The sequence below is a fragment of the Thalassophryne amazonica genome, chromosome 20 (genome assembly GCF_902500255.1).
Source record: "Thalassophryne amazonica chromosome 20, fThaAma1.1, whole genome shotgun sequence".
Taxonomy (NCBI): Eukaryota; Metazoa; Chordata; class Actinopteri; order Batrachoidiformes; family Batrachoididae; genus Thalassophryne; species Thalassophryne amazonica.
In genome coordinates, this window is record NC_047122.1 from 499,291 (window position 1) to 571,379 (window position 72,089).

General features: G+C 43.9%; 1 long non-coding RNA gene across 1 annotated transcript; it reads left to right on the plus strand.

The window, feature by feature from the left end:
* Window positions 1–28,702: 28,702 nt before the first annotated feature.
* On the plus strand, window positions 28,703–50,150 carry LOC117501985. The gene is made up of 3 exons (XR_004558151.1): window positions 28,703–28,795; window positions 37,519–37,528; window positions 50,140–50,150. It is a non-coding gene; the product is annotated as an uncharacterized LOC117501985 (long non-coding RNA).
* The last annotated feature ends 21,939 nt before the right edge of the window (window positions 50,151–72,089 follow it).

Genomic DNA, 72,089 nt, shown 5'->3' on the forward strand with positions numbered 1-72,089 from the left:
TAAGGAGTTGGATCAAGATGGAGATCCTTGCTTTCAGTAGCTACCTGGGCATAGCCATCAGAAGTACATCAGTGTACCTGCTTGAGGTGAATGTCAAACTTGCTGAGCTGCTCACTCATATTGGCTCTAACATTCATGTGTGTTGGCGTGCAGCCAGTAAATTCAGCATACATCTACGAAGACCTTATGATGTCACCAGATTACTGAATAGAGGTATGTACTGCCTCCAGTACCAATGCAGGAGAATAAAGATCCAAGTCTATATGTTCCTCAGAATTATATGGCCAAGTATGAATGCACATACAAGGAATTTGATTTTGGACTCTCACTGCTCACTTTACACAATAGACCTAGTCAGACACCAAAAAAAAACCAAAAAAAAACATAAATAGGCATAAATAAAACAAATATGGGAAAACATGGACCACAAGTAATCATAAACAATAAATTAGGAATAGTGAAAGTCTATATAGAGAGTTATACAGGTACCATTTACATGTTTATTTACATAGTGTGTATTTGTGCAAAAGTTTGTCCATTCTGAGTGTTGAACACGTTGGTTCAACATAGTGATGGCTTGGGGAAAGAAATGGTTTTTTTTTAGCCTACAGTGATCTGTAGCCTGGTCAGAGGGGAGAGAGGTGAGAAGAGGGTGAATCCTGTGTGAGAGGAGTCACTGCTGATGCCACCTGCCTGTTTCCACACGCTGAAGGAGTACAGGTCCTGGATGGAGTTCCAGTCTTAAATTTGTGACATTTATGGATATAGGTCACAAAGTCAACTCTGGCAGCATGCAGCTGGTGCTGCACTCTGTTGCATCCATAACACCAGGGAACCACCTTGAGTCCCAGATGGCAACTGCCCAGGCAGACAAGCAGTCCATTCAAATATCTCTAAAATAATAATTTCTGCTGCAGCCAGGTGAAATGTGAGCAACCTGATGGAATGTTCAATGGCGCACACCCAAATGAACTCAGACCAATTAATGTTACAAACTGGATTTGCCTTAGCTTTTTGCGTGCAGTCTAACTGATAAAAATAAGTGCTTCATATCTGTCTGGGATGAACCAAAGCGCCTGATGGAATGTTCAGTTACTGCTTATCACGATGACACAAACAAGTTCGTCACAAAGTTTTCATATGACACATGCTGTTTGGACAAACAACGTGATCACGTTACCCGCTTACCACGCAGATGCACCAGGAATGCAGCCAATCACGTATTTCCACTGATATACTCAGCAGGCCGCCCAACTGGAGGCAGGTCAATTGCAGGAATAAGAACAGCTCGGCCCTAATGTCTGGGCTTGTGGTTTGTAGCGGTGCATGTGACGTCTGCTTTCTGGAAGACTGCAGTGCTGTCTTAGTGACGCAGTTCTCAGTGTAGGCATCTCTTAATACAATATCTGTTTTTTGAAGTCCATCTCCTGTCAGTTATTGAGTTCGTTCACCACATAAAACTACCAGGTGGGGTTCACGCACACAGAAATACCCCAACAGTCCCCTTGGCCTTAAGGGGTCACAAAGTACTTGACAGAAAAACATAAACAAATAAATGGACTACATTTATATAGCGCTTTTCCATCTGCATCTAGGGTTGGGTATCGAGAACCGGTTCTTTTCGGGTATCATTAAGAAATGATTCGATCCACCGACATCAATAACCTTTTGCTTAACGATTCCCTTATCGGTCCTTCAGAGCAGCTGTTGTTTTTGAGGGTGTTTGTCAGGAAAATAATTTCTCTACGTTGATTACAGACACTGCAGTGGAACTGTAATCAATCTGCAACGTGGATCTACTTTGAATCTTGAACCAATTACTCAGTGCTCTGATCTGTTTCGCTGCTTTCGATGCTTCGTTGGTTCTTTGCTTCGGTCCTCTCCAGAAGCAGCAAGTTCGCTTCTTAACCCCTCTCAAAGCCATTAAAATATGTCAATCGTGAGTCACTTTTGTGTGGATTAAAGTTACTAACTGGGACTCTTGTGTTGTTGCTAGAAAGAAATGAGAATTGTCCTCCGTTCCGTTGCTCCAAGCGCTGTGCCATTCTCTACTGGGTCAACTTAGAAAAACAGTCAGCTCAGATTTAATAACTTCAAAGCAAATTGCTTTTTAAATAAAACGAAACTTCTTTCCAAACGTTGTAACACAAACAATAAACTGCAATCAATAAAAATGTTTTTTTTTTCCTCCCAAAATGAGACGTCCTGCGCTGACATGCAGCTGCCCACGACTGTATAGCTGCAGACTCCAACAGCCACCTGAGTTCAGCTCAAAGGTAAGGAGAGACATTCATGCCAAAATTGTTATGTGCTGGGGTGTTTGGCTGGCTTGGTTTTTGTTTTCTGTTTCTCCCACCAGGTGGTATGCATTCAGGACTGAGTGGCTGAGTATTAGGACCTCACCCTGAACACCTGAGGCTTGTTTTCACGTGCAGGTCATCAGGGCTCACAGCTGTGGTGTATTCTGTCTTAATTAGAGCATGCTGCACTTAAACCTTGAATGCACAGTGTGTGATTGCCAGAGAGTCGACCTTGTAAGTAGACGTGTGAGATCGAAGTCAGGAGAACAAACTCACCATTACGGACGCAGAGACCGCTCCAGGTTTGACGCCACAGTCTGTGAAGTTGGATTGGGTGAGGTCTCACACTCTTCAGCACACTTCCTGAGGTAATTTGGTTTTGGTGATTTTTATGAAGTAATGACAGTGGATTTGGTGTCCCTCACACCTTGTGTTATTGAGCTGTCACGTTATGCTAATTGTCTAATCAGCTTCTGCTGCAGTGGAGATTTGAACTGAGTTGTTCCGTGCCTGCTGGGTGAGAAGCTGATATATATTTAAGCCAGGAAGTGTTTGCTGATTGTGTGCACCTTTGAGCTGTGTCTCTCTAGGTGGAGAGTGTTGGACTCACCTCATGTTTTCTTTCTTCACAGACACAGTTTGTCGCGGCCACCTGGGGGGTGTGGGGGGTGTCGGCGGGGTCCCTGGGTCCGAACTGCTGTGGCTCCGGACCGTTTGCGCCGTACGTTGTCGACGTTGCTGGGGTGGTGCAGTTTGGTTATGCTAGGCGTTTCCCAGGTAACCTCTGCACCCGGGGGGGGGGGGGGGGTTTAGGGGTGTTTTTTTTTAAATTCCCTGTTCCACCTCCAGCTTCAGCGCGCCTTTGAGCCATACGCCATCGGCGTAGCTGAGGTTTGGGGCAGTGGAATATACCCGCAGCTGGTGGATGGTTTAAAAGTCGGAGGGGTGGCGCCATTTTGTGCCGTATGCCATTACCGCTGTTCCACTCCTCCCGGTTGACTTTTGGGGTATAGTCATGGTTGGTGACACTGGACGTACTTCCAGTTTCCCCTGCGCTGAGGGGGTGGGATTGGGGTTGTTGTTTTGTTTGTTTGTTTTTTTTTTCCCTCAGTTTCCGCCCTCAGGGTGTGACTGTGGGTCCATCTAGCCGTAGACGGCCGGGGCTGGGTCTGTTGTTAGTCATGGGGGGGGTGTCTCCTGGGGTTTGATGGAACGGTCCTCTGGGAGGCGCTGGGGGGGGGGGGGGGTTGTTTTTTTTTTTTTTTTTTTGCAAGCTTAAGTTTGGGTTGTGTATTGTTTTTTCTTTTCTCCTCTTCCTGGGGTTTGATGGGACGGTCCTCTGGGGAGGGGGGGGTTGGTATGGTTGTTTGTGTTTTTTTTCTTTCCTCCCAGTTTGCACCCCTGGGGTTTGGTTGTGGTGTTCCCTGGGGGGGTTATTGGGGTTTTTTCTTTTTGTTTTATGACTAAGCAGACTCTAAAACATAGTCGAAAGATGGTGGAATGCACAGGTTCAAGAACTCCTGGCCAAAATTGAGCAAAGTGAATGACAGAAGCAAGAGTTGACAGAAACGAATGCAAAGATGCAGTCAGAGGTGGAGACTCTAACAGATCTGCTAAATGAAGCAGAAGGCAAGATCATCAAATTCAACAAGAGACATCTCGGCACTGGAGTGTCAGCTGCAGGATACTCAGGAGCTGCTCCAAGAGGAAATCCATTAGACACATTCCTTCTCCATCCGCCTAGGGCAGATGGAGGATGAGGGGAATATGTTGCAGGAGATGCTGAAAGAAAAGGAAGAGAGCAAGAAGACTGTGGAGAAGCCAGTTTCTACTCTCTAGACTCAGCTGGCTGAAAGGAAGACAAAGGCAGGTTAGGACGCCTTGTCAGTAGAGGGGGCTGAAGAGGGCCTCAAGTGAGTCCAATGGGAGTTTGGACGGTGTTCAGCGGCAGCTGGAGTAGAAAAGTTCAGCCTATGGACAAACTGGATAAGATAGTAATCCGTTTGTAGCAAGAGTTGGATGACCTCATGGTGGACCAGGACCACCTTCGGCAGATTGTCTCCAATCTGAAGAGGAAGCAAAAGAAGTCTGATCAGATGCGGGCCAAAGAGAAATGCATTGCTACTCGATATGCAGAGGAGCATTATCGTGCCGAAGCGGAGGCCAGGGAGAAGGAGACAAAAGTCTTGACCCTGGCAGGAGAGTTGAAGTCTCTTACAGACCCGAAAGGTGAACTTGACCGGTTTAACAAAGTGCTCAAGACTGAGATGGATGACTTTGGAAAGAGTTCACAGTTTGGAGAGGTCCAAGCGTGCCATGGAGCAGCAACTGGAGGAGATGTATTATCCAGCTGGAGGAAGAACTAGAGAGGCTCAACACTGAGATGATCAATGACTGTATGAAGAGAATAACATTGTAGGTTGAGCAATTGATGACGGCGCTGTCTTCGGAGCGCAGAAATGCTCAGCTCCTGGAGACAGGCCTTTCCCAGCTGGATTGCCAGCATATAGAGCTGAAACTAAAGCTGCAGGAGGTGTTTTTTGCTCCCAGCCAACATTCCAGCCATGGTCCCTGGAGGGGGGTGTTTTTTTTCTGGCCCAGGTTTGTGTGGTCGCCAGGAGGCTTCCCGTGAGGGTGGGGTACTGTTATGTGCTGGGGTGTTTGGCTGGCTTGGTTTTTGTTTTCTGTTTCTCACACCAAGTGGTATGCATTCAGGACTGAGTGGCTGAGTATTAGGACCTCACCCTGAACACCTGAGGCTTGTTTTCACGTGCAGGTCATCAGGGCTCACAGCTGTGGTGTATTCTGTCTTGATCAGAGATTGCTGCACTTAAACCTTGAATGCACAGTGTGTGATTGCCAGAGACTCGACCTTGTGAGCAGACGTGTGAGATCGACGTCAGGAGAACAATCTCACCATTACGGACGCAGAGACCGCTCCAGGTTTGACGCCAGAGTCTGTGAAGGAGGATTGGGTGAGGTCTCACACTCTTCAGCACACTTCCTGAGGTAATTTGGTTTTGGTGACTTTTATGAAGTAATGACAGTGGATTTGGTGTCCCTCACACCTTGTGTTAGTGAGCTGTCACGTTATGCTAATTGTCTAATCAGCTTCTGCTGCAGTGGAGATTTGAACTGAGTTGTTCCGTGCCTGCAGGGTGAGAAGCTGATATATATTTAAGCCAGGAAGTGTTTGCTGATTGTGTGCACCTTTGAGCTGTGTCTCTCTGGGTGGAGAGTGTTGGATTCACCTCATGTTTTCTTTCTTCACAGACACGGTTTGTCGCGGCCACCTGGGGGGTGTCGGCGGGGTCCCTGGGTCCGAACTGCTGTGGCTCCGGACCGTTTGCACTGCTGATCATTTTTGATCAGGATATGTCATTCAAAGCGCATATTAAACAAATATGTAGGACTGCTTTTTTGCATTTACGCAATATCTCTAAAATCAGAAAGGTCTTGTCTCAGAGTGATGCTGAAAAACTAATTCATGCATTTATTTCCTCTAGGCTGGACTATTGTAATTCATTATTATCAGGTTGTCCTAAAAGTTCCCTAAAAAGCCTTCAGTTAATTCAAAATGCTGCAGCTAGAGTACTGACGGGGACTAGAAGGAGAGAGCATATCTCACCCATATTGGCCTCTCTTCATTGGCTTCCTGTTAATTCTAGAATAGAATTTAAAATTCTTCTTCTTACTTATAAGGTTTTGAATAATCAGGTCCCATCTTATCCTAGGGACCTCGTAGTACCATATCACCCCAATAGAGCACTTCGCTCTCAGACTGCAGGCTTACTTGTAGTTCCTAGGGTTTGTAAGAGTAGAATGGGAGGCAGAGCCTTCAGCTTTCAGGCTCCTCTCCTGTGGAACCAGCTCCCAATTCAGATCAGGGAGACAGACACCCTCTCTACTTTTAAGATTAGGCTTAAAACTTTCCTTTTTGCTAAAGCTTATAGTTAGGGCTGGATCAGGTGACCCTGAACCATCCCTTAGTTATGCTGCTATAGACGTAGACTGCTGGGGGGTTCCCATGATGCACTGTTTCTTTCTCTTTTTGCTCTGTATGCACCACTCTGCATTTAATCATTAGTGATCGATCTCTGCTCCCCTCCACAGCATGTCTTTTTCCTGGTTCTCTCCCTCAGCCCCAACCAGTCCCAGCAGAAGACTACCCCTCCCTGAGCCTGGTTCTGCTGGAGGTTTCTTCCTGTTAAAAGGGAGTTTTTCCTTCCCACTGTAGCCAAGTGCTTGCTCACAGGGGGTCGTTTTGACCGTTGGGGTTTTACATAATTATTGTATGGCCTTGCCTTACAATATAAAGCGCCTTGGGGCAACTGTTTGTTGTGATTTGGCGCTATATAAAAAAATTGATTGATTGATTGATTGATTGACATCAGATCTCACTTTGGCCCTGCTCGTGTCCATAGCTTTGTCAGCAGGGGGAGCTGTTGCCACACGGAGCCCTCTGGCAATGGAACGTGGGGACGACGTCACCCCTTCGGACCCGGAAGAGAGAGGGACGGCTTGTGTCCGGCCACGCCCCCCGGCCTGCTCCCGACGGTGTTCATTTAAGCGGTTGTCTAAGCGTATAACCAGATTGACAAGCCCGTCGAAATCCTGCGGTTCGTCCTTAGCCAGTAAATGCTCCTTCAGTACTGGAGACAGTCCGCTTATGAAGGCAGCGCGGAGCGCAACGTCATTCCAGCCAGACCTCGCAGCCGCGATGCGGAAGTCGACAGCGTAATCAGCTGCGCTCCGACGCCCCTGTCTCATTGACAGCAGCACGGTCGAGGCGGTCTCGTCTCTGCTGGGATGATCAAACACTTGTTTGAATTCCCGTATAAACCCAGCGTATGATGTCAGAAGCCATGAATCCTGTTCCCAGAGCGCTGTAGCCCAAGCGCGTGCCTCACCTCGAAGCAGATTAATTACATAAGCCACCCGGGTGGCGTCTGATGCGTACATCAATCAATACATAACTGGATGCTGTGCAAAAACGAGCGAACACTGCATTAGGAAGTCTGCGCACGTTTCGACACAGCCTCCGTATGGTTCGGGAGGGCTTATGTAAGCTTCAGGGGACGGTGGGGGGGGTTGTTGAACGGCCAGTGGAACGTCTGTATTAGGCCCCGGGCCAGCAGGAGGAGACACTGCAGCGACGCTGGACTCGCGTGCTTCCACTCTGGCGGTGAGAGCCTCCATCCTCCGATTGAGGATTGCATTTTGCTCGGTTACCAGATGTAACAGAGCAGTGAAAGCGGTAAGGATTTGCTGCAGATCACTTACCACGCCTCCTGCTGACGCCTGCGCTCCTTGTTCTCCCATTGGCTGTTCAAGCTGTGGTTGACGCCCCTCGGGATCCATGACGAATGGCCGAGAAATCCTGTTGTGAAGGTGTCGTAAGACGGACCCACAACAGGGGGCGCAAATGAACGGACAATGGATAAGAAAAGGAGTAACAATTTAATGTTGTGAAGGCACACAACGGAATACAGACAGAAAAATAATGGATGCCAATTGTACACAAGAGGACTGTGGGCAGGCTCGAAGATAGGAGACCTCTGGTGATCGAAGAGCCGGGGCCCACACCGCTTCCACCACCAACGGCCTGAAGAACACCGGAGCCGCCAAGTCCTGAGTCCCCAGGTGGTCTCTGTCCTCCGTTGTCGGCCCTGGTACTGCTGGCAGACAAGAAACAGATGACGGTGAGTGTGAGACCTCACACCCAGCAACCTTTACACACAATTCCTCCGGGAGGGAAAACCTCCACCTCCAGATACGTTATCACTCGTGCAGCTCCTGTTTGTCCCTCTTCTGGATGGAGTGAGAGACGAAGACCGTCGTCTTCTCACTATCCGCCAATCCAATCTCCAACAGACTTCACAGGTGTACGGTTGCACACAGATCACAATTTGAAAAAACACTCAGAAAATACAGCAGAGAAGATTACCTCTAGTGGTAGATGATTTCTCGGCGAGGAGGTGGAGTTGTAATCCGCTTCTTATGAGGTGGTTGATGAGAGACAGCTGGTGTGGTTGACAAGTGACAGCTGTCACTTCCAATGGCTCCGGCGCCCTCTCATGCTTGAAGCCCGCACTCCAAGCAGGGCGCTGACTGGTGGTGGTGGGCCAGCAGTACCTCCTCTTCAGCGGCCCACACAACAGCTGCCCATTCTTCTTTGCAAAAAGCCTCCAGTTCCTGTAAATTCCTGGGCTGTCTTACATGAACTGCACATTGAGATCTCCCCAGAGTGACTCAAAGATATTGAGGTCAGGAGACTGAGATGGCCACTCCAGAACCTTCACTTTATTCTGCTTTAGCCAATGACAGGCCGACTTGGCCTTGTGTTTTGGATTGTTGTCATGTTGGAACGTCCAAGTACGTCCCATGTGCAGCTTCCAGGCCACTGAGTATTTTCTGATAACATGCAGCATTAGGGTGGTCCCAAAAAACAAACTTCAGCTTTTTCAATGTGCTTATTCATTTTTTGGTTCCTTTAGGAGTAAAAATTAATTTGGGTGAAATTTTGTGACATTTGGAAAATATTCAACACTGCTGCTTGGCCCCTGTTTTTTTCTTTGTGACATGTGAGTGATATTTTGAGTTATGGACTTGATACATTAGTTCATTAGTGGCAGATTTTGTTACATCTGCCTCAGGTCACATTTTTGAGGCATTAAATGTCAACATGGACTTCCTCATCAAGGACCCTCAGAGTGGGACAATGACCCGTCATTCCAGTCATCACAGCAAGTCCTGGATAACATTGCTGCTGTCAGTGATTTTGCTGAGTGAGGAGTTGCACTTATCCAGGATTACAATCAGATCCAAATGAAGGATGAACAGCAGCGCCACCTGCTGCAAGTTGTTGAGTGGCATCAATGTCAGTTCCCAGAGTCAAAGAAAATAGTAACCAAACGCCACTCCCCATGACTGTTTGTTTTCACCAAATAGGTGGGCAGTGACATGTAATACTTTTGTTTTATCTCTCCTGTATGGTCAGTAACAGAAAAAAGGATTGCTGTTTCAATGTGTATTTCATTTGTGAACAGGTTCATTACTATTGCTGGTTTGCGCTAATAGGCTCATCCATTGCAATTTCCACCCTGCGTGTGGCAGTGGTTAGAATAGTCATATCAAAATAAAATTTTGTACAAAACATTTTCTCATCAAGATGAACAATTCTGTCAGGAAGCACCTTAAGAAAGTCACATTTTTATTTTTTCATACTGTAGAGGACCACCCTAATGCTGCATTCACCCTGCTATCAATTTTGAAGTTTCCTGTGCCTATGAAGCTCACACATCCCCAAAACATCAGCGAAGGAAGGGTGTGCCTTTCATCACAGGCCTGGCGTGTCCAACCAGTCGATCGCGATAAACTGGTCGATCGCGGGCTGAGTTCCAGTCGATCGCATGAAAACAAACAATCTGTCACTGGACTCGAGAGCATTTAGTGCTGCTATAACAGACTAGTGCAGCAGGTGGCAGCAATTCGCCAATAAGGATGCCGGCTGCCGTTAAATGCCAGAGAAGAAGAGCTCTTCTTCTAAGGTGGAGGATAAAAACGAAAAATTGCAATTTTCATCCTGGATTATTTTTTCATTTATTCGAATGGCAAATCGATCTGTCTTATCTGCAACATAAATGTGGCTTTACTGAAGAAAGGGAATTTGGAGTGGTATTTCAGACAATTCATAAGAAATACAATTCTAACTTCTAATGCTAACTGCTACCCCCGGTTAAATCTCCTCTGCTCTCCCGAAACGTCCAGGAATTGAAAGTCGGCGAGGAGCTCAATGGTCCATAAATATGGGAGAGTGATGAATGTGGCGAACAGGATTGCGTGTTTTGTTTGGGCCAGGGTTCTGAGGACGCATTTATTCTATGCGCAGCTGGAGGAGACAGATATCTGCTGCGCACAGATGTTAGGTGGCTCAGCAGAGGTAAATTTCTGGAACTGAAATTTCTGAATTGTTGCCTGAAATTAAAGAATGCTAAATATGCACAGCTTTTGGATTTGGGAGCAAGTTTAAAAGCAAGTTACATGTGCTATCAAGCAGGTTGAAACAGTGTGACCTGCAGAACTTTCTAGACATGGCCACAGAACTTAAGCACCAGGACAAAAACTGTGGAACCTGACAGTGCACATTATGATGATCATGTGCAGAGCATCTTGTCAGGTTTGGTCGTACAGTGTGTGGTGTTCAGCCACACGGTGAGGACAACATCACTACACACGAACAGATTTCACACACCAACATTCACAGCTCAGACAGGAAATCTCGCAAAATCTCTGAGATTAAATGTGACTTCAGAGTAAACAAACAGAGATACTTGTGGACTATTTAAAACCGCGGGGAAAAAAAACAACACAAAAAGAAAAAGAAAAGGTGTTCTTTAAAGGAGTGGAGACAGCACGACCACCGGACTTTCTGGTAAGTCAGAACAGCTGCTTTGATTTTATTTTCCGCTCCGTACGTCCGTCACCTCGCTTTCCGATTGGCTGCATGTCACATTCAGCAGGCTGCATGCTCGTTTGTGGTCAGAGGACACAACACATACTGCGTTATCGGGCCAAAAAAATCCAACATGTTGAATATCCCTGATTTGCGATCAGAGCGCTCCTGACGCCCTTCCGAGCAGATCAGAGCGCTATGAACCCATCACACACAGCAGGAATATCTGATAAGATTATCTTTAGCGTCATCACGATTGTCGGGGCGTCCTTAAGACGGTTGGAAGGGGAAGATTGGGTCCGATAACGGCCGAATTATCCTGCCGTGTGAACCCGGCCTTACAGCTGCATTCAGCTCCTACTGTCCGGACTATGAGAGACCAGCTTCCTCCTCTCGCTGTCAAAAGTCCCAGTAAGGTAGGGAACAACTTTTCCAACTTGAGGCGAGTCCGAGGCCTACTTTTGCTTATTCTTTTCCCCCATGCACAATTACTTCAATAATGCATTTTTATTGTTAAAACGTTATCTTTTTGTCAAAAAATTGTTAATATATTGTTGTGTGACAGGTCGCGTGATGATCACACTGACAGCCACAGTGCTTTAAAGAGTTACAGCGCATTAATCAGGTGTGATCATCCTGATCAATCGATTAGGTCGTCCTGATGATCACACCACAGCGACAGCGCTTTAAAAGTTTAAATCATCACAGCGCTTTTGTTTGATCAGAGGGCAACACCGGCATGAGAAACGCACCTGGGGCACAAAAGAGAGGGACTTCATTTAAAACGCTGCGTTTCCAGCCATGAATTAAAGTATTTCTAGATGTCATTTTCAAAAATTGGGAACTTTATGTGGATTCATGTCCGTCTGTGATGGTGAACTGGGCTGAAATGAACAGGTCAGATTTACTCTGTGTGAACGAAACAGTCGATTTGCATGAGGACCGCAGCTTTCAGCCAATCAGTGGCCAGCATTAATGGACGAATTAGACTCATGAGTAAATTACAAGAAACGTGTGCCAACAATCACATAACTTACCAACAACTTATGTCCCACAAGTGCGGGACATATGAGTCACACGCTGACATGCGTTGAAAATTTTCAGTGTGGCAAAATTTTTTGAGGAGCTCAGTGTATTAGGATGTACATCAGTGAGCTTCAGTGTGTTTCAACAAGCTTCAACGTGCTCTTATAGAAAACTTACCCTTATTAGACTTGTGTCAACGTTTTTCAATAAGCTTGCCATACGCTGGCTAAATCACCAAGGTGCAACAGGGCCTTTAAATAGAAGATGACTGAGTGCAGTTTTAAGCAGAAATGAGGTATTAATCAGGAAATTGCCGCTGACGTTCCAAAATGCCACATGCGGGGGAGACCGATTTTTAAGGGGAACCGTTACCTCGGTGACACGGCCTCTTCAAATACCCTGTCAGGGACCAAAGAGTGTAGAGATTGATGAGACATTATTAAGGACATTTCTGTCAGAGGGAGACCTGCAGGTCAGAACAGTGGTACAGAGCGTGCTGTACAAGGACTGTACTCCCTGTACAACAGCCAGACAATGATAACCATCGCGTGCACAACGGGAGGAGGTGCACCGACCAGCTCTGTCTGTCAGATGTCCTTTCTGCTTTTTATGAATTAAGGTTTTCATGTCTCCCTCTCTCTCTCTCTCTCTCATATACAGTTGTATGTGAAAGTTTGGGCATCCCTGATAATTTTCATGATTTTCTTTTATAAATCATTGGTTGTCTGGATCAGAAATTTCAGTTAAATATATCATATAGCAGACAAACACAGTGATATTTAACAAGTGAAATGAAGTTTCAAGTATTTACAGAAAGTGTGCAATAATTATTTAAACAAAATTAGACTAAATTTGGACACCCCAACAGAAAAAAATACATCAATATTTAGTAGATCCTCCTTTTGCAGAAATAACAGCCTCTAAACATTTCCCACAGTTTCCAATGAGAGTCTGGATTCTGGCTGAAGGTATTTTGGACCATTCTCCTTTACAAAACATCTCCAGTTCATCATTAAAACATCTTGTCATTTTATTGATTTGAATTACCACAAATTATTGGAGCACAAATTTGGTTTGAACTCATTGACCCTTGACCTACTTACACAGGTGAATCCAATCATGAGAAAGGGTATTTAAGGTGGCTATTTCCAAATATTTCCCCTCTTTGCATCTCTTCTAATGAGTGGCAACATGGAAGCCTCTAAACAACTCTCAAATGACACAAAAACAAAGATTGTTCAACATCATGTTTAGGGGAAGGATACAAAAAGCTATCTCAGAGATTTCAGCTGTCAGTTTCCACTGTGAGGAACATAGTGAGGAAATGGAAGACAACAGGCACAGTACTAGTTAATGCCTGAAGTGGCAGGCCAAGAAAAATCTCAGCTAAGCTGAAGCGAAGGATGGTGAGAACAGTCATAGTCAACCCACAGACCTGCTCCAAAGACCTACAACATGATTTTTCTGCAGATAGTGTCTCTGTGCATTGTTCAACTATACAGCGCACTTTGAACAAAGAGATGCTGTATGATGCTGTAATGCAGAGGAAGCCTTTTCTGTGTACAAGCCACAAACAGAGTCCTTGAGGTATGCTAAAGCACATTTGGACAAGCCAGCTTCATTTTGGAATAAAGTGCTGTGGACTGATGAAACTAAAATTGAGTTATTTGGACATTATTTCAGCTTGGGACTCTGACGAGGGCGGTCGCATCTCCTCCACTCTCCCTTATCTCTGTTTTCTGCTTTAACCTTCAAGTCCCTACTTCACCAGACTGTGAATTCCTCAAATTATACTGGATACTGGATCTATTGGACTACGATTGGATTAACCATGGAATTGATCAGCTGGTCTATGAATGCTATTGACATCATCTTTTATTTGAAAACGAACACAGCATTCCAAGAAAAACACTTGGTACCTACAGTAAAATTTGGAGGTGGTTCCATCATGCTGTGGAGCTGTGTGGCCAGTGCAGGTACTGGGAATCTTGTTAAAGTTGAGGGTCACATGGATTCCAATCAGGATTGAGGACAATGTTGATGAATCTGTTGTGAAAGTGTAGGAACACGGACCCACAACAGGGGGCGCTAAATGAACGGACAATGGATAAGCCAAACAGTAACAATTTAATGTTGTGAAGTGCACAACGGAATACAGACAAACACAGTTTTGGTACCACAGACAATTAAATGTTGAGTGACGTGTGGGCAGGCTTGAGGATAGGAGACGTCCGTCTAGAACCGAGCCGGATCCCACACAGCCCTCACCGCCAACGGATCTGAAGAACACCGGAGCCGCCAAGTCCTGGAGCCCCAGGTGGCCACCGTCTCCAGCTGTCAGACCGGGTGCTGCTGGCAGAGAACAGAAACAGTTTAGATGAGTGTGAGTTCGCACACTCAGTAATTCCACCGTCTGAGTTCTTTAGGGAGGGAGCACCTCCACCTCCAATCACACACTCGTGCAGCTCCTGTCTAACCACTTATCTGGTTGGAGTGTGAAGCGAAGCCGTCGCTGATCACACCAAACGCTAATTCCCAGATAAGGCAACACCACAGGAAAACGGCTGCAAAAAGAGCTCAGATTATTTGTCAGAGTTGACTACAGCTGAGAAGTTACCTCCAAGGTAGCTGATTTCTTGGCGGGGAGGTGGAGTTGCAGTCCGGCCTTTATGGTGGTGGTTGTATGATGTGAATGAGTGACAGCTGGTGCTGATGACGGGTGACAGCTGTCACTCCCGGTTGCTATGAAGCCCTCGTGCTTGAAGCCCGCACTTCAAGCAAGGCACCATCTGGTGGTGGTGGGCCAGCAGTACCTCCTCTTCAGCGGCCCACACAACAGGACCCCCCCCTCAACGGGCGCCTCCTGGCGCCCGACCAGGCTTCTCCGGGTGCCGCCGGTAGAAGTCGGCCAGGAGGGCCGGGTCCAGGATGAAGCTCTTCTTCACCCAGGAGCGTTCTTCGGGTCCATACCCCTCCCAGTCCACCAAATACTGGAACCCCCGGCCCTTCCGACGGACGTCCAGGAGCCGGCGCACAGTCCAAGCCGGCTCCCCGTCAATGATCTGGGCAGGCGGCGGCGCCGGTCCGGGGGCACAGAGGGGAGAGGAGTGGCAGGGTTTGATTCTTGACACATGAAAAACCGGATGTATCCGCAGTGAAGCTCGCAGCTTCAGCTTCACTGCGGCTGGGCTGAGGACTTTTAGGATGGTGAAGGGTCCGATATATCTGTCCTTTAGTTTTTGGGATTCCACTTGTAGAGGAATGTCTTTACTGGATAGCCAAACCGCCTGCCCGGGCTGATACGTAGGGGCCGGTGCACGCCGGCGGTCTGCAAGGACCTTGGCCCTCATCCGGGCTTTGAGCAGGGCAGAGCGGGCGGTACGCCACACGACGGCACCTTCTCAGATGGGCCTGGACCGAGGGCACCCCGACCTCTCCCTCCACCAACGGAAATAATGGGGGCTGGTACCCCAAACATATTCTCGAATGGGGAGAGGCTGGTGGCAGATGACACTTGGCTATTATGAGCGTACTCGATCCAGGCCAGATGGTCACTCCAGGCCGTCGGGTGCGCGGAGGTCACGCAGCGGAGGGCCTGCTCCAACTCCTGATTCATCCGCTCTGCCTGCCCGTTCGTCTGGGGGTGGTACTCGGACGAGAGGCTTACTGTGGCCCCCAGTTCCCTGCAGAAACTCCTCCAGACCTGGGAGGAGAGCTGGGGACCACAATCTGAGACAATATCCAATGGAATCCCATGCAGACGCACGACATGGTGGACCAGGAGGTCTGCAGTCTCCTGAGCCGTCGGGAGCTTCGGGAGGGCCACGAAGTGGGCCGCCTTGGAGAACCGATCCACTATCGTGAGGATGGCTGTCTTGCCCTGGGACGGCGGGAGGCCCGTGACGAAGTCCAGGCCGATGTGAGACCAGGGGCGATGAGGCACGGGCAAAGGCTGGAGGAGACCCTGGGTTCGTTGGTGGTCCGCTTTGCCCCTGGCGCAGGTGGTGCAGGCCTGGACGTACACCCGGACGTCGGCTTCCAGAGACTCCCACCAGAAGCGCTGCCGGACAACCGCCACGGTTCTTCGCACCCCTGGGTGGCAGGAGAGATTGGAACCGTGACAGAAGTCCAGGACTGCAGCTCTGGCCTCTGGTGGGAATTACAGTCTGTTTTTGGGGCCGGCCCCTAGGTCCGGGTTCCGTGTCAGGGCCTCCCGGATGGTCTTCTCCACATCCCAGGTGAAGGTGGCCACGACAGTGGACTCTGGGATGATGGTCTCGGTCGGGTCTGACAGCTCTGTCCTGACTTCCTTTTCATGCACCCGGGACAGGGCGTCAGACCGTTGGTTCTTCGTCCCGGGGCGGTATGTGATCCGAAAGTCAAAACGCCAGAAGAACAGTGACCAGCGGGCTTGCCTGGGGTTCAGACGCTTGGCGGTCCGGATGTACTCCAGGTTCCGATGGTCAGTGAAAACCGTGAATGGCTCCGAAGCTCCTTCCAACAGGTGTCTCCACTCCTCCAGAGCCTCCTTCACCGCAAGAAGCTCCCGATTGCCGACGTCATAGTTCCTTTCAGCCGGGGTCAACCTGCGGGAAAAATAGGAGAATAGGTGGAGAACCTTGTCGGACTCCCTGCTCTGGGACAGCACGGCTCCTATCCCTGAGTCAGAGGCGTCCACTTCCACTATAAACTGGCGACTTGGATCGGGCTGCACCAGAACTGGTGCAGTCGAGAACCGGTGTTTCAACTCCCTAAACGCGGCTTCGCACTGATCCGACCAGGTGAAGGGGACTTTTGTGGAGGTCAGGGCTGTCAGGGGACTAACCACCTGACTATAGCCCTTGATGAACCTCCGGTAAAAATTAGCAAAACCGAGGAACTGTTGCAGTTTCCTACGGTTTGTTGGTTGGGGCCAGTCTCTCACCGCCGCTACCTTGGCCGGATCTTGTGCGACGGAGTTTGAGGAGATGATGAACCCCAGGAAGGACAAAGAAGTACGGTGGAACTCGCACTTCTCGCCCTTCACAAACAGCCGGTTCTCCAACAACCGCTGCAGGACCTGACGTACATGCGTAACATGAGTCTCAGGATCCGGGGAAAAGATGAGTATATCGTCTAGATATACGAAGACAAACCGATGCAGGAAGTCCCGCAAGACATCGTTTACCAAGGCTTGGAACGTCGAGGGGGCGTTTGTGAGGCCGAACGGCATGACCAGGTACTCAAAGTGACACAACGGGGTGTTAAATCTATTTAAGCATAAAAATTCAAAAATAATATAGCACCTTCAACTGCACCACAGACTAAAACAGTTAAATGTGGTCTATTAAACATTAGGTCTCTCTCTTCTAAGTCCCTGTTGGTAAATGATATAATAATTGATCAGCATATTGATTTATTCTGCCTTACAGAAACCTGGTTACAGCAGGATGAATATGTTAGTTTAAATGAGTCAACACCCCCGAGTCACACTAACTGTCAGAATGCTCGTAGCACGGGCCGGGGAGGAGGATTAGCAGCAATCTTCCATCTTATTAATCAAAAACCCAGACAGAGCTTTAATTCATTTGAAAGCTTGACTCTTAGTCTTATCCATCCAAATTGGAAGTCCCAAAAACAAGTTTTATTTGTTATTATCTATCGTCCACCTGGTCGTTACTGTGAGTTTCTCTGTGAATTTTCAGACCTTTTGTCTGACTTAGTGCTTAGCTCAGATAAGATAATTATAGTGGGCGATTTTAACATCCACACAGATGCTGAGAATGACAGCCTCAACACTGCATTTAATCTATTATTAGACTCTATTGGCTTTGCTCAAAATGTAAATGAGTCCACCCACCACTTTAATCATATCTTAGATCTTGTTCTGACTTATGGTATGGAAATAGAAGACTTAACAGTATTCCCTGAAAACTCCCTTCTGTCTGATCATTTCTTAATAACATTTACATTTACTCTGATGGACTACCCAGCAGTGGGGAATAAGTTTCATTACACTAGAAGTCTTTCAGAAAGCGCTGTAACTAGGTTTAAGGATATGATTCCTTCTTTATGTTCTCTAATGCCATATACCAACACAGTGCAGAGTAGCTACCTAAACTCTAAGTGAGATAGAGTATCTCGTCAATAGTTTTACATCCTCATTGAAGACAACTTTGGATGCTGTAGCTCCTCTGAAAAAGAGAGCTTTAAATCAGAAGTGCCTGACTCCGTGGTATAACTCACAAACTCGTAGCTTAAAGCAGATAACCCGTAAGTTGGAGAGGAAATGGTGTCTCACTAATTTAGAAGATCTTCACTTAGCCTGGCAAAAGAGTCTGTTGCTCTATAAAAAAGCCCTCCGTAAAGCTAGGACATCTTTCTACTCATCACTAATTGAAGAAAATAAGAACAACCCCAGGTTTCTTTTCAGCACTGTAGCCAGGCTGACAAAGAGTCAGAGCTCTATTGAGCTGAGTATTCCATTAACTTTAACTAGTAATGACTTCATGACTTTCTTTGCTAACAAAATTTTAACTATTAGAGAAAAAATTACTCATAACCATCCCAAAGACGTATCGTTATCTTTGGCTGCTTTCAGTGATGCCGGTATTTGGTTAGACTCTTTCTCTCCGATTGTTCTGTCTGAGTTATTTTCATTAGTTACTTCATCCAAACCATCAACATGTTTATTAGACCCCATTCCTACCAGGCTGCTCAAGGAAGCCCTACCATTATTTAATGCTTCGATCTTAAATATGATCAATCTATCTTTGTTAGTTGGCTATGTACCACAGGCTTTTAAGGTGGCAGTAATTAAACCATTACTTAAAAAGCCATCACTTGACCCAGCTATCTTAGCTAATTATAGGCCAATCTCCAACCTTCCTTTTCTCTCAAAAATTCTTGAAAGGGTAGTTGTAAAACAGCTAACTGATCATCTGCAGAGGAATGGTCTATTTGAAGAGTTTCAGTCAGGTTTTAGAATTCATCATAGTACAGAAACAGCATTAGTGAAGGTTACAAATGATCTTCTTATGGCCTCAGACAGTGGACTCATCTCTGTGCTTGTTCTGTTAGACCTCAGTGCTGCTTTTGATACTGTTGACCATAAAATTTTATTACAGAGATTAGAGCATGCCATAGGTATTAAAGGCACTGCGCTGCGGTGGTTTGAATCATATTTGTCTAATAGATTACAATTTGTTCATGTAAATGGGGAATCTTCTTCACAGACTAAAGTTAATTATGGAGTTCCACAAGGTTCTGCTAGGACCAATTTTATTCACTTTATACATGCTTCCCTTAGGCAGTATTATTAGACGGTATTGCTTAAATTTTCATTGTTACGCAGATGATACCCAGCTTTATCTATCCATGAAGCCAGAGGACACACACCAATTAGCTAAACTGCAGGATTGTCTTACAGACATAAAGACATGGATGACCTCTAATTTCCTGCTTTTAAACTCAGATAAAACTGAAGTTATTGTACTTGGCCCCACAAATCTTAGAAACATGGTGTCTAACCAGATCCTTACTCTGGATGGCATTACCCTGACCTCTAGTAACACTGTGAGAAATCTTGGAGTCATTTTTGATCAGGATATGTCATTCAACGCGCATATTAAACAAATATGTAGGACTGCTTTTTTGCATTTACGCAATATCTCTAAAATTAGAAAGGTCTTGTCTCAGAGTGATGCTGAAAAACTAATTCATGCATTTATTTCCTCTAGGCTGGACTATTGTAATTCATTATTATCAGGTTGTCCTAAAAGTTCCCTAAAAAGCCTTCAGTTAATTCAAAATGCTGCAGCTAGAGTACTAACGGGGACTAGAAGGAGAGAGCATATCTCACTCATATTAGCCTCTCTTCATTGGCTTCCTGTTAATTCTAGAATAGAATTTAAAATTCTTCTTCTTACTTATAAGGTTTTGAATAATCAGGTCCCATCTTATCTTAGGGACCTCATAGTACCATATCACCCCAATAGAGCGCTTCGCTCTCAGACTGCAGGCTTACTTGTAGTTCCTAGGGTTTGTAAGAGTAGAATGGGAGGCAGAGCTTTCAGCTTTCAGGCTCCTCTCCTGTGGAACCAGCTCCCAATTCAGATCAGGGAGACAGACACCCTCTCTACTTTTAAGATTAGGCTTAAAACTTTCCTTTTTGCTAAAGCTTATAGTTAGGGCTGGATCGGGTGACCCTGAACCATCCCTTAGTTATGCTGCTATAGACTTAGACTGCTGGGGGGTTCCCATAATGCATTGAGTGTTTCTTTCTCTTTTTGCTCTGTATGCACCACTCTGCTTTTAATCATTAGTGATCGATCTCTGCTCCCCTCCACAGCATGTCTTTTTCCTGGTTCTCTCCCTCAGCCCCAACCAGTCCCAGCAGAAGACTGCCCCTCCCTGAGCCTGGTTCTGCTGGAGGTTTCTTCCTGTTAAAAGGGAGTTTTTCCTTCCCACTGTAGCCAAGTGCTTGCTCACAGGGGGTCGTTTTGACCGTTGGGGTTTTACATAACTATTGTATGGCCTTGCCTTACAATATAAAGCGCCTTGGGGCAACTGTTTGTTGTGATTTGGCGCTATATAAAAAAAAACAAATTGATTGATTGATTGATTAAATGCCGTCTTCCATTCGTCTCCCTTCCGGATCTGAACCAGGTGGTACGCATTCCTAAGATCCAGTTTTGTGAAAATTTGGGCTCCATGCAGGGGCGTGAATACTGAATCTAACAGGGGCAGAGGGTATCGGTTGCGAACCGTGATCTCGTTCAGCCCCCTGTAATCAATGCATGGACGTAGTCCACCGTCTTTCTTGCCCACAAAAAAGAAACCAGCACCCATCGGGGAGGTGGAGTTCCGGATCAGCCCGGCAGCTAATGAGTCCCGGATGTAGGTCTCCATTGATTCGCGTTCAGGACGTGAGAGGTTGTACAGCCTACTGGACGGGTACTTAACGCCCGGGATCAAATCAATGGCACAATCGTACGGACAGTGTGGGGGATGGGTGAGCGCCAGATCCTTGCTGAAAACGTCAGCAAGATCATGGTACTCACTTGGCACCGCCGTCAGATTGGGAGGGACTTTGACCTCCTCACTAGCTGTCACACCAGGCGGAACCGAGGATCCGAGACATTCCCGGTGGCAGGTTTCGCTGCACTGAGCCACAACCCCAGATGGCCAATCAATCCGGGGATTGTGATTTATCATCCAAGGATAGCCCAAAATCACACGGGAGGTAGAAGGTGTTACATAAAACACAATCTCCTCCCTGTGATTACCAGACACCACCAGTGTCACTGGCCGTGTCTGGTGTGTGATTAATGGGAGAAGGGTGCCATCTACTGCCCGTACCTTCAAAGGCGAAGGTAGAGCCACTAGAGGGAGCCCGACTTCCCTTGCCCATCTGCTGTCCAGCAGATTCCCACGGGGTGTGTCTACCAGTGCTGGGGCGTGAAGGGTCAGATCCCTACTCAGGATCGTAACTGGGATGCGTGCAGATTTACGGGGTCTCCCCGCGTGCGTATTATGGCCCACCCTTAACCCAGCTTCTAAGGGCGGGCGTTGTCGTTTAACCGTTTGGGGCAGTTCCTCTGTAGATGCTCACTCGAGCCACAGAAAAAACACTCCCCACGGACCAGCCTCCGTTATCTGAGTTTTGTATTGACTTTAGCCCTGCTTGTGTCCATAGCTTCGTCAGCAGGGGGAGCTGTTGCCACACGTGAGTCACGGGCTGTGGAGCGTGGGGAAGACGGCACCCTTTCGGACCCGGAAGGAAGAGGGACGGCTCGTGCCCGGCCACGCCCCCCGCCCTGCTCCCGACGGTGTTCCTCTAATCGGTTATCTAATCGTATAAGCAGATCAACAAGCCCATCGAAAACCATGCGGTTCATCCTTAGCCTGTAAATGCTCCTTCAGGACCGGAGACAGTCCGTTTATGAAGGCGGCACGGAGTGCAACGTTGTTCCAGCCGGACCTCGCAGCCGCGATGCGGAAGTCAACTGCATACTCCGCTGCACTCCGACGCCCCTGTCTTATTGACAGCAGCAAGTTTGATGCGGATTCGCCTCTATGGGGGTGATCAAAAACCTGCTTGAACTCCCTCACAAACCCAGTATACGTCGTTAGGAGCCGTGAATTGTGCTCCCAGAGCACCGTAGCCCAGGCGCGTGCCTCTCCTCGAAGCAAATTTATTACGTAAGCCACCCGGCTGGCGTCTGACTCGTACATGACGGGACGCTGTGAAAAGACGAGCGAGCAATGCATTAAGAAGTCCGCGCACGTCTCGACACAGCCTCCATACGGCTCCAGAGGGCTTATGTAAGCTTCAGGGGATGGTGGGGGGGTTCGTTGAACGACCAGCGGAATGTCTGTCTCAGGCCTCCGGTCAGTGGGAGGAGGTGCTGCAGCAGCGCCCTGAGCCTGTGCTTCCACCCGGGCGGTGAGAGCCTCCATCCTCCGATTGAGAATCACATTCTGCTCGGTGACTAAGTCCAGCCGAGCAGTAAAAGCGGTCAAGATTTGCTGCAGCTCACCTAACACGCCTCCTGCTCACCTCGCTCTTCCATTGGCTGTTCAAGCAATGGTTGACGCCCCTCGGGATCCATGACGCTGGCCGAGAAATCCTGTTGTGAAAGTGTAGGAACACGGACCCACAACAGGGGGCGCTAAATGAACGGACAATGGATAAGCCAAACAGTAACAATTTAATGTTGTGAAGTGCACAACGGAATACAGACAAACACAGTTTTGGTACCACAGACAATTAAATGTTGAGTGACATGTGGGCAGGCTTGAGGATAGGAGACGTCCGTCTAGAACCGAGCCGGATCCCACACAGCCCTCACCGCCAACGGATCTGAAGGACACCGGAGCCGCCAAGTCCTGGAGCCCCAGGTGGCCACCGTCTCCAGCTGTCAGACCGGGTACTGCTGGCAGAGAAGCTCCTGTCTAACCACTTATCTGGTTGGAGTGTGAAGCGAAGCCGTCGCTGATCACACCAAACGCCAATTCCCAGATAAGGCAACACCACAGGAAAACGGCTGCAAAAAGAGCTCAGATTATTTGTCAGAGTTGACTACAGCTGAGAAGTTACCTCCAAGGTAGCTGATTTTTTGGCGGGGAGGTGGAGTTGCAGTCCGGCCTTTATGGTGGTGGTGGTATGATGTGAATGAGTGACAGCTGGTGCTGATGACGGGTGACAGCTGTCACTCCCGGTTGCTATGACGCCCTCGTGCTTGAAGCCCGCACTTCAAGCAGGGCGCCATCTGGTGGTGGTGGGCCAGCAGTACCTCCTCTTCAGCGGCCCACACAACAGAATCATTGACAAAATTGAAGTTGCGCCGGGGCTGGAACTTTCAACAAGACAACGACCCTAAACACTGCTCAAAATCTATGAAGGCATTCATGCAGAGGAACAAGTACAATGTTCTGGAATGACCATCTCAGTCCTCAGACCTGAATATTATTGAAAATCTGTGGTGTGATTTTAAGCAGGCTGTCCATGCTCGGAAACCAACAAACCTGACTGAACTGGAGATGTTTTGTAAAGGAGAATGGTCCAAAATAACCTCAACCAGAATCCAGACTCTCATTGGAAGCTATAGGAAGCATTTAGAGGTTGTTATTTCTGCAAAAAGAGGATCTACTAAATATTGATGTATTTTTTCTGTTGGGGTGCCCAAATTTTTGCACCTGCCTAATTTTGTTTAAAGAATTATTGCACACTTTCTGTAAATCCTATAAACTTCATTTCACTTCTCAAATATCACTGTGTTTGACTGCTGTATGATATATTTAACTGAAATTGTTGACGCAAACAACCAATGATTTATAAAGGAAAATCATGGAAATCATCAGGGGTGCCCAAACTTTTACCTACAACTGTACATCATCTGCTCATGATTCTTTGTTTGCATAAGTGCGCAGAGAGGAGACTGACCAATCCAAAATGCTGGTATTGGCCATGTATCCCAATTTATAAGTGAATGAAAGGCATCATATACAAGGTCTGTTAGAAAAGTATCCGACCTTTTTATTTTTTCAAAAACCATATGGATTTGTATCACGTGTGATTGCATTGACAATTTTATGGGGATTACACAGATTAAGGAGTGCTCCAGCCGGTTTAAAGACCGCCCACAGCGTCTGAGAGCGCGGCGCACTCCGAGAGCCGATCAACAGGCTGAAACAACCAGAGCATTTCCAATGTGAAGGTTTTGTTGATCCGGGACGTCGTCTGACTTACACAACAATGGCAGAAGACGTGGACATCAGTACTTTTTCGGCACATTCCACTGTTACAGGAGTCTTTTTCTTGGAAAGAGGAGTGGAGGAATGCGCCACCGTGCCGCTCATGGCGCGGCACAAAACCAAGTTGGTCTCACAGGACGGCTTTCAGACGGCTTTTCAGTCGTGTGACTATCTGGGAAATTGTGCATGAGCTGGACATGCCCCAACATGTCCTGTGAGGCTTCATCACGGCATTGCTTTGCGCCATGCAGACCAACACGGAGGTGGTTTTGTGCCGCGCCATGAGCGGCACGGTGGCGCATTCCTCCGCTCCTCTTTTCATGACAAAAACTCCTGTAACAGTGGAATGTGCCGTTCATTTCCAAACTGGACGCTCTGTTGATCCGAGACGTCGTCTGACTAGCACAAGAACTGCGGAAGACGTGGACATCAGCACTTTTTCGGCACATTGAGACAGACGTGCTGAGGAATTCCGCGTGTCACGGTGGAGCCACATGGCGCAAAGCAACGCCATGATGAAGCCTCACAGGACATGTTGGGGCATGTCCAGCTCATGCACAATTTCTCGGATAGTCACACGACTGAAAAGCCATCCGAAAGCCATCCTGTGAGATCAACACGAGGTGGTTTTGTGCCGTGCCATGAGCGGCACGGTGGCGCATCCCGCTGCTCCTCTTTCCATGAAAAAAACTCCTGTAACAGTGGAATGTGCCAAAAAAGTACTGATGTCCATGTCTTCTGCCATTGTTGTGTAAGTCAGATGACATCCCGGATCAACAAAGCCTTCACGTTGGAAATGATCTGGCTGATTCAGCCTGTTGATCGCCGCTCGGAGTGCGCTGCGCTCTCAGACGCTGTGGGCTGTCTTTAAACCGGCTGGAGCACTCCTTAATCTGTGTAATCCCCATAAAATCGTCCCTGAAAGCCATCTGAATTTTCCAAATGGTTACCACCTGGAGGTCTCTCACAGTTTCTGGAAAAATTTGATGCAGCAAAGCTCCAAATCATTCAGACATTTTATTTGCAATAAAAATCCGACGAGAGGGGTGGACCACTGCTCACACAAAGCCTGCTCACAGGCGAATGACGCAACCGACAGGCATGAAAAAACTCACGTATGCGCATGAAGGTTCAAGCTTGGCTGATGCAATCACACGTGATTCAAATCCATATGGTTTTTGAAAAAAATAAAAAGGTCGGTTACTTTTCTAACAGACCTCGTACATATGTGGGGACTGGTGTTTTAGAAGATGTACGACATCAACAGTGACTTCTGTGTGACTTCATTATGAGGTCATTCACACCAATCAATCTCAAATATTTTGCTGGTCAATATATGCTTTCGATCATCCATCTGGGATTCCTTACTGTTGAGATGTACAAGAAAAGGTGTTTTTCAAACTGCATTTTCCTTGACCTTTGCACATACTACTCTAAAATCAAATCATCTATCCAAGTAATATTCCCACCATGTTTGAAAGAAATCTGTCCAGCCTTTTTTGAGTTGAGTTATCTTGTCCACAGACACACCAGTGAAAAGAATACCTTCTTCTTTCAGCTGCTCCCATTAGGGGGCACCACAGCAGATCAACTGTTTCCATCTCACACTGTCCTCTGGATCTTCCTCTGTCACATCAACCACCTGCATGTCCTCCCTCACCACATCCATAAACCTCCTCTTTGGCCTCACTCTTCCATCTTCAGCATCCTTCTCCCTATATAGCCTGGGTCCCTCCTCTGCACATGTCCAAACCATCTCAGTCTAACCTCTCTGACTTTGTCATCAAATTGTCCCACCTGTGGTGTACCTCTGATATGTTCATTCCTAATCCTGTCCATCCTCATCACTCCCAAAGAGAATCTCAACATCTTCAGCTCTGCCACCTCCAGCTCTGTCTTCTGTCTTTTAGTGATACCGTCTCTAAGCCGTCCAACATAGCTGGTCTCACTACTGTCTTGTAAACTTTTTCCTTCACTCTTGCTGATATTCTTCAGTCACAAATCACTCCTGCCACCTTTCTCCACCCACTCCACCCTGCCTACTCTCTCTTCTTCACCTCTCTACCACACTCTCCATTACTTTGGAGAGTTGACCCCAAATATTTAAACTCATCTACTTTCACAACTTCTACTCTTTCTAAGTGTTATGGTTGGGACTGGGTTTGGAAGACAGACCCAAATGCTGGGAGCAGAAAGGTAGACAGAGTGAAATAAACAAAGGTTTAAAGAACAAAAAGGGCACTGCGCAGTGTGAAGACTATAACAAGGATGGACCACGGGGACCTGACTGACGGGACTGACAGGACAACAGGACAGGGACTGGAAATAGGTGACATGGGCCTGTGGAGCTGCTTCGGACAGAATGAACTGCTGGGGAGAATGAGTGGGCAGGTGAGAATGTGCAGGTGCACTTGGACACTCACCCAGATATGAAAAGACAAAACTAAACTCAAATAAGTTCATTCAGGGTTTCACTTCAGATAAAAGTTCAGGATCAAAGTCTCAGTTCAACAAGACCCCAAAGACATACATATGTGGCAGACAGACAAAGTCCAATGACAGCTCCAAGTGCCAAGGCTCAGGAGTGCGCAGAGCGCACTGCGAACTGCAATACAGCAGAGTCAGAATTCTCTGGGTGGCTGCATCCAAGAAAAACCACAGCTACATTCACAGAGGCCCTCAGCAGCTGCGTGCGGACCCACTCCAGACTGTGAGTAGATCTGATCACTGAAGATACAAAATAACTTAACCGTTCAGCCAGCAGAGAAAATAGATTACTGTGCACATTGTTCCTGAACAGCGCGGACGTGCACGAACTCTGATAATTGAATAACAGCTGATATTCCTGAACTGCGTGGAGGAGAATGGACTCTGATGATTAACAGCTGATAATGCGAAACGCCGTGTGTGATGACACACCAGACAGACGGCAGAAAATGTCAGGGCAGAAGCAAAAGGCGTGACAGCGCAATCTTCGTCTGCGCCAGAAAACTCGCAGATGAAGTAAAATATGGCCAATTAAGCCTGGAAGCTTGTAACAGGAAAACACAGCTGATTAGACAGACACAGACACCCTCTCTACTTTTAAGATTAGGCTTAAAACTTTCCTTTTTGCTAAAGCTTATAGTTAGGGCTGGATCAGGTGACCCTGAACCATCCCTTAGTTATGCTGCTATAGACGTAGACTGCTGGGGGGTTCCCATGATGCACTGTTTCTTTCTCTTTTTGCTCTGTATGCACCACTCTGCATTTAATCATTAGTGATTGATCTCTGCTCCCCTCCACAGCATGTCTTTTTCCTGGTTCTCTCCCTCAGCCCCAACCAGTCCCAGCAGAAGACTGCCCCTCCCTGAGCCTGGTTCTGCTGGAGGTTTCTTCCTGTTAAAAGGGAGTTTTTCCTTCCCACTGTAGCCAAGTGCTTGGTCACAGAGGGTCGTTTTGACTGTTGGGGTTTTACATAATTATTGTATGGCCTTGCCTTACAATATAAAGCGCCTTGGGGCAACTGTTTGTTGTGAGTTGGCGCTATATAAAAAAATTGATTGAATTGATTGATTACCTTCTGAGCTTGGCAGCTCAACTCAACAGGTTATTTCCTGAATGGCAGGAAAAACACGACCACTTACACTCTGAGCCTGGAAGCTACAGTGGGAATAACATGATAAATTACATTGTTTAGCATGGAAACTCACAGCGGGAAAATCACGGCAAGCATGTACTGAGCAAGGAGGCTCACTGCGGGAACTCGGTGGAAACCCGACCACCTGTTATCAACCTGGAAAAAGCTCGGAGATTATGCAAACATTATAGTCCATGGAGACTCCTGTCTGATCTCACCTGTCAATCTGTCCATCGTCACTGCAAACAAGAAAGGACTCAGAGCTGATCCTTGGTGTAATCCCACCTCCACCTTGAACCAGTTTGTCATTCCTACTGCACATCTCACCGCTGTCACACGATCCTTTGCACATGTTCTGCACTACCCTCACATACTTCTCTGACACTCCAGACTTCCTCATACAATGCCACATTCTTCTCTTGGCACCCTGTCATAAACTTTCTCCAAATCCACAAACACACAATGTAACTGTCAGGATTTGAAATTTTGCTTTATGTTCTGCCTGTCTTACATTGTTTAGTTATTTGGTTTTGTTGTATATTAGTTTTCTTGGTGGTCTTTTTCCTGCTTGACTTTTCTCTGTCCCTGTTTCTCTTGTCTTTCTCTTGGTGCTTGGTGGTGTGCGTTTCCCTCTGTCTGGCCACACCCTTGTTGTGGTGTTTTCCACACACACCTGTTTCTAATCTGCAGCTCATCACCTGGGTGCATTTAAGGTTCACTGTTTGCTCTGGTCCCTTGCCAGATTGATGTGCCTTGTGCCTTCTCTCCAGCTCTGTTCTTTGTGTTTCCTTGTCTTGCTAGCCTCCTGTGGATGACCTCCTGCCTGTTAACTCAACCACTCCAAAGCCTGATGTTAGTTGTACTTTTGCTCTTGTTGGACTGCCTTTTTGTGTACCGGACCCAGCTTACTGTTTCAGTAAACCACTTTTACATACAGAGCTACAACCACAAATCCAATGAAGTTGGGACGTTGTGTGAAATGTAAATAAAAATAGAATACAATGTAGGGCTGCAGCTATCGATTATTTTAGTAATCGAGTATTCTATGGATTATTCTGGCAATTAATTGAGTAATCAGATAAAAAGTACTTTTGCGTTTTTAAACAACATCAATAGTCCAGGGATCTCCCTAAGCAATGGTACAATGTCGCTGCGCCAGTGTTGACATTTGCTGAAATGGCGATAGGAAGTGGTTTCTGTTTTGTTTTGTTTTTCCCCACTTGTAAAATTTAAGCATTTTTGAGTTTGTTTTGTTTAAGGTTCGTGGACTGGGCCCCTGCTTTAATTCTTTTTAATCCCTCTTCCTCTGCATTTCAGCTGGAGGTTGAACATGCAGCCTTGCAAACAGTTTTTATTATTATTTTATTTAAGTTACAGTGTTTGTGAAGCATTGTGTGTTGCTCAAAAAAAGCGAAAATTAAAAAGTGAAACACTCAGTGCGGGTCTGAGCAAATGTGTGTTTTTTAAAAAAAGACAAGCACACTGCTTCTCTTTAAATATGTAGTACTACTTTTTTGCATTTGCGCAATATCTCTAAAATTAGAAAGGTCTTGTCTCAGAGTGATGCTGAAAAGCTAATTCATGCATTTATTTCCTCTAGGTTGGACTATTGTAATTCATTATTATCAGGTTGTCCTAAAAGTTCCCTGAAAAGCCTTCAGTTAATTCAAAATGCTGCAGCTAGAGTACTGACGGGAACTAGAAGGAGAGAGCATATTTCACCCATATTGGCTTCTCTTCATTGGCTCCCTGTTAAGTCCAGAATAGAATTTAAAACTCTTCTTCTTACTTATAAGGTTTTGAATAATCAGGTCCCATCTTATCTTAGGGACCTCATAGTACCATATCACCAAGAGCGCTTCGCTCTCAGACTGCAGGCTTACTTGTAGTTCCTTGGGTTTGTAAGAGTAGAATGGGAGGCAGAGCCTTCAGCTTTCAGGCTCCTCTCCTGTGGAACCAGCTCCCAATTCAGATCAGGGAGACAGACACCCTCTCTACTTTTAAGATTAAGCTTAAAACTTTCCTTTTTGAAAAATCTTATAGTTAGGGCTGGATCAGGTGACCCTGAACCATCCCTTAGTTATGCTGCTATAGACTTAGACTGCTGGGGGGTTCCCATGATGTACCCAGTGTTTCTTTTTATTCACCTCTTTTTGCTCTGTATGCACCACTCTGCATTTAATCATTAGTGACTGATCTCTGCTCTCTTCCACAGCATGTCTTTTTCCTGATTCTCTCCCCTCAGCCCCAACCAGTCCCAGCAGAAGACTGCCCCTCCCTGAGCCTGGTTCTCTGGAGGTTTCTTCCTGTTAAAAGGGAGTTTTTCCTTCCCACTGTCGCCAAGTGCTTGCTCATAGGGGGTCGTTTTGACCGTTGGGGTTTTTCTGTAATTATTGTATGGCTTTTGCCTTACAATATAAAGCGCCTTGGGACAACTGTTTGTTGTGATTTGGCGCTATATAAATAAAATTGATTTGATTTGATATGATTTAAATGTGCAGATAAGCAGCGTGGACCCTCTTTCTCTTAAAAGCTTTATTTTAGTCTGTGTGTCACATTGGACAGCAGCAGCTTTTGGATTAGCATTTACACAGTTTTTGGGCATGCTCTGGTCTTCTGTTTTTTTTTGGGGGGGGGGACATTGCAGCGCCACACACAGGCCTGGCATATGTACTTCAATGTTAAATGATTCTTTGAGGCACAGAATTTGCCTCAAACATTTTTTGTAATTGAATTATTCAAGTTACTCGACTATTCGTTTCAGCCCTAGTACAATGATTTCGAAAATCGTCTTCAACCTATATTCAGTTGATTACACCACAAAGACAAGATATTTAATGTTCAAACTGATAGACTTTTTTGTTTTTGTGCAAATATTTGCTCATTTTGAAATGGATGCCTGCAACACATTTCAAAAAAGCTGGGACAGGGGCAACAAAAGACTGGGAAAGTTGATGAATGCTCAAAGAACACCTGTTTGGAACATTTCACAGGTGAACAACTTAATTGGAAACTGGTGAGTGTCATGAATGGGTATAAAAGGAGCATCCCCAAAAGGCTCAGTCGTTCACAAGCAAAGATGGGACGAGGATCACCACTTTGCGAACAACTGCATGAAAAAAATAGTGCAACAGTTTAAGAACTATGTTTCTTAACGTTCAATTTAGGCAAGGAATTTAGGGATTCCATCATCTACAGTCCATAATATATTCAGAAGATTCAGAGAAGCTGGAGAACTTTCTACATGTAAGTGGCAATGCCGAAAACCAACATTGAATGCCCGTGACCTTCGATCCCTCAGGCGGCACTGCATTAAAAATCGACATCATTGTGTAAAGGATCTTACCGCATGGGCTCAGGAACACTTCAGAAAACCATTGTCAGTTAGCACAGTTCGTCACTACATCTACAAGTGCAAGTTAAAACTCTACCATGCAAAGTGAAAGCCATACATCAACAATTTCTCTAGGCCCGAGCTCATTTGAAATGGACAGACGCAAACTGGAAAAGTGTGCTGTGGTCTGATGAGTCCACATTTCAAATTGTTTTTGGAAATCATGGACGTTGTGTCCTCCAGACAAAAGAGGAAAAAGACCATCCAGACTGTTACCAGCGCAAAGTTCAAAAGCCAGTATCTGTGATGCTATGGCGTGTGTTAGTGCCCATGGCATGGGCAACTTACACATCTGTGATGGCACCATCAATGCTGAAAGGTACATCCAGGTTTTGGAGCAACACATGCTGCCATTCAAGCAACGTCTTTTTCAGGGACGTCCCTGCTTATTTCAGCAAGACAATGCCAAGCCACATTCTGCACGTTTTACAACAGCGTGGCTTCGTAGTAAAAGAGTGCGGGTACTAGACTGGCCTGCCTGCAGTCCAGACCTGTCGCCCATCGAAAATGTGTGGCGCATTATGCACAGCAAAATACAACACCGGAGACACCGGAGACACCGGACTGTTGAACAACTGAAGTCGTACATCAATTTCAATTTCAATTTATTAATTTATATAGCGCCACCTCACGACAAAGTCGCCCCAAGGTGCTTCACACAATTCACAACAACACAAATTAATCAAAAATCAAAATTAAAAGTAAGAAAAGCACAATAAAAAGATAAAACACAGAAGAATAAAAGGAAATTACAAAGCAAACACAAACAAATTAAACTAATGATAAGACAGTCTAAAAAAGTGGGTCTTCAGTCTTGATTTAAAAGTCTCCACCGTGTCAGACTGCCGAATAACAGCAGGTAGATCGTTCCAAAGAGTCGGACCACGGTAGGAGAAGGATCTATACCCCACAGACTTCTTGTTCATCCTCGGAACACACAGAAGCCCTGCACCCTCAGAACGCAAGGGCCTCACAGGTACGTAGGGCTTAACCAAGTCCGCCAGGTAAGAAGGTGCCAGTCCATGAACAATTTTATAAACCAACAATAAAACTTTAAAATCCGATCTGGCAGATCGGATTTTAATCCGATCAAGCAAGAATGGGAAAGAATTCCATCTACAAAGCTTCAACAATTAGTGTCCTCAGTTCCCAAACACTTATTGAGTGTTGTTAGAAGGAAAGGTGATGTAACACAGTGATAAACATACCACTGTCCCAGCTTTTTTGAAACGTGTTGCAGCATCCATTTCAAAATGAGCAAATATTTGCACAAAAACAATCAAGTTTATCAGTTTGAACATTAAATATCTTGAACATTAAATATCTTGTCTTTGTGGTGGATTCAATTGAATATAGGTTGAAGAGGATTTGCAAATCATTGTATTCTGTTTTTATTTACATTTTACACAACGTCCAAACTTCACTGGAATTGGGGTTGTACTTGTCTGAGTCCTGCATTTGTGTCCAGCCATTCCTGACCACTAAGCCTGATTGAAACTCCTTGTGGCCTTCTCTACACTTCTCCACCAGTACTACTGTCCTGTCTGTAGTGCTTTCTCCTCATGAAACCTTATTGCTGCTCACAGACTTTCACCTGTTTTCTAAGCAGAGGTTCTACGACTCTTTCACATAACCTCATGCTGTGGTTGGTCAAATTTATGCCTCTGTAGTTACTGCACATCACCCTTGTTTTTAAAAATAGAAAACAGCACACTTCATCTCCACTCCTCAGGCATCTCCTCACTTTACACGATTTTATTAAACAATCTGGTTAGAAACTCCACTGCCATCTCTCATCTGTCATCTGGACATCTGAACTACCTTTCCTTTTCATAGCTGCCCTCACTTATCCCTAGTACTTACTGCTTTACTTTCTCCATATCATCTAGCCTTCTCTCTCTCTCTCTCATTTTCTTCATTCATCAGCTCCTCAAAATATTCCCTCCACCTTCTCAACACAGTCTCCTCACTTGTCACCACATTACCATCTGCATCTTTTACCCTTCTAACTTGCTGCATATCCTTTCCAGCTCTGTCCTTTTGTCTGGCCAATCGTACAAGTCCTATTCTCCATCCTTGCTGTTCAACTTCTTGTACTACTCGCTAAATGCCTTTTCCGTGGCTGTTGCCACTTCTCTTTTCACCTTACATTGCATCTCCTTGTATTCATGTCTACTTTCATCATCTCTAAGACTATCCCAATTGTTTTTTGCCAACCTCTTTGTTCTTAGGCTTTCCTGGACATCTTCATGCCACCACCAAGTCTCCTTGGTGTCTTCCTTCTGCTGTCCAGATGTCACACCCATTACCTTCCTAGCTGTCTCCCTCAGCACATCTGCAGTACTTTTCCAGATGTCCAAACTGCTTCCCCTCCATCCAGTGCCTCTCACACCTGCTCACTGAATTTCAAACAACAGTCTTCCTCCTTCAGCTTCCACCATCTGATCCTTTGTTGAACTCTCACGCTCTTCTTTATCCCCAAAAGTCATCCTACAAAACACCATCCTATGCTCTCTGGCTACACTCTTAGTCCAGTAAAGTTATTCAATTTAAGGCTCCAACCCACCACTAAATGCAAAAAAAAAAAAAAAAAAAAAAAAAAAGTGGGATTCTCCTCTGATATACCCCAGGAATAACATTCAATTCCAAATTCACTTGCTGTAGTGCTGTTAGAAATACTAGAAACTGAATTTGGGTGCCCTTTTAAATAATTAGCTAATTGTGCTGCTCGATGATTCTAAATCAGGAAACATGCAGAAATCTTTCTGACTGGCCCAGATACTGAACATGATGATACTGAACATATTGAAGTTGGGGGGAAGGCAACTGTGTTGCTGTACAATGGAGGAAAAAATGACAGCCTCAACAATATAGATGCCAGCGATTTAAAGAAAAGACTGTCAGAGATTCAGGCACAGGTTTTGCCACCGAGTTCAGGTGCCGCAAAGTATCACTCACTACATGTCTTTTATCAAATATGTGAATGGAAGGAGAAAGCCTAAATGCCACTGAATATGGGTGGAAGGAAAAGAATGGGAAGTTCATTCCAGTACGAACAGACCTGCCTCCAGCTCCTGGCCGCCTCCTGGAAATTATTCACTCTAACAGTAAAACCGGATGCAGGACTTTGAAATGCACTTGTTGCAGGCACGGCCTTGAGTGTACATTTGCTTGTGGAGACTGCAAAGGTTCTAGCTGCTTTAATGCAATGGATCCAGATGTTGTGACTTAAGTTGATAAATGAATAATCAGAGCTTCAAAAAAATAATGTAATTGTAATTAATGGTGGGGAAAATCTCAATATGACTGGACTATCTCTCCTGTCACCACCTAAGAGTCTCTAATTTCATTCAGCTTGCATCTCCTACACAGAATGTAGTCCACCTGGGTGCACCTTCCTCCACTCTTATATGTCACCCTGTGCTCCTACAAAAAGCCAGCAGCATAGGGGCTAACATGTCGGCCTGTTTACATGAGCTGCAGATGATGGAGTTTTGCGGACAGTCAACCTTTAGCAGCAGGAACCTTCACTCAGCTTCACTTGACAGCTGAGAGGTGGGTGAACAATGTGCAGGAAATAATGCAATCCAGAAAATAACACCAATCTTCAACCATGCTATCACATTATTAGCTAACAAATGTAAGCACTCCCTTCCTCTCAAAGTCTGGCCATGACTGACAGAGCCATCAACTGTGAACTCTGACTGGTGCAATAAGAAACGTTTAGTGCCAGTGAGCGGTGGAGATAAACAGACCCTTATTCTCACTGCAGGTTATATAAACAAAACTTTGAGCAATCCAGTCTAAAGCATGAAAAACAAGATATCCCCCTCGCTGGCAAATGCTGCTTTGGGACATTCTAATAACATTTCAAGGACTAGTACCAAGTTTTACAAAATTCCTCCTGAAAAAGTGAGAGGAGTTGATTTCAGAATATAGGCACCCTTTTTGGGATGGACGGACAGACAGACAGACATCACCACAACATAAACCCCCTTTGGGCCTTCAGCCAGTGGGGGATGAAAACTGAAATCAATTAATTAAATAAACGTAAAATATGCAACCCACACAGCCCAAGCTCATCCATACCCATGACGTTCACACCCATATGGCTGTAAAATATATAAAAGCCACAATGAAGACATAACAGTTGTTGCACACAGTCTGTGATTTCTGCAGCCTGCCCACAGCGCTGGGGAAAAGCTGTTCTGCAGACTATTTGTTTCCTGAGGGGAGGGTGTTGAAGACAGGGTTTCCAGGGTGTGAGGGATCCTGCAGGATGTCTGCAGTCTGTCAGAAGAGATGGCTGAAGTGGATATAAACAGTCATTCACACTGCCCCCTACAGGCAGAGCTCTCTGTGTACACTCAGCACTCGCACAGTGATGTAGGAACAGTGACATAGTCAGAGGACCTGGAATCAAACGGAACAGGGAGCATGAACCACAACCCACAGGTGCCCGTGGTTTACGGGTTACAGCTTCTCCTGCAGTCACACTGGTGGGAGAAAAACATGAAGCCGGTGGTCCGAGCAGAATTCCTGTGGCCTACAACAGCAGACTGTAGATGATGACGTGAGGCCATTTGTCAAAACATAGAGTAATTTACTTCACTGAAAGATACATTAAAATAGAGGGTGCGCTTTGCACTGCTTGATATTGTTTGCATTAAGCTGTGTAACCTATATCACACAAATCAAATCTCTACACATAATCATTAATGAGCAATATAAATTATTATGTATTTACAGTCTGGCAGTAATCAGTTTTGAGTAATAAAACAACTGTAGCCTTGAGGGGCCAGACGTCATGAGTCTCTGCACGTGTGTGTGTGTGTGTGTGTGTGTGTGTGTGTGTGTGTGTGTGTGTGTGTGTGTGTGTGTGTGTGTGTGTGTGTGTGTGTGTGAGTGACTGAGCGTTATTTAGTTCAGACCCACTGTCTCCCCCCCCCGCCCCCGTGGGTCAGGTTGGGTTTGGGACACATATTGTTGTGGGTCAGGTGGGGTGGGTGAGTGTGGATGTTAAAAAAACCCTCACCTTACATCACGACAGCAAGTGTTTTCCGCCTCACGGCAATTAGCATAGACACAGACCCATAATACTGCATAAGGCTACATGCGCCATCTAAAGTGTGTCTAAAGTGTCCATAAATGGACTAAGATAAAGAAAAGAAACTTTATTCTTTTGGAGACTGGAATCCTGCTCTGAGAGAGCCACAGAAATTCTGTTCTCTTTACCAGAGAGAAATGTGAAATTAAGGGACCTGCTCAAGTCAAAGAACAGGCTAAATTAAAGAGCTCTGTTAATGGTGTGTCGCACGAAGGTCATCAGTGGAATCAAAACAAAATGAAAAAAAATTCTCGTGACAGCAAAGTGACCAGTGACCAACAGGCCGTGGTCACGGGTTAGTCTACATTACAAAGACAGAGGAAAGAATACAGTGTCGTGAGTCAAGTCAGGGTCACACATCAACACCACAGAAACTGCGGTGGACCTGGATGGCAACCACTCAGGCAGACACCTGGTCCATCTCCACCTCTCAAAAGTACTTATCCATCTGCCACAGCCAGGTGAAGTGGGTGTGGCAGATGGCTAAGTCTCCTTGGTGATATGAATTAAATTAGCATTGTATCATGATTTTAATTGTAGAGTTAAACAGGACAACATTTATGTAAGTATGATGTGTAACTTTTTTAAGCTTCAGAATAATGAAATATCAGTTTGGATGACAGCTGACTAACTGTAACAGATCTGAACCATGAGATATTGTCGAGTGACCTTTGACTTGAACCTGTGGGTGTGTGATATGACAATATTAGACTGTTAATGATTAAAATGTTTGAACAATCTGCATTCACAGACAGACAGTTGCATTGCCCTCCTCTGTGTTGCAGCAGCGCTGTGATGTAACTCACATTCCTTATACGGTCAGCAGCATGTTCACAACATGCAGACACACGGTGCAAACAACTACTGCAAAGATAAAATGCTCACATCAGTTGGCAAGAAACACAGGAAACCTTTTTTAACCACCTCAAAAGAAAAGAACTCAGAAGAGTCAGCGAGCAACAACCACGGACTAAAACACATGACAAAAAACACAACACACTGTATGACGGAACAAGTACATGGTAATGGAGTAAAGTATTACCTCAAAAATTACGTGATTCCCATAACAAACGTGGAAACATCCTGAATTAGACTCTCAAATATAAATTTGTGTTCATCATCAACAGTGGTGGGGACAGCAAAGCAAGACGTTAGCTTTGATAACCACTAATCCACTAACTGACAAGTTAACTTTTAGAACGCTAAACCAATAAACCGCAAAAATTTTTACTGGAAGTTACAGCTAACTGCTAACTTTTAGTACTGTCGGCTACTGATAAGCCAGTTTTAAGTTTAAGCACCACTGAGGCTTCCGAATAAAATCAAAAGTGATCACACACCCAAAAACAAACAATGATCCAGAGCTTCTGTCTTACGTAGTCAAACAGCTGTGAGCTCAGTCCTCCATCAGCAGAAGCGAGAGAAGCAGTCTGGCTGGTGTTTCCCAAAACGGAAAAAAAGTCATTTACTTTCAACATGCATAAAGACAGACAGTGTGGAGGAGACAATAAGTGCAACAGACTTTTCACTTATGGTTTTACTCATAAACAACTTATTCCAGACAGTTTGTCGATATTAACGGTAACTGTGTCATTCTTACAGAGAGAAAATATCGTACATATGACATATCATTTAAAGGAATGCACTAAATTCTGAAGGTTTGTGGTTTAACAGACACACTTGGTGAAAGGCATTATGGGAAAAATGAGTCTCCTTCACTGGTTGGTTTATTTATTTGTAAAAAAAACAACACACAAGTTACTGTAACGTGTGTGTTGCTTTTTACAAATAAATGTGTATTTGAAATATGTTTTTTTTTTAATTTGTAAAAAAAAAAGTATTTACAAAAATGATAATTCTGTTTGTGACATGCACACTTCCATCCGGTAGATGGCAGTGTTTGATACACTTTGACAGGGAGCGGGGAAGTGATTGAAAGAGACATTAGAATTTCCCATAATGCCTTTCAGCACCTGTGTCTGTTTAAATCTAAAAACTTCAGAATTTAGTGGATTCTTTGATATGTGCGGTATTTTCTCTCTGTAAAAATCACAAAGGTACCATTAATATCTATAAACTGTCTGGAATTAGTTGTTTATGAGAAAAACCATGAGTGAAAAGTGTGTTGCACTTAATGTCTCCTCCACAATGTCTATCTTTGTACATGTTGAAAGTAAATGACTCCCCACGTCTCAGTAAGATAAACTTTATTGATCTCACAGAGGAGAAATTCACATGTTACGTCAGCTCTTAAAAAACACACACAAGATGGGTGCAAGTAGAGGAAAATGTTCACCAGACAGCGTGTGCAAGGATAAGCAATATTAATAATACTTGTAACAGTACAAGACATAAGAAATGAGGTAGAAATAGAATATGTATGTGTATATATACATATGTGTATATACACTCAACAAAAATATAAACGGAACACTTTTGGTTTTGCTCCCATTTTGTATGAGATGAACTCAAAGATCTAAAACTTTTTCCACATACACAATATCACCATTTCCCTCAAATATTGTTCACAAACCAGTCAAAATCTGTGATAGTGAGCACTTCTCCTTTGCTGAGATAATCCATCCCACCTCACAGGTGTGCCATATCAAGATGCTGATTAGACACCATGATTAGTGCACAGGTGTGCCTTAGACTGCCCACAATAAAAGGCCACTCTGAAAGGTGCAGTTTTGTTTTATTGGGGGGGGGATACCAGTCAGTATCTGGTGTGACCACCATTTGCCTCATGCAGTGCAACACATCTCCTTCACATCATCCGTGAAGAGAACACCTCTCCAACGTGCCAAACGCCAGCGAATGTGAGCATTTGCCCACTCAAGTCAGTTACGATGACAAACTGGAGTCAGGTCGAGACCCCGATGAGGACGACAAGCATGCAGATGAGCTTCCCTGAGACGGTTTCTGACAGTTTGTGCAGAAATTCTTTGGTTATGCAAACCGATTGTTTCAGCAGCTGTCCGAGTGGCTGGTCTCAGACGATCTTGGAGGTGAACATGCTGGATCTGGAGGTCCTGGGCTGGTGTGGTTACACGTGGTCTGTGGTTGTGAGGCTGGTTGGATGTACTGCCAAATTCTCTGAAACGACTTTGGAGACGGCTTATGGTAGAGACATGAACATTCAATACACGAGCAACAGCTCTGGTTGACATTCCTGCTGTCAGCATGCCAATTGCACGCTCCCTCAAATCTTGCGACATCTGTGGCATTGTGCTGTGTGATAAAACTGCACCTTTCAGAGTGGCCTTTTATTGTGGGCAGTCTAAGGCACACCTGTGCACTAATCATGGTGTCTAATCAGCATCTTGGTATGGCACACCTGTGAGGTGGGATGGATTATCTCAGCAAAGGAGAAGTGCTCACTATCACAGATTTAGACTGGTTTGTGAACAATATTTGAGAGAAATGGTGATATTGTGTATGTGGAAAAAGTTTTAGATCTTTGAGTTCATCTCATACAAAATGGGAGCAAAACCAAAAGTGTTGCGTTTATATTTTTGTTGAGTATATACACTGGACTTTGTTGGTGTTGAACCTCTACTGGTAGTTGGCTCTCACTGCGGTATTGTATCACTTCCTGTTCCGGAGTTCAGCGGTGTTTTGCTGTATCTGTTAGCTGTTTAATCTGCGCAGTTAGATTGACCTAGTTATCTAGATTACGATTTGTTTCACAGTGTAATCTTAACGTGCCTTAACTAAAGCACTCCCTCTGCTGAATCACCTCTAAATTATTTACACATTATTCACTTTGTTTGTTTTAGGAATCCGCTAGCTTAGCGCAGCTACTAGCTCTTAGCCAGTTTAGCATGGCGGCTTCTCCTGTCTCTCCCGCACGTTTCTGCTCTGGGTGTGAAATGTTTAGTTATTCCTCGGCCTCCTTTAGCAGTAATGGTACTTGTAATAAGTGTAGCTTATTCGTAGCTTTGGAGGCCAGGCTGGGCGAATTGGAGACTCGGCTCCGCACCTTGGAAAATCCTACAGCTAGCCAGGCCCCTGTAGTCGGTGCGGACCAAGGTAGCTTAGCCGCCGTTAGTTCCCCTCCGGCAGATCCCGAGCAGCTGGGAAAGCAGGCTGACTGGGTGACTGTGAGGAGGAAGCGTAGTTCTAAACAGAAGCCCCGTATACACCGCCAACCCGTTCACATTTCTAACCGTTTTTCCCCACTCAGCGACACACCCGCCGAAGAACAAACTCTGGTTATTGCCGACTCTGTTTTGAGAAATGTGAAGTTAGCGACACCAGCAACCATAGTCAATTGTCTTCCGGGGGCCAGAGCAGGCGATATTGAAGGAAATTTGAAACTGCTGGCTAAGGCTAAGCGTAAATTTGGTAAGATTGTAATTCACGTCGGCAGTAATGACACCCGGTTACGCCAATCGGAGGTCACTAAAATTAACATTGAATCGGTGTGTAACTTTGCAAAAACAATGTCGGACTCTGTAGTTTTCTCTGGGCCCCTCCGCAATCGGACCGGGAGTGACATGTTTAGCCACATGTTCTCCCTGAATTGCTGGCTGTCTGAGTGGTGTCCAAAAAATGAGGTGGGCTTCATAGATAATTGGCAAAGCTTCTGGGGAAAACCTGGTCTTGTTAGAAGAGATGACATCCATCCCACTTTGGATGGAGCAGCTCTCATTTCTAGAAATTTGGCCAATTTTCTTAAATTCTCCAAACCGTGACTATCCAGGGTTGGGACCAGGAAGCAGAGTTGTAGTCTTACACACCTCTCTGCAGCTTCTCTCCCCCTGCCATCCCCTCATTACCCCATCCCCGTAGAGACGGTGCCTGCTCCCAGACCACCAATAACCAGCAAAAATCTATTTAAGCATAAAAATTCAAAAAGAAAAAATAATATAGCACCTTCAACTGCACCACAGACTAAAACAGTTAAATGTGGTCTATTAAACATTAGAGCTCTCTCTTCTAAGTCCCTGTTAGTAAATGATATAATAATTGATCAACATATTGATTTATTCTGCCTTACAGAAACCTGGTTACAGCAGGATGAATATGTTAGTTTAAATGAGTCAACACCCCCGAGTCACACTAACTGTCAGAACGCTCGTAGCACGGGCCGGGGCGGAGGATTAGCAGCAATCTTCCAGCTTATTAATCAAAAACCCAGACAGAGCTTTAATTCATTTGAAAGCTTGACTCTTAGTCTTGTCCATCCAAATTGGAAGTCCCAAAAACCTGTTTTATTTGTTGTTATCTATCGTCCACCTGGTCGTTACTGTGAGTTTCTCTGTGAATTTTCGGACCTTTTGTCTGACTTAGTGCTTAGCTCAGATAAGATAATTATAGTGGGCGATTTTAACATCCACACAGATGCTGAGAATGACAGCCTCAACACTGCATTTAATCTATTGTTAGACTCTATTGGCTTTGCTCAAAAAGTAAATGAGTCCACCCACCACTTTAATCATACCTTAGATCTTGTTCTGACTTATGGTATGGAAATTGAAGACTTAACAGTATTCCCTGAAAACCCCCTTCTGTCTGATCATTTCTTAATAACATTTACATTTACTCTGATGGACTACCCAGCAGTGGGGAATAAGTTTCATTACAGTACAAGTCTTTCAGAAAGCGCTGTAACTAGGTTTAAGGATATGATTCCTTCTTTATGTTCTCCAATGCCATATACCAACACAGGGCAGAGTAGCTACCTAAACTCTGTGAGTGAGATAGATTATCTCGTCAATAGTTTTATATCCTCTTTGAGGACAACTTTGGATGCTGTAGCTCCTCTGAAAAAGAGAGCCTTAAATCAGAGGTGCCTGACTCCGTGGTATAACTCACAAACTCGCAGCTTAAAGCAGATAACCCATAAGATGGAGAGGAAATGGCGTCTCACTAATTTAGATCTTCACTTAGCCTGGAAAAAGAGTCTGTTGCTCTATAAAAAAGCCCTCCGTAAAGCTAGGACATCTTACTACTCATCACTAATTGAAGAAAATAAGAACAACCCCAGGTTTCTTTTTAGCACTGTAGCCAGGCTGACAAAGAGTCAGAGCTCTATTGAGCCGAGTATTCCTTTAACTTTAACTAGTAATGACTTCATGACTTTCTTTGCTAATAAAATTTTAACTATTAGAGAAAAAATTACTCATAACCATCCCAAAGACATATCGTTCTCTTTGGCTGCTTTCAGTGATGTCGGTATTTGGTTAGACTCTTTCTCTCCGATTGTTCTGTCTGAGTTATTTTCATTAGTTACTTCCTCCAAACCATCAACATGTCTATTAGACCCCATTCCTACCAGGCTGCTCAAGGAAGCCCTACCATTAATTAATGCTTCGATCTTAAATATGATCAATCTGTCTTTATTAGTTGGCTATGTACCACAGGCGTTTAAGGTGGCAGTAATTAAACCATTACTTAAAAAGCCATCACTTGACCCAGCTATCTTAGCTAATTATAGGCCAATCTCCAACCTTCCTTTTCTCTCAAAAATTCTTGAAAGGGTAGTTGTAAAACAGCTAACTGATCATCTGCAGAGGAATGGTCTATTTGAAGAGTTTCAGTCAGGGTTTAGAATTCATCATAGTACAGAAACAGCATTAGTGAAGGTTACAAATGATCTTCTTATGGCCTCAGAATGTTGTGTGGGCCGCTGAAGAGGAGGTACTGCTGGCCCACCACCACCAGATGGCGCCCTGCTTGAAGTGCGGGCTTCAAGCACGAGGGGGCGTCATAGCAACCGGGAGTGACAGCTGTCACTCGTCATCAGCACCAGCTGTCACTCATCCACATCACCACCACCTTAAAGGCCAGACTGCAACTCCACCTCCCCGCCGAGAAATCAGCTACCTTGGAGGTAACCTTCTCTGCTGTGACTTACTGAAACTGAATAATAGTCTGAACTCTTTTGCAGCCGTTTTCCTGTGGTGTTTCCTTATCTGCTGGATTGCCGTTTGGTGTGATTAGCGACGGCTTCGCCTCACATCCCAACCAGATAAGTGGTTTAACAGGAGCTGCACGAGTGTATGATTGGAGGTGGAGGTGCTCCCTCCCAAAAGAACACAGACTGTGGGATTACTGAGTGTGCGTACTCACACTCACCTGTGCTGTTTCTGTTCTCTGCCAGCAGTGCCAGGTCTGACAGCTGGAGACGGTGGCCACCTGGGGACTCAGGACTTGGCGGCTCCGGTGTTCTTCAGATCCGTTGGCGGTGAGGGCCGTGTGGGATCCGGCTCGGTTCTGGACGGGCGTCTCCTATCCTCAAGCCTGCCCACACGTCACCCAACGTGAAACTGTAGTTCCAAACTTGTTGTTGTCTGTATTCCGTTGTGCACAATTTACAACATTAAGTTGTTACTGTTTGGCTTATCCATTGCCCGTTCATTTACGCCCCCTGTTGTGGGTCCGTGTTCCTACACTTTCACAACACAGACAGTGGACTCATCTCTGTGCTTGTTCTGTTAGACCTCAGTGCTGCTTTTGATACTGTTGACCATAAAATTTTATTAGAGATTAGAGCATGCCATAGGTATTAAAGGCACTGCGCTGCGGTGCTTTGAATCATATTTATCTAATAGATTACAATTTGTTCATGTAAATGGGGAATCTTCTTCACAGACTAAGGTTAATTATGGAGTTCCACAAGGTTCTGTGCTAGGACCAATTTTATTCACTTTATACATGCTTGCCTTAGGCAGTATTATTAGACGGCATTGCTTAAATTTTCATTGTTACGCAGATGATACCCAGCTTTATCTATCCATGAAGCCAGAGGACACACACCAATTAGCTAAACTGCAGGATTGTCTTACAGACATAAAGACATGGATGACCTCTAATTTCTTGCTTTTAAAATCAGATAAAACTGAAGTTATTGTACTTGGCCCCACAAATCTTAGAAACATGGTGTCTAACCAGATCCTTACTCTGGATGGCATTACCCTGACCTCTAGTAATACTGTGAGAAATCTTGGAGTCATTTTTGATCAGGATATGTCATTCAATGTGCATATTAAACAAATATGTAGGACTACTTTTTTGCATTTGCGCAATATCTCTAAAATTAGAAAGGTCTTGTCTCAGAGTGATGCTGAAAAACTAATTCATGCATTTATTTCCTCTAGGCTGGACTATTGTAATTCATTATTATCAGGTTGTCCTAAAAGTTCCCTGAAAAGCCTTCAGTTAATTCAAAATGCTGCAGCTAGAGTACTGACAGGGACTAGAAGGAGAAAGCATATCTCACCCATATTGGCCTCTCTTCATTGGCTCCCTGTTAATTCTAGAATAGAATTTAAAATTCTTATTCTTACTTATAAGGTTTTGAATAATCGGGTCCCATCTTATCTTAGGGACCTCATAGTACCATATCACCCCAATAGAGCGCTTCGCTCTCAGACTGCAGGCTTACTTGTAGTTCCTAGGGTTTGTAAGAGTAGAATGGGAGGCAGAGCCTTCAGCTTTCAGGCTCCTCTCCTGTGGAACCAGCTCCCAATTCGGATCAGGGAGACAGACACCCTCTCTACTTTTAAGATTAGGCTTAAAACTTTCCTTTTTGCTAAAGCTTATAGTTAGGGCTGGATCAGGTGACCCTGAACCATCCCTTAGTTATGCTGCTATAGACTTAGACTGCTGGGGGGTTCCCATGATGCACTGAGTGTTTCTTTCTCTTTTTGCTCTGTATGCACCACTCTGCATTTAATCATTAGTGATTGATCTCTGCTCCCCTCCACAGCATGTCTTTTTCTTGGTTCTCTCCCTCAGCCCCAACCAGTCCCAGCAGAAGACTGCCCCTCCCTGAGCCTGGTTCTGCTGGAGGTTTCTTCCTGTTAAAAGGGAGTTTTTCCTTCCCACTGTCGCCAAGTGCTTGCTCACAGGGGGTCGTTTTGACAGTTGGGGTTTTTCTGTAATTATTGTATGGCTTTGCCTTGCAATATGAAGCGCCTTGGGGCAACTGTTTGTTGTAATTTGGCGCTATGTAAATGAAATTGATTTGATTTGATTAGATATACACACACACACACACTCATGCATATATATATATATATATATATATATATACACACCCATACACCGTATACACATATGTACACACATACCTATACACATACACATATATAAACATGATTGGGATTGAAAAGGAGATAGGAGCATCTTATTTACAATATGTGAAGTGGAGTTTAGATGTGATAAGGTGACATTAGTGCTGGGATTTGTAAACGAGTTGTTATTGCACATGATTTGTGGACATATTATTACATGTGGTTATTTCACAGTGTTATTGTACAGCCTGACAGCAGCAGGGAGGAACGACCTGCGGTATCGTTCCTTTTTGCACTGAGGGTGCCTCACTCTGTCACTGAACGAGTTGCTCAGATCCACTACAGTCCGGTGCAGAGGGTGAGAGGAGTTGTTCATGATGGATTTGAACTTGGTTAGCACCCTCCTCTCAGCCACCTCCTCCAGAGAGTCCAGAGGACAGCCCAGGACAGAGATGGACTTCCTGACCAGCTTGTTCAGTCTCTTTCTCTCCCGCTCTGTGCTGCCTGGGGCCCAACAGACGACAGCATAGAGGAAATCTGAGGCTACAACAGAGTTGTAGAAGGTCTTAAGCAGAGGCCTGCTCACTCCAAAGGATCTCAGTCTCCTCAGGAGGTGGAGGGGACTCTGGCCTTTTTTGTACAAAGCGTCGGTGTTGTGAGTCCAGTCCAGTTTGCTGTTGAGGTGAACACCCAGGTATTTGAAACTGTTCACAGTCTTTATGTCCTCCCCCTGGATGTTCACTGGTGAGTGAGGTGGTGGTTTCCTCCTGAAGTCGATCACCATCTCCTTCGTCTTACTGGTGTTGAGACACAAGTGGCTGCGCTCACACCAGTCCATGAAGGCTGTGATGACCGACCAGTACTCCAGCTCGTTCCCCTCAGACACACAACCCACAATAGTGGAGTCATCAGAGAACTTCTGTAGCATTACGAGTGCATTCACTCACCCTGTGTGTCTTTATTCGCCATAGTTCCTGGTGTCGGAGGCGAGCGTTCCACCTGGTCATGGTACTTGAACCCTTAGTTGACATTCTCCTTCAAGACTGGCTTGGAATCCTGCAGCACCTGGACTTCCACCAGGCTGACTCTCACCTCAGCAGGCCACCTTTATTTCATTGTTTAGTGTTACTAAATCTCCTTTTGTTCATATGTCGTTCCTGTGTCTGTCTCTCTTGCATTTAAGTCCACTGCCAAGTACCGGTCCAGTCCTGTGTGGACCCCTAACCATAACTGGGACCCACTAAAAGGCCGACTGTGCGGATGTCCACTAAGAAACCCCCTTTTTCTGCCTCCTATTCTCAACTTGTGAGAAGGTCTGGACTCAGATACGATATTGTGACCTAAAGAATTTACAAAGTGTCATCACAGACGAGTCGTCGACCGCTCACATTCAAAGCCAGAAAAGGCTGAAAACATACAGCGGGAACAGGACTGATGAAGGACTACTTTCTTCCCTGGCAGTGATCTCCACTGAGACACAGACTTTTAAAACTGAAGGAAGATGAGGAAAACTTGCACAAGCAAGTCACTGATGCTTTTGTTCAGAAGGAGCGGCACATGGACTTAATTTATAAGTAAAGGTAAGTCCATATTTTTTTAAATTACATGTGCTTTTTTGTGTGCTACAGTTTGTATGTGTAAAGAATGCTGATATTGTTGTTGTTGTTCATTCGGCTGCTCCCGTATTGTTTGGGGTTGCCACAGCAGATACAGCCAGATCAGTATTTGGCACAGGTTTTACAGCAGATGCCCTTCCTGACGCAACCCGCCGGTATTCCGAAGAGGTCTCCCATCTAAGTACTAACCAGATCCTGCACTGCTTAGCTTCTGAGAGCTGACAGGATCAGACTTACACAGAGCAGATGCTGATATGAGATTTTAAACATAACCCGTTAACTGCTGCCAATCAAACAGCGAATAAGCTGCTCTGTGGGGTTCATATCTTTGTAAATCTGACTGTGATGAAATCAGTGCCTCACGAACCATCAACCTCAAAAGTACCACTGCATCCAGATTACCTCATCCACATCTGCACGATGGTATCCAAAGCGCATGTATGCAAGAGTTTAGACGACACGAACTGCTGTCAGATGGCCATAAAAAGCGCTGAAGACTGCCCGATGTCCAAACGCCTGGATGGAAAACACGGGACCCGAGTGGGAGGCAGCGCTGTGATCCTCACACGCAGGAGTGTGCTGAGCACCACGCGCACATGCGTGGTGGGGCTGAAATTATCACTCAGCTGTGTGTGTGTGTGTGTGTGTGTGTGTGTGTGTGTGTGTGTGTGTGTGTGTGTGTGCATAAAAGCTGCATGAGCCACTAAGCGCACGCGTCACTGGACACCTTTGCTGAAAGTTTGCTGGCAGTACACCATGCATCAGATGGAGCCTTTCCAGTGAACTTTCATTTCTTTTTTCTTTTTTGCTCACTTCAGGAGCACAATACAACTCTGTACACTGTGACGTCAGCGGGATTATCACATGGGATTACATTTTTGCAGCCGGGATGAGGCTTTTCACCACAGGCTGTGGTGTGGATCCTGTGCACTCTGTGCTGTGAAATGATCGTGGTTCCGTGCTGGAGATGAGTTTCATGTTTAATAACGTTGTCATGGCCTGGGATACAGTTCCACGTCACACCTGTGTCACTTTAATCTCTCACATAATTTGTCACTCAACTTAAACCGTTCTCCTGTCCCACAGACATTGTTCCTCCTCACCTCTTTAAAGAGGTCTGGGAGACCATCGGACCTAATGTCCAAAAAATCATAAATGTAGTCTTGCTTCAGGTGTTGTCCCAGCACATTTTAAAGAAGCAGCGGTGGAACCTCGACTAAAGAAACCAAATCTAGACACTTTAGTTCTTTCTAATTATAGACCCATCTCAAAGCTTCCATTCATCTCTAAAATCTTGGACAAAACTGTATTTGTACAACTGCAGTCTTTTTTTTTGGAAGAACGCGGTTTATTGTTTATTGTTTATTTATTTTTCAGTCTGGTTTTAAAGCATTACATAGCACTGAGTCTGCACTTTTAAGGGTTTTTAATGATCTTTTATTAACTACTGACTCTGGTGACTCAGCTATTCTTGTGCTTTTAGATCTCACTGCGGCTTTTGGTAAAGTCGACCACACAATTCTCATTTCTCGTCTCGAGCACTGTGTGGGTATCAGGGATGCTGCCTTGGAGTGGTTCCGATCATATCTGTCTGAGAGATGCTTTTCAGTGAGGACTGGTGATTTCACCTCGTCTACTGCCCCCCTGTCTTGCAGAGTTCCCCAAGGTTCTATTCTTGTGCCCATTCTCTTCTCTCTATACATGCCCCCTCTTGGTTTAATTTTTTAAAAACATGGCATCTCCTACCTTTATGCGGACAACTCCCAAATTTACTTGCCCCTTAAGAAAAATGACAGGAGCTCCCTGATGCCCTTATTAGAGTGTCTAAAGGACATCAAGGCATAGATGACCTTTAATTTTTTTAATTTAAATGAAGAAAAAAACTGAGGTCATGGTGTTTGGACCCACTCGAGCCTGTTGCATCTCTTCTATAGAACTGGGCTCCCTGCACCCCTATGTAAAACCCACTGTCACAAACCTTGGTGTTAAAATGGACAGTGATTTTAAACTTGATAAGCAGATAAACTCAGTTGTTAAAACCAGTTTTTATCATCTGAGGCTTTTATCTAAAAGTAAATATGTTGTATCTTTTAATGATTTTGAGTGTTTGATTCACACTTTTATCTGGACCCGTTTGGACTACTGTAATGCACTGTATACTGGCATTAACCAGGCCTCCCTCACCCGCTTACAGTTAGTCCAAAACGCGGCTGCTCGTCTTTTAACAGGTATTTGTAAGCATGATCACATCACCCCCATTCTCACCTCTCTCCACTGGCTCCCTGTCCATTTTATTGCTGATCTTATACATATCTACGCCCCCACGAGAGCATTGAGAGCTGCTGATCAGCTCCGTCTTGTGCCAAAAAGCAGACAAAAGACCAGGGGGGACGGTGCTTTTTCAGTGGTGGCTCCTAAGTTATGGAATGAGCTGCCCACTCATATCAAAATGGCTCCCACCCTAGATACTTTTAAATCTCGTTTAAAAACTTATTTTTATTCCATGGCTTTTAATACTGCATGAGAGTTGCGTGGTCTTCTGTCTGTTTTTATTGTATTTTTATCTTCTAATGTTTAATCTTATCTGATATCTTCTTTTTGTTTTTATATGTTTTTAATCTACTGTATTTTAACTTTATTTTTTATACTTTATCTGTTGTGCAGCACTTTGGTAACCTTGTTGTTTCTTAAAATGTACTATACAAATAAAGGTGGATTGGATTGGACCTCCTACAGAGTTTAGATGGTGATCAGGTAATAGTATACATATTTCAGCGGTGAGATCCGTTCAGCTCTGTGCCTGACATGCGCTATGATGCATTACTGCACGTGAGACCACAAAGAGGTGAGACCACAAAGAGGTGCAGCGGCACACAGTACTTTTGGTTTGATTGTGCACTGTTCACACCCACTGTACATGATGAATGTGTGCCACATACTTATTATTACATTTAACATTTCCTTTGCCCTCCCTGACGGGGGTCCAGTGGAGGTGGAGAAATGTGGCACGACATGCTGGCAGGCTTTGCTGTGACCGATCGATCTCGGATCTCAATCAACCACGATCAGATCACTTGAAATACTGCTTTGATGCTGTCAGAATATGTAGACTGCCATCACATTATGCAAAAACTGCATACAGACTGCCGTCAGACGTACGTTCCAACTCGATGGCACCAAGAGTGTTTTGAACATGTGCAACACACTCGGTACAGCTGGGCGAATGGGACCAAAAATGTAGATGCTCACAGACTGCCGTCCGTTGGTCTACAGACCTCAAGTTAATATTTCCCAGTTGTGGCCGGATGTGTCGTTCAGATGCAATTTGGCCTCAATCAGTGTATGTGTGATGGGGGTACGAGTGTCTAATTTATTTTTACATTTGGTCCAACTTTACTTTTTTATTTTTCAAAGTAAGTCTTATAATATGAAAGGGGCATGGCCCACACCATACAATTTAGCAGGCTGTCATTTTTATGGGTAATAAAGATCTGTTCATGTTACTCATTAAGAATTATATTTATTCACCTGCAGGTGGAGCTATAATAAAGGAAAAATGCATTTTGGCTTTGATCTCCCACTGTTAGTCAACAATCAAACAGTCACTCAAAATTCATCTGTTCCCACATTCTGTTAAGTGAAGTGAATCTTCTACAATGTGCTACACCCATTTCCACCTTTGCATTTTTATGCAAAATTGCATTGAATGTAAAACCTAATTTTTCAACCTCTGTTTTGGTCATTAGTGTCATCTACACCACAACCTGCACATGCATTCAATGGACACTCACGTTTATCTTATTAAGATGATTAAGTCCAATAAACGTGAAACAATGCAGTGGCGGCTGGTGAAAAAAAGTCTTGGTGGGGCTGTTGTGCCAACAGATTTCCCTGCCTTGTCCAGTGCAGGCATTCATATGAACAGTCAGAAAATTACTACAATTCCACAATAATCATTTAATGTCCTTCTCAAAATCAGCAGTTTCACAGACAAAGTTAACCATTTACAGCAATATTAGGCCTCATTTATATTTTGGAAAGGAACCACATCAAATACAACACTCAAGTTGTTCATTTCAGCATTTCAATCAATCAATCAATCAATCAACTTTTTTCTTATATAGCGCCAAATCACAACAATTGACACCAATTACACACACAGTACACCAAACTGTACTGCACTGACATTATCTTCAGCCAAACACATCCTGGTGGTCACAATGACACCGACCTGAACAGAATAGAAAATACCAGCACATCTTGTTCACACCACCTTCCAAAAAAGACAGAATAAGTGCCTTTGGGACAGACTGCAGAAGTGAAGTCCAGCACAGTGTGAGAATGGTCTTCAAAACATGGATCTAACCACACAGTTTATTCTTTCCAATTGTGTGACCAAGAGACTGCTAATAAAGCGTGTTTCCTCTCCCAAAAGCATGGAATCAGCCATGTTTGTGGTTTGTGCCACAGCGTCAGCCACGTTAAGCTATGCTGCTAGGTGCGGGATGCCAGCGGGTGTCGCTGAGGAAGCCGCTTCTGTGATCATGAAGTCAGAGAGAACGTAGAATGTAATGGTGAGTGAGCGCTGTTAGCAGGGCAGCCGGTGTCACAGACCGAACAGTCCACCCCTAAAACTCTGTCCACCTTTTGCATCTGTGCATGCGTCATTTCAAACCATAGCAGCATGTCTGAGACGGAGCCTCTTCACCCAAAGCAATCAAATGGATTAATGGGATTATTAACCATCAGATGATAAAACCTCTTAAATCATTCTAAAGTCAGTTTTAAGCAGAAACGATGCGAAATTCTGTGACGCTTTGAAATGTCCAACACGCATTCATCAGCTAGCAGCTCGTTTATCCACGGCACTCTGATCACTTCCTCTGTCTTTTCTGATGAAATAATGCTGAATTTATGTGGAAATGATTGTTGTACAAAAGCTTCAGATATCTGTCACTGAGACAGATGATAAGTGGAGGCAGTTTGAAGCAGAAACGAGGTGATAATCTGTGAACCACGTCAACAGGGGGACTGATTTTTAGGGGGACCGTTCAGTCTGTGACACCGGGATGCAGGAGAGCTTCCAACAGTATGTGTTATTGGCTAAGCTGAGCTAAACTGATAGCTAAGCTAAGCTACCGGGAGCCAGTGAAGGAGTCTGGTGGAGGGACGCTGTTTTTTCTGTGGACAAAGACACAGTGGAACAACAATCCTACATGTCTCTGTGTGTGAACACAGCAGGAGTGAAATCAGAGACAACACTTTCACGGTATGTAATCATTATTATTCAGTCTTACATATGCATCTTTACTCTGTATAAACCGCAGGTTACAAAGGGAAGGGGTGGTGGGCAAATGGTTAGTGCACTTGGTTTCAGTGCTGAAGGTTGCCAGTTCAAACCCCACCCTCCCACATTCCTCCATGTAATGTGGAGTTGTGTCAGGAAGGGCATGTAGCGTAAAACGTCCAATTGGCGTAAAACTGCCAATTCAACATGCAGCGCAACCTCGGACAGGCATGTGAGAGGCTATGTTAAAGACTGGCCAGCAGATGTCACCACATTACATAATATATGAGAAAGATGTTATATACAGGGGTGCACATAACTGGTACTCATGCTCTTGACTTCAAACATCTGTCTTATTCAGAACACTTCCTGAAAGATGAGTATTTCTGCCTGAAATGTTTTGAATATTTTAAAGGTTTATGTTGAACAGACTCACTGACAGCACGAAGGCCAAAAGTGAGATTTTTAATTAACCCTCTAGAGTCAATTGACACGCCTCTGCATCAAACGTCACAAACTAATTAAGAGGCCATAGCACACAATCTGCTCCACCATGAGTATCTGTTTGAATGCCTGTTGAATGTATAACTTGAATTATGATTAATAATTTACTAATGTTTTTGGGGGGATAATACTCCCATATTCACTGCATGTTTTGTAGACACCTGCAGTAAATACGACTCATTTCCTCATTCATGTTTTAGCATGTGTGGTTAGTGTGTGGTGTAGTTATTTTATTTATTTAGTGCGTCAAACTAATCAGGCATCTGGAACAGCGCATCAAGTCTCTTTTTTTAACTGCATGAAGACGATCGAAGCGCAGAGCACTTCATCAGAGTCTGAACCAGAGCATGATCAGTCTGATCATGAAGTGGAGTTTATTGTTTTGGTCTGGACGAACAAGAGCAGGTGGATTCACCGATCTGTGTGCACAGATTTGCGCAGTGGACTGGACCACGCGCTTCTCTTTCCAGCTTCTCCAGGACTCGGCACTGCAGAACTCTGCTGCAGCACTGACTCCTGGAACACAGAGCAGGCACCAGGGGCGGAGAACACAGGAGTTCAGGTACAGACCCCCCAGCCCAAACACCTTTGTCTATTGTTTTTTTTTTTTGGCCACTAACACAGTCAGGACAGTCTGTACCAACACCAATAACAATGCTACAAAAACAGGGAATTAGGAAAAAATACACGTGATATTGAGGTGGAATATCTACAAATTTTGGGGTTTCTGATGTGCACTGAATAGGAACTGTTTTTCTGAATGGCACAAATGTAATTTGTGTGGCATCTTATTGCATGTAAACAGCCACAAAAAAAAACACCTGAAGCATTTCCTGCATTTTAATGTGAATTGTTGTATATAACTTTGTTAATGCTACATTTTTACATATATTTTTGAAGTTTACAATTTGCATTCTAAGTTGTAAAAATGTTTCATGAAACATATTTCTGGTTTTCATAGTAAAAACTAACTTTTTTCTGATTAGAATTGTAGGTTTTCGGGTGAATTTAGGGTCACTGTTTTAACTGTAAAGTCACACAGGTGAGGTTGTGCTGAAAAAAAAAGACACCAAACACAGCCAGGTAAACAATTTTTTAAGGTAAATTATGAAAGTAAAACCAAAAGTGGTCAAAACACCCAAAAATAGCCAAAACTCCAGAGGGTTAAATACCAGTTAAAACCATGTCAACCAGTTTTGTCAATGTTTATTCTTTGTAGAACTGCTTATTTGATTAAAATGTTGCTTTGGCCAAACTAGTAGGTTATCTGGTTCTTATTCCAACTCCTTTTCACATACAAACAGAGCAGATGAAATAAAGTATTTTCCTCAAAAATTAAAAAACAGTCTGCAGGAGGGCGTGCATGTGCGCATACATGAGCTTTTGAAAAGAGCCGAAGTTAGCTTTGACCAAGTGTGATGCACGTGCACGCTGATGTCCGTCAGATATTTTGTAAATGACTCCAGAGGTGTCCAGAGGTCTCCAGAGGTTATCAGCTTCCAAAAACAGTGTTTTCAGTTTTAGAAGTGTTTCTTTCTTGCTAGCTTTTACATAATATATGAGAAAGATGTTATATACAGGGGTGCACACAACTGGTACTCATCATGCTCATGTGCGCTAAAAATCATTGATGCACAGTAAACAGCACACAGAGGGAAACACTTTTCCTACAATCTGTCATTGCTATCCTCCTTTGAAGTGTTCCTTTGTGTTTTCTGCTGTGCATTATTTATTTTTAGCACGTACAAGCACCATAAGTACTAGTTATGTGCATGCCTGGTTATATATTTACACAGAAATGCAGCGGTTTGGGGGCAGATTCCGCCATGTTGGATTCGCAGCCAGAGAGAGACCAGCGGGTGATGTCACGGTGCCTCTCTACTCAGAGTGGCTGTCACCTATCCACCTGAAAAAAAATGGATTTGCATGATTCTCAGCATAAAAATAAGAAATTGAGAGTGACTCTTGATCTCTTAAAGTAGGTCAAGGTTAGCTGTCTTTGAACTTATCCAAGGTCTGTGTCCCAAGAATGTTCCCTGTGAATCTGAAGACTCAGGCAGTAACAGGTCTGGACTTATGCTGAGCACAGACAGACGGACAGATGGACACAAAGCCTTCACAATACCTGATGGCCATATTTTCAGGGGTTCGGGTAACAAATGAATGAAAGTGTCATTAAAGCTGCGATTGGTGTTTGCTGGTCTTCAGGTAACTGGAGAGCAGATCTCTACAGAAAACAGGTCCTTGTCCTTCATTTCACCACCAGCTACGTAATCCAGAGTTGGATTGTTAAATGTTTTATGTTTATTGGTTTGCTTCATGTTGCAGGATTTCTGAGCATTATTGTCTGCTGGCGAGTGGAAAAGTCTTTCCAGGAACAATGTTTCCGCACAGAACACAAGATATTGGTTTTTTTTTTAAAGCTATTACAGTAAAGCTACTCGATTTACTAAAAAGTGAACTCATTCAACAGAAGACTGCATGAAAAGTTTGAAATGATTAAATGCATTATAAGTTAGTACAGTTTAATTAAGCTTCAGACGACATGAACTGAAAATACCCACCTTCACACTCTGTGTGTGTGTGTGTGTGTGTGTGTGTGTGTGTGTGTGTGTGTGTGTGCGTGCACGTTTTGTTTTGGCCTGATATTTACGCCGGCTACTCGACCTGATGTGACTCCAGATGTCTGTGCAGATCGGGTTCCAGTGACCTTGGACCGGTAACAGCTGACTTGCCTCTCCACACACTAACCACTAAGCTTGTTTTTGTGATACACAATACACAGGTGCATAATGATTACTGATCGGTTCCAATCCACCTTTAGGGGAAAGATGACAGACGGATGAAAGGCGGCTCACAGAATTTGAATTTCTCTCCATGATTTTCCTCTTTTTCTCCAGCACCTGTTTTACATTTTGCTGAGACAATCACAGTCGTAGGTCCCTTCAGTGAGAGGAAGAAACCCTGCAGGTTGTTGCCAAGAGTGTGCACGATCCACTGCCTCACACACACACACCTAGCTGTCCACAGCCGCATGGCAGCACGTTGTTTTCATCAGGAGTTAACTGAAAGCAGCAGAGACTAAGTGATTTGGACGCACAGCTGCCTGACTGTGGCAGCAGCACAGTGATCTCTACACACCTTCTGTCTCAACGTCAAACGACTGTTCTTTGGTCGAACACATAAATCCCTCCATGAATTTCAGCTGGTTTAGAAAATTCATCCTTACAACACATCTGCCCCCTCAAGCAACTTCATTGGCTGCCGGTTCATTTTTGTATGAACTTCAACATCTTGCTCAGCACACTCAAAGCTCTCCATGACCTCGCTCCCTCATATCGTACTGAGCTCCTTCAGATTTATACACCTTCCCGTTCACTCCGCTCTTCCTCAACATCTCCTTTCTCCATATCTTCTGCCCACATGCCTACCATGGGAGTTAGATCTTTAAGATGGTCTGCTGCCCGGCTCTGGAACGCACTCCCACAAGACCTCATGTCTGCCCACCTTCAAACCACCACTCAGAAGTTATTTCATCAGATTATCTTAGACTATTTCCCTCTCACTACCATATTATAGCATATCGTATATTTTATACTCTGTTTTAGTCATTTAAATTATGTCTGTGTGGATTGATTGTTGTGGTTTTGTTTGTTTACTTTAATATGTTTGTGTTTATCTGATGTAAAGTGACCTTGAGAGTTCTGAAAGGCACCTATAAATAAAATGTATTATTATTAGTAGTAGTAGTAATAGTATTAATATCATTATTATCATCATCATTAACTCCTCACATGTGCGTTGCGATTCTGTTACGTGCTGATTTTCAGTGAGATGTCTGTGTTAAATCATTAAAGCTGTCACACCAGCTGGCTGCACTTATTTGACACTGCTGATGTCACGGTGCAAGATGAAAGCATTTGTGGTTTTAATGTCAAGGAAGTGCAGCAGCACAGCCCTGTACCAGCAAGTGTTTTTGTTTTTTTTCCTCTGTGGGTGGAGTAGTACTGAATCGGCTGGTCGGAGAGGTCGACTCCACCCGTGTTTTTATTGTAGGCCATGACTGGTGTAGGACAGGGAATGTCTTTCATGGTCCAGCATCCATCCTGTCCATCCTTCACCCTTCACCCACATTGTGACACCTGAAAATGTAGGATGGATGGTGGAGCACACAGACACCTCCCATGTGTCCGTCCACCTTACAAACACAGCAGGCCTCTCTCTCATCCATCCAACAGATCCTTCTGCACATTTGTTCATGAGAGCATTTGCCGTCCCTCTGGGAAATTTTTCCTATTGTCCCTGTAGGTGCTATGTGCTCCAAACTTCATGCTGGCCAGGTCCATGAACAGTTTGGGACTGGCATAAAAATTGTCCATGTAAATATGGTACCCAGTCCAAAGATAGGATGGCTGGATCACATGACCACATCATACGACCGCCCGTGCTCCCTTGTGGTCAAAGTTTTGCCAGTGTAGATAGTGAACCTGGTGTAGCAACTGCTTGACTCTTTTGTGTCACTACAATGTATAACATTAACACTATTTGTTTTTCCACAATGGCATTTTTCCAGACTGAGTGCTGCAGTATATCCAGCATAGTGCAGCAGATAACTGAAACAGTCATGCAAATGGTGATAAAAGCATCAAATTTGGCAGAAATACTCCTTCGACACTTCTCTTTTGAAAAACCGATTGGCCACTTGACTTTTCAATCGGTGGTCAGGTAGGGATCAATTGAAGAATTACACAGAGGTCAAAATTAAAAGATGCTCCAATCATATTGAAAAATATTCCACATTATTTGCCTGATCATAAAGATTCCAAAAAGATATAGTTTGGACTATCTGTGACTGAATTCTATGGAGTTACGGGATAAAAACAGCAAGAATGGTGACAAAGGTCAGTTTCATTTTGTACAGGGGTCAAAAGTTAAAGTTGCTCCAATTTTGGTAAAAAGTGATGCAAATTATTGGTTGAGCTAATAGGATTAATAAATGGAATAGTGCTGACAGTGCTGAATGCTTGGTCTCCAAAGTAAAGGTCAAACAATGTCTACGTCTATTGGATTCTATGACATGTGACATATGTTACCCTGTAACGTGATAAGTAAGGATGATACATGGTCCAAACTATTCCTTTTTAAACCGTGTTAACTCAACTAGTAATTTGCATCACTTTTTAACAAAACTGAACCAACTTTAACTTTTGACCCCTGTACAAAGCGACACTGACCTTTGTCACCATTCTTGCTGTTTTTATCCCATAACTCCATAGATTTCTGTTACAGATAGTCCAAACCATACCTTTTTGGAATCTTTATGATCAGGCAAATAATGTGGCATAGGTTTCAAGATGATTGGAGCATCTTTTAATTTTGACTCCTGTGTAATTCTTCAACTGACTCCTACCTGAACATCAACTGAAAATTCAAGTGGCCAATCTTCTCTACAAGAGTCAAGACAGAACTCAGACTACCAGAGCAAGAATTTTAGCTGAGGAAGCTTCTGCGATTTGAAGCGAAACGTCCTCACGTCAAACAACCCAGTCCAGTCGAAGATTCAAGCTTCTCTACTACACAGAAAGTGGCCAATCGGTTTTTTTCAAAAGAGGATTGTCTGAGGACTATTTCTGCCGAATTTGATGCCTTTATCACCATTTGCAGGATTCCGCTCTAAATATTCTCTTATCTGCTGCACTAGCAGGAGACCACTGTGTTCAGTGAATTTCGTGACACCACACCTGAACTTATTGAATATTTTTCTGGTGTCTTGTTTTTGCACTTTGTAGACGCTCCCTAAGCTTCCATTTCTCTGCCATCTGCTCATTCAGGTCAATATTATTTTTCCAGCTCAGATGACGGTTCATATGGATAAAATAAGGTTGTAGCTCGTTGTCAACCTTCCTGAGGTTAGAAACTAGTGTTTGTTTTTCTACAACGTTTCTCTTGAGATTACTGAGCCGTTTACCGAAGGGGAGGTTTCTGTCCTCTGTGAGTTTGACGGGTGGACTGTCCCAGTCAAACTCCTCACCTGACACTGTCCCTGGAGCGGGACACACCCAGAGAGGCCGGACACTTGACCCCCGCCAAAAATAAATAAATAAATCTTTTTTGCAGTGATAGGGTTTGTGATCAAGATTTCCTGCACCTGCATCTAACCCTATGAATGCTATTCAAGTTTTGAGGCTCGTGTTCACGTTTTGGGAGATATTTTTTCACTATTTTTTTCACTAAAAAACTTTCCTTTTTGCTAAAGCTTGTAGTTAGGGCTGGATCAGGTGACCCTGAACCATCCCTTAGTTATGCTGCTATAGACGTAGACTGCTGGGGGGTTCCCATGATGCACTGTTTCTTTCTCTTTTTGCTCTATATGCACCACTCTGCATTTAATCATTAGTGATCGATCTCTGCTCCCCTCCACAGCATGTCTTTTTCCTGGTTCTCTCCCTCAGCCCCAACCAGTCCCAGCAGAAGACTGCCCCTCCCTGAGCCTGGTTCTGCTGGAGGTTTCTTCCTGTTAAAAGGGAGTTTTTCCTTCCCACTGTAGCCAAGTGCTTGCTCACAGGGGGTCGTTTTGACCGTTGGGGTTTTACATAATTATTGTATGGCCTTGCCTTACAATATAAAGCGCCTTGGGGCAACTGTTTGTTGTGATTTGGCGCTATATAAAAAAATTGATTGATTGACTATTCATGTTTTGCAGTTAATGGTTTGAGGATAATTTACAATTTGCAGCTGATTAACGTTTTGGGGGTTAACAGGCCACAGACCTTGGACCAGTTCAGAGAGGGGTAACTTTGACCTATTTTAAGAGGTTAAGAAGTCACATTGTGTTTGATTCTGTTCCAATTTGTTTTTGTTTGTTTTTTTAGGTGTGGGGCTGGCAGCCAATAAGAGTAGAGCAGCACCGTGACATCAGTGGCTGCTCTAGCTAGCTGCAAACTCTGTTTCTCTTATGTGTAAATATAACCACTTTGTCATATATTATGTAAAAGCTAGAGAGAAATAAACACTTCTAAAACTGAAAACACTGTTTTTGGAACCTGATAACGCATCTGGAGTGATTTACAAAACATTTTGTACAAAACATCAGTGTGCATACTAACTTCTGCTAACTGAAAGCTAACTTACACTCTTGTCAAAAACTCATGTAAGCTCACATGCATGCCCTCCTGCAGACGCCGTTAAAACGTGAATATTGTTTATGACTGACTGACTGACTGCTAGTGGGGCCTTAGTGAACATGTACAAATTCTATGTGAGACTAGGATCTTAATAATTAATGTAAATAACAATAAATGTGTGATTAATTTTCTATACACACACACACACACACATATATATATATATATATATATATATATATATACATATATATACACACACACACACACACACACACACACTGGGATCCCAATTAAATTACTGCAAATTATAAAGGAGACCATGCTTATACGGCCGAGGGTATTTTAGCATTGCGTTACATTTTTACTTGTAGTTGCTATGGGCAGAGAGGAGAGCTGGAGGAAGAAAAACCTGTTACATGCGTATTGTACAAAGCGTGCTGCCGTTTGCTGTGGGATTCTAACAAAAATACGCACCAAGAAATGACCATACTATTCAGGAAAAAGCATGGCGTAAAAACTGATTCATAATTCAAGTTATACTAGGCCTATCAATAAAGCTTTAAAACTGGTATATAGTTTGAAGTGTGCACTTTCAACATATTCAAATGGAGACTCAGAATGGAGTGGATTGGATAGGCGGACAGATGGACACTGTCTGCCTAATTCAGTCACATGACTGACACAGAGATCTATCAGATAAGTCTACAGGGTTTATAAGTTCATCTGTGTATTTTAAGCCACACATTTTCCCTGTCAGTTGTTTCAAGTTGGTCCCTCCTGCTGTTTGATATTGTAAGTACCTTGAGAATATAGTCACCTCCTGTTTTCTTTTGTTGTTAGCTTTGTTTATTCCTTTTTACCTCCTGTTTGGATAATGCTCTATAGTTTGTTTGGACTCATTTTATTCCCGCCCTTGGTTTGTTTGTCACAGTTTGATTATTAAAGCACCGTGGGTTTGCAACTTAATTCTGGTCTCATTGCTGCCTGCATAATGGCTTCTCCTTGAAATTGTTAACCATAACAGAATTGGCAATATTTTGTGGGACATTCTGACCAATCACCATTACAGTTCCTACTGGATTAACAGTTCTCACAAGAGAACAAAATCGAGACTTTCAGTAACTAAATATAAATGCTGCCATTTCACAAGTATTTTTAAATCAACATTCTGCAAATATCTCAAAAGTTCTGCACAAAACTGTCATGGAAACCCAGCTGCAGGATTTGCCCAAGGCATGGTCCACCCCGTGCAGAAGGAGAACAAGATGCCACCACCTGTGGTCCATGCAGCATTCTGAGAGAGCACCCTTTTCAACATTTTGGCCATGTGGCGCGGTTCTCTGTACATGATCCAGCAGGCATCTACGCGAGTGCCGACGACCCCAGTGGCTGCAGAAGGCCACGGACATGCCCACTCTGCACCTGAATGTGGCAGACATGGTTACTGTGGAGAAGTGAGGATGGACCAGTTATTGCACAAATGATAACCATCTGGGACACGAGGTGTTTCCATGGAGGGCCATGCTCCCAGACCTGACCTGACATTTTATTATTTTGGAAGCTCAAAGTAAGACTGTGTGTGGTGTGACAGAGCACCACACTGTGTGTATTTCTTAATGATTAATGGAAATGAGGTCAGAGACATCCCACCTGGAAGGAAACATTTGCGAACATCAATCAAACGTTCATAGAATGTTCATTTACTGTTCAGCAAGTTTGCGAATGTTCATATAATATTTGTGATGTTTGTCTAATGTTTGCATGGAAGCGAACGTTAGACAAACATGTAAGCAAACATTTGCAAAAATCAATCAAATGTTCATAGAATGTATGCTAAATGTTCAGTATGTTTGCAAACATTCACATAATGTTCATGTTGTATGTGTAAAGCTTGCCTCTAAATGAAAGTATATATATTCCCAATTTTTGTAAAATTTCATATAGTTATTACAGGAAAACAATAAATATCATTTACTGCCTACAGAAAGTTAATGTTGGACTCCATTTAACTGATGTGTGCAAACAGGTAGAATGAACAACTGGAAATAATTTGAGCACTCTGGTTACCATGGTAACAAAGAATTTGGTGATTTATGATTTAGTCAGACCTACTGAATATAAAAATTCATGATTACCGTGATAAACTGACAGAGCTAACTCAGAAACATGTCTTGGGGCAACTTGCATAAACATGCACTCTGTTAATTGTAATTTTATTTTATAAAAGCATAATATCTTTAACATTTTTGTAAATAAGGAAAAACACATTAAAGGTACGTACTAAAAATTGATTCACAAAATAATGTTTTCAACATGTATGAGCAGTAAGACACTGACATTTAAAAAAAAAACAGCTCCCAGAGAAATAATTTCTTGTTTGCAATTCAAACATTATCAAACATGTTTCTAAACAAACATGCTGAACATGAGACAAAACTACCGTAACAAATGGGTCATATAAAATGTCTGAAACTATAGTGCTTTATTAAAAAAAGTTTGACCAACATTATCAGAGGATACAATTCAAATGGATTCATTTTATTTAAATTGGTTTGTTTTAATAACATTAACTTATTTTGTTTTACTTTCAGCTGCTTCACAGTTGCTTGCAGTGCTCCCCACCAAACAGCTGGTGGCAGTAGTGCACAGAGTTGGCTTAAACCCCGCTGTTTAAGGAAAGAGTAGAAGAAAAAGCAGACTGCCGAGTTCTGTTTTGGCAAATAAAAGTTTATGTTCAACAAGTTAATTCACCTGTTCAGCCTCTCTTGTACGGTTAAGAGACCACTAAGCACGAGAGGAAACAAACACTGGGGGCTCGTCGACTGGGATTCGTCACAAAGACGTCTACGAGGCTACCATGAGGAGCACAAAGCAGTTTAAAATGGCAGGGCCTTTCTATCGTGATAATGAAGCTGTGAATATTAAGACACTTAAAGGTAACGGAACCTAATGTGAGCACAAACCCGTTTTAGCCAGAAATGACAAAACCTGCTTGAAGCTTGATTGAGCCAGCCATCGGCTAATGAGAACCAAGCCAACCCATTTTTGACTACAGAGTAGCTATATGCCAAACCGTTGGTTCAATAAAGTAAATACATGAGCATATACACCCAACCACAACTGACCAATGAGCATGCCTGTAAGTTCACTTCCGGTTTTAACGCGGGGAAAAAGGGTGGATATTTTCTCACAGCCTGCGGAGGGGCTGCAATCTAAAGCGGTTCTGTTTGGCTCATCACTCCCAGGGAACTGTGTCAAACTAACACTATCTTACAAGCAGCATTTTGTTCATAGAAACCACCACCACCACCATGCTTCACTGTCTTCACTGTGAACTGTGGCTTGAATTCAGAGTTTGGGGGTCGTCTCACAAACTGTCTGCTGCCCTTGGACCCAAAAAGAACAAATTTACTCTCATCAGTCCAAAAAATATTCCTCCATTTCTCTTTAGGTCAGTTGATGTGTTCTTTGGCAAATTGTAACCTCTTCTGCACGTCTTTTATTTAACAGAGGGACTTTGCGGGGGATTTTTGCAATAAATTAGCTTCACACAGGCGTCTTCTAACTGTCACAGCACTTACAGGTAACTCCAGACTGTCTTTGATCATCCTGGAGCTGATCAGTGGGTGAGCCTTTGCCATTCTGGTTATTCTTCTGTCCATTTTGATGGTTGTTTTCTGTTTTCTTCCATGCGTCTCTGGTTTTTTGTCCATTTTAAAGCATTGGAGATCATTGTAGATGAACAGCCTATACTTTTTGCACCTGCATATAAGTTTTCCCCTCTCCAATCAACTTTTTAATCAAACTACGCTGTTCTTCTGCACAATGTCTTGAACGTCCCATTTTCCTCAGGCTTTCAAAGAGAAAAGCATGTTCAACAGGTGCTGGCTTCATCCTTAAATAGGGGACACCTGATTTACACCTGTTTGTTCCACAAAATTGATGAACTCACTGACTGAATGCCACACTACTATTATTGTGAACACCCCCTTTTCTACTTTTTTTTTTACTAATAGCCCAATTTCATAGCCTTAAGAGTGTGCATATCATGAATGCTTGGTCTTGTTGGATTTGTGAGAATCTACTGAATCTACTGGTACCTTGTTTCCCATGTAACAATAAGAAATATACTCAAAACCTGGATTAATCTTTTTAGTCACATAGCAATACTATTATTCTGAACACTACTGTACTCTGTTTTTTTATTAGGTGTTGAGGCAATTGAATCTCATGGTACATGTCCACGTTCATTATTCCCTTAACACGGATCAGTTGCCCTGTCCCCTTTGCAGAAAAACAGCCCCAAAGCATGATGTTTCCACGCCCATGCTTCACAGTAGATACGGTGTTCTTGGGATACAAATCAGCATTCTTCTTCCTCCAAACAACGAGTTGAGTTTTTACCAAAAAGTTCTATTTTGGTTTCATCTGACCACATGATATTCTCCCAATCCTCTTCTGGATCATCCATATGCTCTCTGGCAAACTTCAGACGGGCCTGGACATGTACTGGCTTAAGCAGGGGGACACGCCTGGCACTGCAGGATTTGAGTCCCTCTCTGCGTAGCGTGTAGCCTTTGTTACTTTGGTCCCAGCTCTCTGCAGGTCATTCATCATGTCCCTCCGTGTAGTTCTGGGATTTTTGTTCACCGATCTCATGATCATTTTGACCCCACGGGATGACCTCTTGCATGGAGCCCCAGATTGAGGGAGATTATCAGTGGTCTTGTATGTCTTTCATTTTCTTACAATTGCTCCCACAGTTGATTTATTCACACCAACCTGCTTGACTATTGTAGATTCACTGTTCCCAGCCTGGTGCACATCTACAATTTCCTTCCTGGTGTCCTTCGACAGCTCTTTGGTCTTGGCCATGGTTGAGTTTGGAGTCTGACTGTTTGAGGCTGTGGACAGGTGTCTTTTATACAGACGAGTTCAAACAGGTGCCATTAATACAGGTAACAGGTGGAGGACAGAAGAGCTTCTTAAAGAAGTTGTTACAGGTCTGTGAGAGCCAGAAATCTTGCTTGTTTGTAGGTGACCAAATACTTATTTTCCACCATAATTTACAAATAAATTCTTTAAAAATCCTACAATGTGATTTCCTGGATTTTTTTTTCTCATTTTGTCTCTCACAGTTGAAGTGTACCTATGTTGAAAATTACATCATCTTTCTAAGTAGGAGAACTTGCACAATCAGGGACTGAATAAATACTTTTTTACCCCACTGTGTGTATGTGTGTATATTATATATATATATATATATAAAGAAGCCGAATGACATCATTCACAGTATCAAACAGTGGAATGAAAAAGTTGATGCACTGCATCCTTGAACCGTCCCTGAATGTGTCGGTTCTCAGACATACCATGAGAGAGAACAATGTGGACGCTCCTCAGACGATCATCCAAAGAATGGCCAGCTCTAAACCAGAAGTCAATCAATCAATCAATCAATTTTTTTTATATAGCGCCAAATCACAACAAACAGCTGCCCCAAGGTGCTTTATATTGCAAGGCAAGGCCATACAATAATTATGTAAAACCCCAACGGTCAAAACGACCCCCTGTGAGCAAGCACTTGGCTACAGTGGGAAGGAAAAACTCCCTTTTAACAGGAAGAAACCTCTAGCAGAACCAGGCTCAGGGAGGGGCAGTCTTCTGCTGGGACTGGTTGGGGCTGAGGGAGAGAACCAGGAAAAAGACATGCTGTGGAGGGGAGCAGAGATCGATCACTAATGATTAAATGCAGAGTGGTGCATACAGAGCAAAAAGAGAAAGAAACAGTGCATCATGGGAACCCCCCAGCAGTCTACGTCTATAGCAGCATAACTAAGGGATGGTTCAGGGTCACCTGATCCAGCCCTAACTATAAGCTTTAGCAAAAAGGAAAGTTTTAAGCCTAATCTTAAAAGTAGAGAGGGTGTCTGTCTCCCTGATCTGAATTGGGAGCTGGTTCCACAGGAGAGGAGCCTGAAAGCTGAAGGCTCTGCCTCCCATTCTACTCTTACAAACCCTAGGAACTACAAGTAAGCCTGCAGTCTGAGAGCGAAGCGCTCTATTGGGGTGATATGGTACTACGAGGTCCCTAAGATAAGATGGGACCTGATTATTCAAAACCTTATAAGTAAGAAGAAGAATTTTAAATTCTATTCTAGAATTAACAGGAAGCCAATGAAGAGAGGCCAATATGGGTGAGATATGCTCTCTCCTTCTAGTCCCCGTCAGCACTCTAGCTGCAGCATTTTGAATTAACCGAAGGCTTTTTAGGGAACTTTTAGGACAACCTGATAATAATGAATTACAATAGTCCAGCCTAGAGGAAATAAATGCATGAATTAGTTTTTCAGCATCACTCTGAGACAAGACCTTTCTGATTTTAGAGATATTGCGTAAATGCAAAAAAGCAGTCCTACATATTTGTTTAATATGCGCTTTGAATGACATATCCTGATCAAAAATGACTCCAAGATTTCTCACAGTATTACTAGAGGTCAGGGTAATGCCATCCAGAGTAAGGATCTGGTTAGACACCATGTTTCTAAGATTTGTGGGGCCAAGTACAATAACTTCAGTTTTATCTGAGTTTAAAAGCAGGAAATTAGAGGTTAGAGAAGTTAGAAATTAGAGAAGTGCGTTCTATAAGCAATTACAAGCAGTGCCTGGAAGTAATGGGCCTTCAAGTAAAGTCACTCAAAGAAGTATGTACGAGGTCTGTCAATAAAGTATAGGTCCTTTTTATTTTTTTCAAAAACTATATGGATTTCGTTCATATGTTTTTACGTCAGACATGCTTGAACCCTCGTGTGCATGTGTCAGTTTTTCCACGCCTGTCGGTGACGTCATTCGCCTGTGAGCACTCCTTGTGGGAGGAGTCGTCCAGCCCCTCGTCGGAATTTCTTTGTCTGACAAGTTGCTGAGAGACTGGCGCTTTGTTTGATCAAAATTTTTTCAAAACCTGTGAGGCACATTGAAGTGGACATGGTTCAAAAAATTCAGCTGGTTTTCGGTGAAAATTTTAACGGCCGATGAGAGATTTTGAGGTGATTCTGTCGCTTTAAGGACTTACCACGGTGCGAGACGGTGCGAGACGTCGCGCAGCGCTCCCAGGCGCCGTCGTCAGCCTGTTTCAAGCTGAAAACCTCCACATTTCAGGCTGTATTGATCCAGGATGTCGTGAGAGAACAGAGAAGTTTCAGAAGAAGTTGGTTTCAGCATTTTATCCGGATATTCCACTGTTAAAGGAGATTTTTTTAATGAAAGATGTGCGGATGGATTGCAGCGTCGGCTCGCAGCCGCCGTGACGCTCCGCTACATGAAAAACACCTCTGTGTTGATAACCATTTGTAAAATCCAGGCGGCTTTTGATGGCTTTCAGTGGAGTGAGTATCTGAGAAATTGTTTAACAGCTGGACATGTTCCAACTTGTCCTTAAGGCTTCCAACAGAGGTGTTTTTCCAGTGGAGGCACTCCTATTTCATCTTTTGTCAGTCGATATGATTCAGACATGGGATTATAGAAGACCTCCATCACCAGCTCCAGATCCCCCACATACGTCTCCTCAGTCTGGATGAGCTCGTGGATGTATCCCTGTCTCTTCCTCTCCTGGGGGGTCATGGTGTCCAGCGTCATCAGGTCGGCACACCAGTCTCTCACCGTTCTGGCATGAGTGAGGAATCTGCTGTACATTGGCGGCTGTGGTCGGATTCTGTGGTCATCTTGATGTAGTTGGTGGGCAGCAGGCCTGTGACGCCATTGGCCTCTCCTTTCCACCAATCAGGGTTGGTCTTGTCCAGAACATTGATCAGCTGACCTTTGGAGAAGCTTAACTCATCCTGATTGGCTGCCGTGTAGTCGTACATCGCAATAACTTGGCACACTGGCAGAGGAGACGGGGATGACTTAGTGCTGGAAGGACCCAGAAGTTTGATGTGAGAGGAATGAAACCAGCCTCTTTGTTGCTTCTTACCTCGGGCCTGCAGTTCCCAGAGCCACCAGCTAGTGGAGTTCTTGGCCAGGACCGCAATGAGTTGCCTGTGTGTGAGTGGGTGTGACTGTGTTTGTCTGTCTGTTTGTGGTCCTGTGACAGACTGGCGTCCTGTCCTGGCTGTACCCCACCTCGCACTCTATGACTGCTGGGATAGGCTCCACCCCCCCCACGGCCCTTAATTGGACTAAGCGGTTGAAGATGAGTGTGTGTGTGTGTGTGTGTGTTACTTTGTTACACAGTATATTATGAAACATGGTGTATTTATGGAAATACAGTAACTTAAATAAATTGCAGCGGGTACATAGGATTCATAATTTTTATTTGATCTTCTTTTACTTGTGAGGTATACCGAGCTGAAAAGTAACTTCACAAAATTCTGAAAGCAATATAAACAGCTTGTTAAAAATATGAGGTGTTGAGTTGAACACCAGCTATGACCATGGCGCTCAAATTATACAGCATCTGAACAGTAAAATATATTTAACTGCTTGTGACTAACAAAGGAAATTTTAAACTTGCAGCTCAAGAGTGCAAAGGACAAACTTGATGGTGAGGACAAAGAAACCAGGCACTGGAGGAATGCCCTAATCAATACTCTGACTGCATACATCCCTGGAATGGAACAAGGGAAGGATACAGTAACAATCATTGTCAGGGGCGGCTTGAACGGTACGGCTCCTGTTTATCTTTGGCAGTCAGGGCAAGTCAGGAACCGCCAAAGGCAGCCTTGCCAGGGACGTGCCACAAATTTACAGAGTTGTCATGGCGACTGTAATAAATATCACATCAATGGACAGTACCACCATCATGTCTACAATTGTGCCATAATCTGAAGATGTCCGTTCCAAGCAGAATCAAAGAAGTATAGATGGGACCATCCGGAACTTTTTCCTGACCAAGATTACAGGTTTAAGAAATTAACATTTTTTTCTAATAGATGCTATGAATCTTGCAAATGTGTTTTTTTTTTTGTTTTGTTTTTTTTTTTGGTGGGGGGGGGGGGGGGGGGTGACAGCCAGTCACAGTAGAGATGCACCGTGACGTCTGGTCTCTCTCTGGCTGCTAATCCAACATGGTGGAATCTGCTCCAAAACCGCTTCATTTTAGTGGAAATCTAACATGTCTCTCATATATTATGCTCATAAAAATGATGTGTGTGTTCACCTGCATTGTCATATCTGACTAATGTCCTACTGAGTCTTCAAATCTATGTGATAAAAACAATATTTTTTCATATGAATTTTCTCATGAAATTTATTGATTGTAATGTGTTTGTGTTCAAACTGTCCACAGTTTTGCTCTTAAATATGATGATGTATTTGGTGTAGTTTTTGTTTAATGTGGAGATTTATGTTTAAGTTGAATTTATTTTTGCTCCTAAAATGTGTATTATTAGTTGTATGTAGATCAACAGATGACATTTTTTAGGTTCATTAATATTTCTAGAAGATTTATTCGTATTGCATTATTATACAATGAGTTGCATTATTGTATTATTATTCTTAACATTTTTTGGAGTACTGTCTGTGGTTTATCACATAAGAAATCTTTCATAAATCAACTTGAAAATTTTATCTGCTTTTTATTTTTGGGCAATGATGTTTATTCATTCTGTAAAGATGAATTCCATCATTTAATCTGTTATCAATTAAGTGAATTCAAAAGTTTCTGCAGTATTGATTTTATATCTGAATTCCACACTGTACGTCACTACTGGAATAAAACCTATTGAATTTGAAAACATTTATAAAGTTTGTTTTACTTCATTTTTAGTTCTCAATAGAAAAAAAATCACAAAAATTATAGGTAACTGAGCAAGAACATCACATGGACATCACATAAACAAAGAATGAGGACAGGTAACGTTCGCATTCGAACATTCTACAAATGTTCATTTAATGTTCTGCTTCAACTGTTCATATGATGTCTGTGAACATTTGTGAACGTAATGTTCACTGAATGTTCGCATGCAAACATTACCTGTCTTCATTCATTGTTTATATGATGTTCATGCAATGTTTGCGAATGTTCTCATGCAAACGTTCAATGAACATTCAAAGAATGTTCAGTTTCCGGGTGGGCTGTTCAGAGACTTTGTCAAAAACACTGGCTGTAAAAGTGATAATTTAGTTGTGTTGTACTTCAGGGTGTATATTAGGGCTGCAGCTATCGATTATTTTAGTAATCAAGTATTCTATCGATTATTCTGGCAATTAATCGAGTAATCGGATAAAAAGTACTTCTGCGTTTTTAAACAACATCAATAGTCCAGGACTCTCCGTAAGCAATGGCACAATGTCACTGCACCAAAGTTGTTGTGTGGGCCGCTGAAGAGGAGGTACTGCTGGCCCACCACCACCAGAGGGCGCCCTGCCTGGAGTGCGGGCTCCAGGCACCAGAGGGCGCTGCCGCCGACGAGGGCTGCCAGGGTGACAGCTGTCACCCATTACTGGACACAGCTGACTGCACTCAGGACGGAGGTATATCAGCAGGACAGCGTCTCCACCTCAGTGCCGAGATATCGCCTTGAGATTAAGGTAACCTTCTCTGCAAGCTCATATTGAAGACTCTGATAAACCGTGGTAAACCTTTTCAGGACAGCTGACTACAGAAAGCTCCTTGCTTGGATAAGTACTCACCTTTCCTGCTTCATTGTAACAAGAGGTGGAGGCGGCTTCTCCCCTCTCCGTCTACTGGGTGCTGTCGCATCCATACCTGTGTGTTTGTGCTCTTTCCCGCCAGCAGTACCGGATCCGACGAGCGGAGGCAGTGGCCACCTGGGAATTCGGGACTTGGCGGTTCCAGTACTTCTGGGGTTCGGTGGCAGAGGAAATCTGGGTGGTTCCGGTTCGACTAGGACGGACGCCTCCTACCTTCGAGCCTGCCCACACGACACCAGCAGATTTCGGCTTCAAACTCCAAATTATTAATTGTTGTATTGGTTGTGCTCTTTTCACAACAGTAAAACTTGTTATTCACCTTTCTCCATTGTCCGTTCATTGCGCCCCCTGTTGTGGGTCCGTGTACCTACACTATCACAACAAAAGTGTTGGCATTTTGCTGAAATGGTGATGGGATGTGGCTTTCTGTTTTGTTTTCTCTAACTTGTAAAATGTAAACATTTTTAAGTTTTGTTTTTTTTTTTTTTTTAAATATATAAAGGTTGATGGACTGGGTCCCTGCGTGATATATTTTTTTGTATCCCTCTTTCTCTGCAATTCAGCAGATGCATTTCAGCTGGAGGTTGAACATGCAGCCTTGCAATCAGTTTTTTTAAATTATTATTTTATTTAAGTTACCGTGTTTGTGTTGTGTGTTGCCCAAAAAAGCAAAAATTAAAAAGTCAAACACTCAGTGTGAGTCTGAGGGAAACACAGAAGAAAGAGTGGACTTCTGCTGTTTGTCAATGTAGCCGGGGATGGAGCTGTGACTCGCCCGGTCTGAGAGCGCCTCACACTGGGCAGAGAGAGAGACAGCAGCTGGCCACCGGGTCAATAGTCCCTCCACACGTAGAGCGGACTGTGTTTTTTTTTTTAAATAGACAAACACACTGCTTCTCTTTAAATGCACAGTAAGTCTATTTAAGATGATCAGTGGGACCATCTTTCTCTTAAAAGGCTTTATTTTACTGTGTCACGTTGGAAAGCGGTAGCTATCGTTGCTAATTTGATTAGCTGTTATGCTCCAGTCGTCTTCTGTTTTTTTTTTCTGCGGCCGTTGCAGCGCCACACACAGGCCTGGCATATGTACTACAACATTAAACGAAGCTTCGAGGCACAGAATTTGCCTTGAACATTTTTTGTAATCAAATTACTCGAGTTACTTGACTAATCGTTTCAGCCCTAGTGTATATCCTTATACACTCCTTTGTTTTGAATTTTAGATTATATTATTTTATTTATGTCATGCTGTGGAGAGTTTAAAGGGCATCTTTGGAGAAATTTTTCTGTCTTTACATCTGACATGGCAGCTAGCTACCAGCTTCGGAGTGAGATTGCATCAGAATTTTGGCTCTCTGTTGGGACTGTTTACACAGAGACTGCTACCTGCTGCTTTGGACTTGAACTAACAGTCTTTTTCAAGACTTTTTTATTTTTTTACCTTTTTACTTTTTTTTAACTTTTTTACTGTGCTCCAACGCCTAAGGAAGACCTCTAACGGTCGAAACATCGCGATGGAGCACTTTTATCAGCTAACTTTCATCAGCGTTGGCAAGCTAACTAGCTTGCTAATGCTTTCGTTTTTATTTATTTATTTTTTTTATTTATTTTTTTTTAGCACTGTTGTCGTGCGTTATCTGTGCTGCTCCACAGCGTGTTTAGTTGATTTTTATTTTATTTTAGCACCGTTGTCGTGCGTTCGCTGTTGTCGTGCGTTGCCTGTGCTGCTTCATGGCCTGTTTGG